Source organism: Rattus norvegicus, chromosome 2, assembly GCF_021556685.1.
Source record: "Rattus norvegicus strain SHRSP/BbbUtx chromosome 2, alternate assembly SHRSP_T2T, whole genome shotgun sequence".
NCBI lineage: Eukaryota > Metazoa > Chordata > Mammalia > Rodentia > Muridae > Rattus > Rattus norvegicus.
Window position 1 is genome coordinate 165,829,129 of NC_141535.1, and position 72,089 is coordinate 165,901,217.

General features: G+C 42.1%; 3 pseudogenes; all 3 read left to right on the top strand.

The window, feature by feature from the left end:
* The first annotated feature begins 7,980 nt into the window (after positions 1–7,980).
* Hsp90ab1-ps8 (heat shock protein 90 alpha family class B member 1, pseudogene 8) lies at positions 7,981–16,719 on the top strand (annotated as a pseudogene).
* Positions 17,277–19,410, top strand: Hsc70-ps1 (heat shock cognate protein 70, pseudogene 1; annotated as a pseudogene).
* On the top strand, positions 20,605–20,844 carry Tmem258l5 (transmembrane protein 258 like 5; annotated as a pseudogene).
* Positions 20,845–72,089: the final 51,245 nt, after the last annotated feature.

Sequence of the window (72,089 nt, forward strand, 5' to 3'; positions counted from 1 at the left end):
CAGAACTCAGGGTAGAGTCTTTTGGGAAAATGTTTTCAAATAGGAAATATTTGAGACAATTTGGGAGTTCATTTTTAGTCTGCCCCTGGGATAAATATGTCCTAAAATTCAAAAACTCCAGCCCCCAAATAGCATGCATGTAAAAGAAATCTAAACGCCTTGGTAATTCTTCTCTTAGCTGTACCAGAGATACAATGGATAAAATAATAATCTTATTGTCATACTAAATTCATTAACTAGATAAAATAACTGTCATCTTAAAAGGAAACAAAATGCCCCAGACAGACCGAATGGGTCATACAGAAATAACCCATGGCTTCTACAGGAGCTCAGCATAAAGCGCACACTTTTAGAGACTGGGTTTGAATTAAACTCTACTGCCTCCTGGCTATGTGAGCTTAGGTGAGCTACTAAGCACCTCTGCCTTAGCTTTCTCAAGTGTCAAAGGCAGCAAATTCCTGGCTTGGATGCTGAAGGGCCCAATGTCCACATGTTGAGGGCTCAACCCACCAAGTGAACAAAAGAGCAAACTAAGGGTTTATTCTGGATGTGCACTTTAAGGGTGCAGCCCATCACAGTAGGGAAGTCATGGCCAAGGATCATAAGGCCATGTCGTACCCACAAGTAAGAAACAGAGTGTTATGAATATTTGTACTCAGCTCTCATTCTCATTTTGTTCACTTCATAACACTAGCTGATGGATACACCTTTCCACATGAGTTAAGCTAATCTAGATGACCCTTCACAGGCATATTCAGAGGTTAACCAACTCTACATGGTCCCTCAAGGGCTTGCCCAGAGACTTTTGTACTATATGACTTTAGATCCCATTAGTTAACAATATTAGTCATCAGAGACCTGAGTCCTCTATTCTCCCCATTTTGCCCCTTGACCATGAAGTTAACAAATCTGCTACCCTCTACAGTCCCAATATGAAGCCTCCCCACAAGCCAAACAATATGGAGCCATCTGATCATGGCCTGAACATACAAAACCATAAATTTTATGTGTTGATTATCCTGGGTGTTTCTTTATAGTGATGGAAAACTAATGGTAGCTCAATGAGTTACAAGATTCATTAATCTAAAATGTGTAAGGCCCCTGGAATCAGGTTCAGCATATGGCATTACATAATTATTAGTCATGATTAGAAGAGTCTTAAATTAAGCCCATTCTAATGTGAATGATTAGATGAGGTTACTAAAGAAACTCCCAATTTAGCTGTTTTTAGCACCACAAAGAACTTAATTCAAGTTCTTCTTCCATCATTAATCCTGTCCAATCTGAAACAATATCAGTCAATAAGAAGCATCTTCTCAGAGGCCTGCCTGAGGCAGGGATATCATAACGTGAAGTAACCAGCCCACAGTTCAGAGGAGAGGTAAGCCTGAGAGGTAGCAGTTTAAGTGATGTGAAGTACTGACATTTTTCTACAAGTAGGGCAAAGAACATGAAGGAAAAACAGACGTTGGAATAACCCTAAGTATTTGTCAAGAACAACTAGTTGGGAGGCGTTGTCAGGAAGAATGGCGGAAGAGCCTGGAAAGAAGCTTGAACAGAGAATTCAAAGGTACAGTTTGAGATGTGTCTGCTTGAAAATTCTGATTCACTATCTGAGTACAGAATTTGGCCGACAGTTGGATATATCAGCCCAAAACATCAAGGCAGGGTCTGGGGTCAAAACATAAATTGAAGAGATCAATATTTAACGTTCTTCCAATATACAATGAGAGACAGCTCAAAAAGAAAAGAGAGTGAAGGAGCAGGTACTGACACAATCCATCCAAAATTTAGAGATCCAGCAGAAACTTGCACAAAGAAACTGAAAGATACAGGCAAGGAAGTAGACAACATATCCAGTGTGGTGTCATGGAAACCAGACCAAGACTGCTTCCAGAAGCAGCTACATTCTGGCTTTGGGGATCAGGCCAGGGGGTCTGTCTTCAATACAAAAATAACATTGTTCTTCATCCTAATTTTAAATCAGTTAACTTCTCATCTTCTAGGTAATTCAAACTCTATTTTAGAAGTGAATGAGAACTGTTATCACAGGAGAAGGGGGAAGGGAAAGGAGGAAGGAAGACCTTGTGGCTGTATATAACCAGTCTCCCTTTTGTATGCCAAGTGGGACTAGCATCCCACTAAAAAAAAGTTTTTCAATCAGTCAGTACTGATGCAAATCTAAACATTTACATCAGTCAGCCTAGCAGCCCAAAGCCACTGTGGGATAGGACTAACATAAGGAAGAGTTAATAACATGAACCCCAAGGCCCCCTGCAGCAAACAGGCCTGTCTGGCTTCTGTTGCATAGTTCTATATTTTCCAGCAGCAGCTTCCAGACCCATTTTGAGGTGGAGGGCAGCCAGTAGCTTCGAAGATTTGTTTGAACCAGGCCGAGTTAAAACAACTTGTCTAATTTGCATTTCCAGTGTGATATTTCTTGGGGAATCGAATTTACTTCGAAATATAAAGGCCGATGGCATTCGCCGTCTGAGGAAATAGCTTGCAAGAGCAGGACACTGAAGCACATGTAATCTGCTGCAGATGTCAGAGCCCCAGAGACTGGGTTAGTGATGGCTGTTCAATCCTGGCTTCCTGCATTTGTCTACCCTTCCTGAAGTGTGATCCCCTGACATGATCTGCTTTGTCCTTTAACTGTGTTTCCACCTGAACACCTATCCTGAGGCCCTAGTTGAACTAAAAGAGAGTTGGCAGACTGTGTAGACATGCCACTGTCCACGACATTAATGTCACTGTCCATCAGGGGACTAATGGCATTTACCTAGAGTGTGTATTGCATTTACATTGGTGTTTATCAGCCATTCCTCCCAAGATCCCCAGGAGTAGGGGCTTCCTGCTGTCTGCTAGTTCAGTAAGGTGGCACAACCTGCTGGGAGCTCCACAATACGAAGAGAGGCTATGCCCGAGCTCCTGGGTGCTGTCTAGCCCGTGAGACATATAGTTCCGTTACAAGCAATTCATCAACTCAAGGCCATGTTGCTGATAAGCCAGGAAGTTCATACTGTAACTAAAGGGACAAATCCAGCCACCACCACCAGCCATTTCCAATATATTTCCCAAGCTTATCTCTCTCCATTCATAAGGCTAAGGATACAAGGCAAAGAATACACTGGGCAGTGACCACTAACAGTGGGAAAAGGAGAAGCCCATCCCCACCACCTTATCCCACCATTCTCAACACCACCCTGCACCTCAGAGAGAAAAGCCACGGGAGCTTCTGTTTCTTTCTCTTGTGGAACAAGAGCTCGGCCTATTTAAAATCTCCCTCATTCCTCCAACCCCACAAGCACACACTCCGTAGCCAATAGCACATCAAGTCTCTAATTTAGATTGTTTATATCCCTGTATCTTTGAAAGCCCTCATCAATTTGGTTTCTCCTCACTTAATTTCTCCTGCTCGGCACATATGGCAAGCTGTGCTTCTTGAAGTATTGTTTTCCCCAGGACACATTTTATTCCCTTAGCTCTTGAATAGTACCGATAGGATTTATTATCAAGCAAGTGCATCTTGGACTCATTCAAGTAGGATTAGAACCAATACAGCTTAATAGCAACTCTGTCGCGAAAGGCAGCCCTATTTTAATAGCAAGAGCTTGAGGACAAAAAGTTCCACTCTTCGTTTCCGTGCTCCCTGGCTAGGTGATCCTGAACCACGGAACATCTCGGAGCCACAGCTCAGAATAGCAGTGATGTATATCTCATGACATAGCCATGGTATAGAGAGAACATGTCACAGGTGACAAATTCAATAAGGGAAAGTAAATACTGTTTTAACCAATGTCTCATATGTCATGAGTTGCAGTTTCTTGTAAAAGCCAAATTTAAAAATTTATCAGCCAGGGTGATAAATGTAAAATGCCTCTTGTGTTGGTGACTGCCCTCCAATGGTGGTGACTGCAGTAGACTGTGTAGGATGATGTCATTATGCAGCAGGGCGGGTCCAGAATAAGGTGAAGCCTATCATTGGATGAGAAAGAAGGATAGGCAGGGAAAAAGTCTAGGAAGGAGAGAGGAGGAGGAGAAGTGGGAGAATCAAGATGGAGAATGAGAAGGATGACCCAGGTCTGGGTAGTCTTGAATTGCCAAGGAAGCTGGGATGGATTTCTATGGGCAAATTTATCTTATCTAGGTGGGCGGTTTATACCCTTATCAATTGGTTTTAAGTTTATTGTGGAGATGTATTGTGGGTTGAGAACTTAACATATAAATCTAATTGTTAAACTACAAGTTTCTAGAGTTTTGAATCTACCAGGCCACAGGGGATGGGGGCAAAGTTCCCAGAGGGCAGAGAGACAACCTGTCTCAGTTCTGGAAGCCGTGTTAGGCTATAGAATGCCTGGGGCTAATGTGGCATGGTGCCATGCTAGAACGGCCCGCAGAATGTGATGTATATGTCAGGTGTGGTAACACTGTCAAAGGGACAGTGTGTGAAAGCGGCTGGCAGAGAAACAACCGTGGTGTTCAGCTACCACAGATCCACATGGAATGAGAACGTGCGGGAACCGGTTCTACTGTTTTATATTTTTACCGCAACAAGACTGTTTTATAAACATTTTTCTCTTCTGACAGGAGTATTCTAGGGACCCTCCACAGCTTCACATGAGCAAACTAAGGCCCCTCCTCAATTATCTAAGATGACACATTGTCATAATCTATTCTCAAGACTGTCTCCTTTGTCACCCCACTAAAACGCCATGGCTCTTTGAGTTTGTTAAAGAAATGCCTTTGAAGTGAGAGCTCAGTAAAGTGAGCAGCCAATGTGCTGAATGGATAATAGAGTAACAACGGACAGTTAATTGGTATGTACCATGCACCAAGCACTGTTCTCTAGATTTACATATATTAAGTTCTTTAATTAAAAGATCATAGCAGCTGTAGTGCTGGACAGGTGACTATGGAGTGTGTGACCTGTGGCTCTCATTCAAGATGAAAGTTTGGACCAGAGCCCTGGACCATCAGCATCAGCGCACCCCTGCTCTGCTTGGTCTGCCTCCAGCACCTTCTCCTGAAGAAAGAGATCTCTACCAGGAGATACGGTCTGTTTGCAAAGCCACGGGAGAAGGATTTTGCATCTTGGAAAAAGTAAGAGAGCAGGTTCGCCTGAGGCCAAATCACCAACACAAAAGGCTCAGATTGTTGTGATAGCTTTCCAGTGTACATCCATCTTGGCCCTGCAGATCCATTCCCATCCCTTTAGACCCCTCCCCCCAAAAAATCAATCATGCACACTCTCACATGCACACAGGGAGAGGAGTACGGTTCTGACTCTGTGTGGCATAAATTTTGGATCAGCTTCATTAGGCTAACCATCTGGGTCATTTCAATTCTGTTTCCAGCCCTGACATAATTACAGCCTCAAAATCAGCCATTCTCCACCTCCATCCCTTCCCACCACAGCTGCAGCAGTGGCAAAGTCTACAGAGAATACAGTTCATGCTTGGGGACAGACATCCTACGGTCTCGGTTGCTGAGAACATAAGAAAACCTATCCTGCTGAGGACTATGAATTCCTTCAAACTGCACTTCCTTCCTGCCTCCTTCTCTGCTGTCTCTGAACTCTCTGTGGTGACTAAGCTCATAATTGGGACAGCATCCAACAGATAAAATATGACTCTGTAATTTCATCTGCATCCATCCAAATTGTACTGGAACGGCTGCTGGGCCTTTGGCCTCCTGCTAACGGTTTACTTTTATTTATGCTGAAGGAAATGATGATGGCTTGGGTTAATATAGTCAATTGCAGGCCCTAATAATTCCCAAGCTTACAAAGGGTAAGTGGCTAATGTATATAGAAATACAGTTATTGGAAGAGACTGTCTATTAAAGTCCTTGAATTGCTGAGTTTTTAAACTGTGGGATCTAAATGGTTATGGGAAGTAGAGGGAGATCCTATGAATTCATCAGTCCATCGATTTACCCCATCACAGCCACATGAAAGTTGTCTTTAAAGACTAAAAAAGAAAAAGCACTAGCATTATAAATAAAAAGGTTGTTTTGTTGATTCTGTTTGCTGAACTGATTTCTTAAATAGCTCTGTCTCCTCGTTATGCCTAACTTATTTATTCATCAGGCAACATTTATTAATATTTACCACCATCCACTAAAATATGAAGCTGTCAGCACACACAGTAACCACACAGCCCGCCCTCATGGAGCTCATGGCCAACTAGCTGCATGATGCAGAAAACGAAAAGATGATGGTTCTATATAGCAACCATACAAAAAGAGAAGTGCAAGGCACCAAGACATTGCTTAGAGCGATGGGCCATCCCAGTGACTCCTAGAGTGAGATACCAGAAACATAAAGAAATCACTTACTGGGTAAAGAACCAGCCTGAGCGTCATGGGAAGGAAGTGTATCTTCCAGGCAGGGAAAGTACAAATGAACAATGTCCATGAGGCTGCAGAGTCTACTCCTTCTAGGCAGGAGAGGCATTATTGGACAGCTGAGGTTTACAGTACACAGGAGCAAAAAGGAAGAAAGTAGCTGGATCAGTAAGGAGCCAGCCACAGCCTTTACCCCAAAACTCAAGTCTACTTTCCTAAAGCAAAGAAGGCCCATAGTTAGTTTTCAGTGGTAGAAACATTGTTCTTTGAGCTACATGGAAAAGAAAATTGGGTGGACACGCATTAAAAGTACATAGCAAAGTCCAAGACAAAGTCTGAGAATCCTTGAAGATGAAGACTTGGCACATACTTTTTGCCCTAACGTGCTCAGACAATTCAGTTTCAACAAAATAGTGCTGGAAACAGTGAGGATGAGCATGTTTAGTGAGTGTCTCGCTGTTGGCGACTACTGTGGGCATCTATATGTCCCCAAGAAGTTCTGTTATACTAAGGACAAACCACTACTAAATTTCAACTTCCCCAGTCACCACAACCTGGAACCTGAACACAATCACCTTTCATATTTCCAAAAACCACTAGCAGTCAACTCTTTTTAACTGAACCAAGCTCAGGCTTCCAAGGAACATTCCTGAAGAATCCTGACAGACTTCTGATAAAATAGCTAATTGTCTGGCACCCTGCAGGCAGAGTCTTTGTACAGGGTTTTTTTTGTTTTTTTTTTTTTTTTTGGTTTTTGTTTTGTTTTGTTTTCCCCTTTTAACTCTATTCGACACACATGAAAATAATCTCCTCTAACTTCACTGAGATGGACATCTTTCTCAGCAAACATCACTCCTCCCTCCTTCAAGGGGAGTTCACAGATGGCAGTCCAGTTCTTTGTGGTCGTCAACATCTGTGGCAACAGGGTCTAAGCTGAAGGCTAGAAAGAAGGGGCCTCTCTGTAGGTTTTGAGTCATAACAAGTCCATGTGGGACTACTCTGCTTTACATGTTGTCTACTTCTGCTGTAATGGAATACCACACAGGAGGTAATTTACACAGAACTCTACCTCTTGTCATTCTTGAGTCTGGATTGTCAAGCAAGAGAACTTGTCTGGTCAGGGCCTAATTGCTCAGCCAAAGCATAGTGGAGGGCATTATATGGCAAAACTGGTCATTTTATAGAACAAACCCACTCCTGTGAGAGTCAATGCCATCACATGATAATAGCATTAAGTCACTTCTGAGGGCAAATGTGCATATCTCAAAAGTGTCATTTAAATTTCAACATGAACTATGGAGAGGATGTTCAAACCATAGCACAAGGAGTAGAAACTAAACAATAGCTCACTGACCACATAAAGATATGCTCACAGGCTAACAAAATGAGACCAATCTCAACACCGGCAGTGATAGGGAAGATGTTGTTCATTTAATAAGTTATATAGGCCCTGGCTAATGATCAGAAGAAAAAGACTCTATGAAGAATATTTTAATGTGCTATGTGCACAAAGGAGTATCGTTTGGCCATCAAAAGAATGAAATCACTCGAGTCACCCCCGCGCAGCCTAAGCTTGCTGTGCATGTTGGACGTGGTCCAGGCCCACCCTGCTCTGTACTACTACTTGGCTTTCTGGTCAAGATGCCTGAGGAAGTTCACCATGGAAAGGAAGAGGTGGAGACCTTTGCCTTTCAGGCAGAAATTGCCCAGCTGATGTCCCTCATCATCAACACTTTCTACTCAAACAAGGAGATTTTCTGGGAGTTGATCTCCAATGCTTCTGATGCCCTGGACAAGATTCAGTATGAGAGCCTGACCACCCTTTCAAGTTGTTCAGCGGGAAAGAGCTAAAGATTGGCATCGTCCCAAACCCTCAGGAGCGCATGCTGACTTTGGTGGACATAGGCATTGGCATGACCAAGGCTGACCTCATAAATAACTTGGGAACCATTGCTAGGTCTGGTACAAAGGCGTTCATGGAGGCTCTCCAGGCTGGTTCAGACATCTCCATGATTGGGCAGTTTGGTGTTGGCTTCTACTCTGCCTACCTGGTGGCGGAGAAAGTGGTTGTGGTCACAAAGCACAACGATGACGAGCAGTATGCCTGGGAGTCTTCTGCTGGTGGATCCTTCACTGTCCATGCAGACCATGGTGAGCCTTTGGCTGGGGTACCAAAGTGATCCTTCACCTCAAAGAAGACCAGACAGAGTACTTAGAGGAGAGGAGGGTCAAGGAAGTGGTGAAGAAACACTTGCAGTTCATAGACTACCTCTTCACCCTCTACCTGGAGAAGGAATGAGAGAAGGAGAACAGTGATGATGAGGCAGAGGAAGAAAAAGGGGAGAAAGGGAAGGAAGATAAGGAGGATGAGGAAAAGCCTAAGACTGAGGATGTAGGATCTAATGAGGAAGATGTGAATGGCAAAGATAAGAAAAAGAAAACAAAGAAGATCAAGGAGAAGTACATTGACCAGGAAGAGCTGAATAAGACGAAGCCTATCTGGACCAGAAATCCTAATGACATCACTCAAGAGGAATATGGTGAATTCTATAAGATCCTCACCAATGACTGGAAAGATCACTTGATAGTCAAGCACTTCTTTGTAGAAGGGCAGTTGGAATTCAGGGCATTGCTCTTCATTCCCTGGCGAGCTCCCTTTGACTTCTTTAAGAACAAGAAAGAAAAGAACAACATCAAATTTTATGTCCGTTGTGTATTCATCATGGACAGCTGTGATGAGCTGATACCTGAGTACATCAACTGCATCCGTGGTGTGGCTGACTCTGAGGACCTGCCCCTGAACATCTCCTGAGAAATGGTCCAGCAGAGCAAGATCCTGAAAATCATCTGCAAGAGCATTGTGAAGAACTGCCTAGAGCTCTTCTCTGAGTTGGCTGAAGACAAAGAGAAGTATAAGAAATTCTCCGCCCGGACAGCTGCAGCTCTCTGCTCCCAGACCCCATGGGAGAGAGACCTCACCGCCTAGTCAGGTGGGCACTCCTGAGGCTGCAGAGCAGAAAAGACCACCAACACTGCCCACCCGTGCCCACATCCCTGGCCCAAGAGGAAACTGTATACGGCCTCTAGGTTCCCGTGGGGGAGGGCCCAGGAGCGGCAGGACGCCTGTGCCTGAGACACCGCCTGAACCTGAAAGGACAAACCAGATAAACAGTTCTCTGCACCCAAATCCCGTGGGAGGGAGAGCTAAACCTACAGAGAGGCAGACACGCCTGGGAAACCAGAAGAGACTGCACTCTGCACACATCTCTGAGGCCAGAGGAAAACACCAAACGCCATCTGGAACCCTGGTGCACAGAGGCTCCCAGAAAGGACGGCGCAGATTTTCCTGGTTGCTGCCCCCACGGAGAGCTCGTAGGCAGCACCCCACGAGCAAACTTGAGCCTAGGGATAACAGGTAAGACCAACTTTTCTGCTGGAAATGACCTGCCTGGTAAACACCAGACACAGGCCCACAGGAACAGCTGAAGGCCTGTAGATAGGAAAAACTACACGCCCGAAAGCAGAACACTCTGTCCCCATAACGGGCTGAAAGAAAACAGGAAAACAGGTCTACAGAACTCCTGACACACAGGAATATAGGACAGTCTAGCCACTGTCAGAAATAGCAGAACAGAGTAATACTAGAGATAATCTGATGGCAAGAGGCAAGCGCAGGAACCCAAGCAACAGAAACCAAGACTACATGGCATCATCGGAGGCCAATTCTCCCACCAAAGCAAACACGGAATATCCAAACACACCAGAAAAGCAAGACCTAGTTTCAAAATCATATTTGATCATGATGCTGGAGGACTTCAAGAAAGACGTGAAGAACTCCCTTAGAGGACAAGTAGAAGCCTACAGAGAGGAATCACAAAAATCCCTGAAAGAATTCCAGGAAAACACAATCAAACAGTTGAAGGAATTAAAAATGGAAATAGAAGCAATCAAGAAAGAACACATGGAAACAACCCTGGATATAGAAAACCAAAAGAAGAGACAAGGAGCTGTAGATACGAGCTTCACCAACAGAATACAAGAGATGGAAGAGAGAATCTCAGGAGCAGAAGATTCCATAGAAATCATTGACTCAACTGTCAAAGACAATGTAAAGCGGAAAAGGCTACTTACTGGTCCAAAACATACAGGAAATCCAGGACTCAATGAGAAGATCGAACCTAAGGATAATAGGTATAGAAGAGAGTGAAGACTCCCAGCTCAAAGGACCAGTAAATATCTTCAACAAAATCATAGAAGAAAACTTCCCTAACCAAAAAAAAAGAGATACCCATAGGCATACAAGAAGCCTACAGAACTCCAAATAGATTGGACCAGAAAAGAAACACCTCCCGTCACATAATAGACAAAACACCAAATGCACAAAATAAAGAAAGAATATTAAAAGCAGTAAGGGAAAAAGGTCAAGTAACATATAAAGGCAGACCTAACAGAATTACACCAGACTTTTCGCCAGAAACTATGAAAGCCATAAGATCCTGGACAGATGTCATACAGACCCTAAGAGAACACAAATGCCAGCCCAGATTACTGTATCCTGCAAAACTCTCAATTAACATAGATGGAGAAACCAAGATATTCCATGACAAAACCAAATTTACCCAATATCTTTCTACAAATCAAGCACTACAAAGGATAATAAAGGGTAAAGCCCAACATAAGGAGGCAAGCTATACCCCAGAAGAAGCAAGAAACTAATCATCTTGGCAACAAAACAAAGAGAAGAAAAGCACACAAACATAACCTCACATCCAAATATGAATATAACAGGAAGCAATAATCACTATTCCTTAATATCTCTCAATATCAATGGCCTCAACTCCCCAATAAAAAGACATAGATTAACAAACTGGATACGCAACGAGGACCCTGCATTCTGCTGCCTACAGGAAACACACCTCAGAGACAAAGACAGACACCACCTCAGAGTGAAAGGCTGGAAAACAACTTTCCAAGCAAATGGTCAGAAGAAGCAAGCTGGAGTAGCCATTCTAATATCAAATAAAATCAATTTTCAACTAAAATTCATCAAAAAAGATAAGGAAGGACACTTCATATTCATCAAAGGAAAAATCCACCAAGATGAACTCTCAATCCTAAATATCTATGCCCCAAATACAAGGGCACCTACATACGTAAAAGAAACCTTATTAAAGCTCAAAACAGACATTGCACCTCACACAATAATAGTAGGAGACTTCAACACCCCACTCTCATCAATGGACAGATCATGGAAACAGAAATTAAACAGAGACGTAGACAGACTAAGAGAAGTCATGAGCCAAATGGACTTAACACATATTTATAGAATATTCTACCCTAAAGCAAATGCATATACCTTCTTCTCAGCTCCTCATGGTACTTTCTCCAAAACTGACCATATAATTGGTCAAAAAACGGGCCTCAACAGGTACAGAAAGATAGAAATAATCCATGCGTGCTATTGGACCACCACGGCCTAAAACTGGTCTTCAATAACAATAAGGGAAGAATGCCCACATATACGTGGAAACTGAACAATGCTCTACTCAATGATAACCTGGTCAAGGAAGAAATAAAAAAAGAAATTAAAGACTTTTTAGAATTTAATGAAAATGAAGGTACAACATACCCAAACTTATGGGACACAATGAAAGCTGTGCTAAGAGGAAAACTCATAGCGCTGAGTGCCTGCAGAAAGAAACAGGAAAGAGCATATGCCAGCAGCTTGACAGCACACCTAAAATCTCTAGAACAAAAAGAAGCAAATACACCCAGGAGGAGTAGAAGGCAGGAAATAATCAAACTCAGAGCTGAAATCAACCAAGTAGAAACAAAAAGGACCATAGAAAGAATCAACAGAACCAAAAGTTGGTTCTTTGAGAAAATCAACAAGATAGATAAACCCTTAGCCAGACTAATGAGAGGACACAGAGAGTGTATGCAAATTAACAAAATCAGAAATGAAAAGGGAGACATAACTGCAGATTCAGAGGAAATTCAAAAAATCATCAGATCTTACTATAAAAGCCTATATTCAACAAAACTTGAAAATCTGTAAGAAATGGACAATTTCCTAGACAGATACCAGGTACCGAAGTTAAATCAGGAACAGATAAACCAGTTAAACAACCCCATAACTCCTAAGGAAATAGAAGCAGTCAATAAAGGTCTCCCAACCAAAAAGAGCCCAGGTCCAGACGGGTTTAGTGCAGAATTCTATCAGACCTTCATAGAAGACCTCGTACCAATATTATCCAAACTATTCCACAAAATTGAAACAGATGGAGCACTACCTAATTCCTTCTATGAAGCCACAATTACTCTTATACCTAAACTACACAAAGACACAACAAAGAAAGAGAACTTCAGACCAATTTCCCTTATGAATATCGACGCAAAAATACTCAATAAAATTCGGGCAAACCGAATCCAAGAGCACGTCAAAACAATCATCCACCATGATCAAGTAGGCTTCATCCCAGGCATGCAGGGATGGTTCAATATACGGAAAACCATCAACGCGATCCATTATATAAACAACCTGAAAGAACAAAAATACATGATCTTTTCACTAGATGCTGAGAAAGCATTTGACAAAATTCAACACACCTTCATGATAAAAGTCCTGGAAAGAATTGGAATTCAATGCCCATACCTAAACATAGTAAAAGCCATATACAGCAAACCAGTTGCTAACATTAAACTAAATGGAGAGAAACTTGAAGCAATCCCACTAAAATCAGGGACTAGACAAGGCTACCCACTCTCTCCCTACTTATTCAATATAGTTCTTGAAGTTCTAGCCAGAGCAATCAGACAACAAAAGGAGGTCAAGGGGATACAGACTGGTAAAGAAGAAGTCAAAATATCACTATTTGCAGATGATATGATAGTATATTTAAGTGATCCCAAAAGTTCCACCAGAGAACTACTAAAGCTGATAAACAACTTCAGCAAAGTGACTGGGTATAAAATTAACTCAAATAAATCAGTAGCCTTCCTCTACACAAAAGAGAAACAAGCCGAGAAAGAAATTAGGGAAACGACACCCTTCATAATAGTCCCAAATAATATGAAATACCTCGGTGTGACTTTAACCAAGCAAGTAAAAGATCTGTATGATAAGAACTTCAAGACACTGAAGAAAGAAATTGAAGAAGACCTTAGAAGATGGAAAGATCTCCCATGCTCATGGATTGGCAGGATTAATATAGTAAAAATGACCATTTTACCAAAAGCGATCTACAGATTCATTGCAATCCTCATCAAAATATCAATCCGATTCTTCAGAGAGTTAGACAGAACAATTTGCAAATTCATCTGGAACAACAAAAAACCCAGGATAGCTAAAACTCTCCGCAATAATAAAAGGACTTCCAGGGGAATCACTATCCCTGAACTCAAGCAGTATTACAGAGCAATAGTGATAAAAACTGCATGGTATTGGTACAGAGACAGACAGATAGACCAATGGAACAGAATTGAAGACCCAGAAATGAACCCACACACCTATGCTCACTTGATTTTTGACAAAGGAGCCAAAACCATCCAATGGAAAAAAGATAGCATTTTCAGCAAATGGTGCTTGTTCAGCTGGAGGTCAACATGTAGAAGAATGCAGATCGATCCATGCTTATCACCCTGTACAAAGCTTAAGTCCAAGTGGATCAAGGACCTCCACATCAAACCAGATACACTCAAACTAATAGAAGAAAACCTAGGGAAGCATCTGGAACACATGGGCACTGGAAAAAATTTCCTGAACAAAACACCAATGGCTTATGCTCTAAGATCAAGAATGGACAAATGGGATCTCATAAAACTGCAAAGCTTCTGTAAGGCAAAGGATACTGTGCTTAGGACAAAACGGCAACCAACAGATTGGGAAAAGATCTTCACCAATCCTACAACAGATAGAGGCCTTATATCCAAAATATACAAAGAACTCAAGAAGTTAGACCGCAGGGAGACAAATAACCCTATTAAAAAATGGGGCTCAGAGCTAAACAAAGAATTCACAGCTGAGGAATGCTGAATGGCTGAGAAACACCTAAAGAAATCTTCAACATCTTTAGTCATAAGGGAAATGCAAATCAAAACAACCCTGAGATTTCACCTCACACCAGTGAGAATGGCTAAGATCAAAAACTCAGGTGACAGCAGATGCTAGAGAGGATGTGGAGAAAGAGGAACATTCCTCCATTGTTGGTGTGGTTGCAGACTGGTACAACCATTCTGGAAATCAGTCTGGAGGTTCCTCAGAAAATTGGACATTGAACTGCCTGAGGACCCAGCTATACCTCTCTTGTGCATATACCCAAAAGATGCCCCAACATATAAAAAAGACACGTGCTCCACTATGTTCATGGCAGCCTTATTTATAATAGCCAGAAGCTGGAAAGAACCCAGATGCCCTTCAACAGAGGAATGGATACAGAAAATGTGGTACATCTACACAATGGAATATTACTCAGCTATCAAAAACAATGACTTTATGAAATTCGTAGGCAAATGGTCGGAACTGGAAAATATCATCCTGAGTGAGGTAACCCAAATGCAGAAAAACACACAGGGTATGCACTCATTGATAAGTGGCTATTAGCCCAAATGCTTGAATTACCCTAGATGCCTAGAACAAATGAAACTCAAGACGGATGATCAAAATGTGAATGCTTCACTCCTTCTTTAAAAGGGGAACAAGAATACCCTTGGCAGGGAATAGAGAGGCAAAGATTAAAACAGAGACTGAAGGAACACCCATTCAGAGCCTGCCCCACATGTGGCCCATACATATACAGCCACCCTATTAGACAAGATGGATGAAGCAAAGAAGTGCAGGCCGACAGGAGCCGGATGTAGATCGCTCCTGAGAGACACAGCCAGAATACAGCAAATACAGAGGCGAATGCCAGCAGCAAACCACTGAACTGAGAATAGGACCCCCGTTGAAGGAATCAGAGAAAGAACTGGGAGAGCTTGAAGGGGCTCGAGACCCCATATGTACAACAATGCCAAGCAACCAGAGCTTCCAGGGACTAAGCCACTACCTAAAGACTATACATGGACTGACCCTGGACTCTGACCCCATAGGTAGCAATGAATATTCTAGTAAGAGCACCAGTGGAAGGGGAAGCCCTGGGTCCTGCTAAGACTGAACCCCCAGTGAACTAGACTGTTGGGGGGAGGGCGGCAATGGGGGAAGGATGGGGAGGGGAACACCCATAAGGAAGGGGAGGGGGGAGGGGGATGTTTGCCCGGATACCGGGAAAGGGAATAACACTTGAAATGTATATAAGAAATACTCAAGTTAATAAAAAAAAAAAAAGAAAGAAATTCTCCAAGAGTTTAAAGCTTAGAATCCATGAGGATTCCACTAACCATAGCCGCCTCTCTGAGCTCCTTCACTACCACACCTCTCAGTCTGGAGATGAGATGACTCCCTGTCAGAGTATGTGTCTCACATGAAGGAGACACAGAAGTCCATCTACCACATCACTGGTGAGAGGAAAGAGGAAGAGGCCAACTCTGCCTTTGTGGAGTGTGTGCGGAAACGAGGCTTTGAGGTGGTGAGTATGACTGAGCCCATTGATGAGCATTGCGTGCAGCAACTCAAGGAATCCAATGACAAAAGCCTGGTCTCAGTGATGAAGGAGGGCCTGGAACTACCAGAGGATGAGGAAGAGATGAAGAAAATGGAGGAAAGCAAGGCAAAGTTTGAGAATCTCTGTAAGCTTGTGAAGGAGATCTTGGACAAGAAGGTTGAAAAAGTGACTATCTCCAATAGGCTTGTGTCTTCACCCTGCTGCAGTGTGACAAGCACCTATGGCTGGACAGCCAACACGGAACAGATCGTGAAGGCTCAGGCACTGCGGGACAACTCTACAATGGAATACGTGATGGCCAAGAAACACCTAGAGATCAACCCTACCACCCCATGGTGGAGACTCTGCTGCAGAAGGCTGAGGCAGACACAAACGACAAAGCTGTCAAAGACCTGGTGGTGCTGCTGTTTGAAACGGCTCTGCTCTCCTCTGGCTTCTCACTTGAGGACCCCCAAACCCACTCCAACGGCATCTACCGCATGATTAAACTAGGCCTGGGCATTGATGAAGATGAGGTTCCTGCAGAAGAGCCCAGTGCTGCTGTTCCTGATGAGATCCCCCCATGGAGGGTGATGAGGATGCCTCTGGCATGGAAGAAGTGGATTAAAGGCTCCTGGGAAGACCCTGCCCTCTGTATAGTATCCCTGGGGCTCCCCCAACAGCCTTGACTGGCCCTGACCCACCTGGCTCTCTGCTCGTCTACAAGAATCTCTTCTATCCTGTCCTTGTGCCTTAAGGCAGGAAGATCCCCTCCCACAGAACAGCAGGGTTGGGTGTAGTGTTTTTTTGTTTGTTTTATTTTGTTCTGAAATTAAAAGTATGCAAAATAAAGAAGATGCAGTTTTATACAAAAAATGAAATCTTTTCTGTGATTTACAGCAATGTGGATAAACTATATGACATTACATAACAGAGGAGGGAAGAAAACCAAGCCAAGTGCTAGGTAGCATACCGGTGATCTCAGCACTTAGGTATGAGGCTGAAGAAGGATTTCAAGTCCAAGGCCAGCCTGAGGTATATAGTGAATTCTAGGCCAGCTGAGCAACATAGTGAGACCCTGTTTAACAAAATGATGTAAAAGAGAATATTTTGTGTTCTTGCTCATTTGTGGAAATTAAAAATTCCATAAATAGAAAGTAGAATAAATTTCACTAGAGACTCAAATGGCAAGAAAAGGATGAGGAAACAAAGAAAATGAACACAAACCCATAGCTAGATAGGGAACTGGTTCTAATGTAGAGTGGAGTAGACACAGCAAAGAACAACTTATTATGCACTTCAAAGTAGTGAGAAAATTTTGATGTTTTCTAATACATAGAAATGATATCATTAAAAGGCAGATGTGGCTCATTGAACGCAGAGCCAGCTCTCGGGGGTCTCTGTGTGGTCTCGTCATCAGCACAGCTGGGCCTACACGCAAGCAACCATGTCTAAGGGACCTGCAGTTGGCATTGATCTTGGCACCACCTACTCCTGTGTGGGTGTCTTCCAGCATGGAAAGGTGGAAATAATTGCCAATGACCAGGGTAACCGCACCACGCCGAGCTATGTTGCTTTCACCGACACAGAACGATTAATTGGGGATGCGGCCAAGAATCAGGTTGCAATGAACCCCACCAACACAGTTTTTGATGCCAAACGTCTGATCGGACGTAGGTTCGATGATGCTGTTGTTCAGTCTGACATGAAGCACTGGCCCTTCATGGTGGTGAACGATGCAGGCAGGCCCAAGGTCCAAGTCGAATACAAAGGGGAGACAAAAAGTTTCTATCCTGACGAAGTGTCTTCAATGGTTCTGACAAAAATGAAGGAAATTGCAGAAGCTTACCTTGGAAAGACTGTTACCAATGCCGTGGTCACCGTGCCAGCTTACTTCAATGACTCTCAGCGACAGGCAGCAAAAGATGCTGGAACTATTGCTGGCCTCAACGTACTTCGAATTATCAATGAGCCAACTGCTGCTGCTATTGCCTATGGCTTAGATAAGAAGGTCAGGGCTGAAAGGAATGTGCTCATTTTTGACTTGGGAGGTGGCACTTTTGATGTGTCAATTCTGACTACTGAGGATGGAATTTTTGAAGTCAAATCAACAGCTGGAGACACCCACTTGGGCGGAGAAGACTTTGACAACCGAATGGTCAACCATTTCATTGCTGAGTTTAAGCGAAAGCACAAGAAGGACATCAGTGAGAACAAGAGAGCTGTCAGGCGTCTCCGCACTGCCTGTGAGCGAGCCAAGCGCACCCTCTCCTCCAGCACCCAGGCCAGTATTGAGATTGATTCTCTCTATGAGGGAATTGACTTCTACACCTCCATTACCCGTGCTCGATTTGAGGAGTTGAATGCTGACCTGTTCCGTGGCACACTGGACCCTGTAGAGAAGGCCCTTCGAGATGCCAAACTAGACAAGTCACAGATCCATGATATTGTCCTGGTGGGTGGTTCTACCAGAATCCCCAAGATCCAGAAACTTCTGCAAGACTTCTTCAATGGAAAAGAGCTGAATAAGAGCATTAACCCCGATGAAGCTGTTGCCTATGGTGCAGCTGTCCAGGCAGCCATTCTATCTGGAGACAAGTCTGAGAATGTTCAGGATTTGCTGCTCTTGGATGTCACTCCTCTTTCCCTTGGGATTGAAACTGCTGGTGGAGTCATGACTGTCCTCATCAAGCGCAATACCACCATTCCCACCAAGCAGACCCAGACTTTCACCACCTACTCTGACAACCAGCCAGGTGTACTCATCCAGGTGTATGAAGGTGAAAGGGCCATGACCAAGGACAACAACCTGCTTGGGAAGTTTGAGCTCACAGGCATACCTCCAGCACCCCGTGGGGTTCCTCAGATTGAGGTTACTTTTGACATTGATGCCAATGGCATCCTCAATGTTTCTGCTGTAGATAAGAGCACAGGAAAGGAGAACAAGATCACCATCACCAATGACAAGGGCCGCTTGAGTAAGGAGGATATTGAGCGCATGGTCCAAGAAGCTGAGAAGTACAAAGCTGAGGATGAGAAGCAGAGAGATAAGGTTTCCTCTAAGAACTCGCTGGAGTCTTATGCTTTCAACATGAAAGCAACTGTTGAGGATGAGAAACTTCAAGGCAAGATCAATGATGAAGACAAACAGAAGATTCTTGACAAGTGCAACGAAATCATCAGCTGGCTGGATAAGAACCAGACTGCGGAGAAGGAAGAATTTGAGCATCAGCAGAAAGAACTGGAGAAGGTCTGCAACCCTATCATCACCAAGCTGTACCAGAGTGCTGGTGGCATGCCTGGAGGAATGCCTGGTGGCTTCCCTGGTGGAGGAGCTCCTCCATCTGGTGGTGCTTCTTCAGGCCCCACCATTGAAGAGGTCGATTAAGTCAAAGTAGAGGGTGTAGCATTGTTCCACAGGGACCCAAAACAAGTAACATGGAATAATAAAACTATTTAAATTGGCACAAAAAAAAAAGGCAGATGTGGTGACTCAGCTGTAATCCCGGCACTTAGGAAGCTGAGGCCCGAGGAAGCAGAAGGCCAGCCTAGACTACAGAGTGAAACTTCCTGTCTTCAAAAACTGGGGGAAGGAGGCTAGAAAGATAGCTTAGTTGTTACAAGCACACACTGCTATTGCAAAGGACCTCAATTCAGTTCCCCAGAACCCACACTGGGCAGCTCACAATCACCCACAACTTAAGCTCTAGGGGAATCTCATGCCCTTTTCTGGACTCTATGACCACCTACACTCACATGGGCAAATACCCACCACATGCATATATATGCAATTTAAAATGAAATAAATCATTTTTAGAAGATAATGCTTCAGGGCTAGAGAGATTACTCACTGACTGCTCTTCCAGAGGTCCTGAGTTCAATTCCCAGCATCCACATGGTAGCTCACAACCATCTGTAATGGGATCCAAGGCCCTCTTCTGGTGCGTCTGGACATATACATAAAATAAATAATTTTAAAAAATTATAATGCTTCAGACTAGGTCTGTAGCCTGGTGGTTGAGTGGTTGCTTAGAATGCAAAAGTTTTGGGTTTATTCAGTTCTCTGCACCAGTGCGGGAAATATATATGAGAACACTTGAGAAGATTGAAAGGATGAGCCCTCTGATTTTTATTGGATTAATACACATTGTATACATAGATCACATTTTAACATCATATCTTTTTAATAAGAATAAATAATACATCAACTGAAATCTTAAAAATTTATACTTTTAAATAAAGATTCGGCCATAGTGTCAGCCAGCTTTTGTTCACAGTGAGAAATGCCCGACGCAATAAACCATCCTTCTCAGCATGGATGGAGCTGAGACAGTGGTTCAGTCAGAGTACGTGCTAGTCAAGCATGAAGCCTTGAATTCAGCTCCCCAGTGCTCGAACAAAGCTGGGTGTGGTAGCGTGCATCTGTAACCCCAGCTCTGGGGAGGGCAGAAGCAGCCAGATCCCAAGACTGACAGACAGCCAGTCTAACTAGTCAGTGAGCTTCAGATTCAGTGAGAAGGCTCACAAAAAATAAGGTAGAAAACAATAGAGGAAGATAGCCAGAGTCAATCTCTGGCTTTCATATACATATGTGTGTGCATGAATGTGTGCACACACACACACACCACTTAAAAATATAAAGTTGGGATCGGTGATTTATCCTGTGTGAGGCAAAATGGAGATTGAGGCCATGAATAGGTATACCAACCCAGTGAACCCAGCTGTCTTCCCTCACCTGACTGTGGTACTTCTGGCCATCAGCATGTTCTCCACCGCCTGGTTCTTTGTTTACGAAGTCACCTCTACCAAGTACACATGCGATATTTACAAAGAGCTCCTCATCTCCTTGGTGGCCTCACACTTCATGGGCTTTGGAGTCCTCTTCCTCCCTCTCTCGGTTGGCATCTACGTATGAGTCTCCAAGGCACCCACCAGGCAGCTCACCAAGTCTCTGCTTTTGTAAATTAATTTTTTTACCATTGCTACATGTCCCACCTGCCGTTAACAGTAAAGGTAGATGTGTGAAAAAAAATATAAAGTCAGTTAAAATTTATCTTGGTTTATTTTGGCTCACTCTTCTGGAGGTTGTTTTGGAGTCTGCAATGAGGCAACACATCGCAGTGGGAGCGCTAGACAGCAGATATCCTCCCTCTAAGTCCAGGAACAAAGAGACAAAAGAGCTAGAGTCCTTCTATTACCTTCAGGGACATAGCTCCAATGGCCTAAGACTTCCCACTAGACACCCACCTTCTAAAGGACCTCTCGCTTCCTGGTAAAGCCTCAGGCAGGGAAGCAAACCTTTAACTCAAAGGCCTGAGAGAATCTATTCTACCTCAGAACTGCAATGGCCACCAGTGTAGCTGCGACCTCACTCTCCTTTGATCTTGAGATATTTACACCACACATTTCAAAGTCAATCAATATTATCATCAGCAGACTAGAATCTTCTCAGCAAAAATTACAAGCCCAATGTGGAAGGAACAAGATAATGAAGGAAGGAGTGTTTGTTCTGCCTGAGAGCTTCCCCAGCAGGCATTTCTGACCTCCACAGCTGTTCTTCCTGGACTCTCCTATGCAAGCACCTTGAGAGTTCCTCTTCCTTCAGCCTGTGAAAGAAAGGAGACTGACTAGAGGCTCCAGCACTGACACTGACTGCGGTATGCGCAGCAGCAGCCCGACTGTGAAGGTTGCTAGCTGCTGAATGCCTAACTTTGATCTGGGCCTCTCCTTCTTATGGTTGAACTGAGTGGACTGGAGTGAATCAGAGCAGCAGATTTAAATGCTCAACAAAGGCCCCTTGACAACAGGGCAGAGCAGGACCAAACTAATCCAGACTTTGAGGAAGAGGAGTTTGGTAGAATGTAGAGCATTGTTCCCCATCTAGGAGGGTACTCAGGTCCAACACTGAAGCTGAGGCTACACTTCAACTAACCATCTGGCATGCAGGCCCAATGGTACCAGATGTTATAGTGCATATTTGTGTGATTGTGTATGTGCCTGTCTGTGTGGGGGCACATCTGTGTGTTTGTGCTTACATGTGGAGGCCAGAAGCCAATCTCAGGCATCATTTCTCGGTCTTGGTTTTGTTTACTGGTTGTTGTTGTTGTTGTTGTTGTTGTTGTTATCTTTTGTGTATCTGAGTAAGTTGGGCATATGCATGTCATGGTACATGTGTTGAAATTAGAGGACATCATTCAAGAGTCAATCTTTGCTTCCTTCTACCATGGGATCAAACTCAGGTCATCAAGTTCAGTGACATGCACCTTTCCCCTTCCTCTTCTCCTTCTCCTTCCCCTTTCCAGTCCCCTTCTCTTTCCCCTTCCCCTTCCTTCCCCTTCCCCTCCCCGTTCCCCTTCCCTTTTCCTTTCCCTTTCCCTTTCCGTTTTCCTTTCCCTTTCTCTTTCCCTTATTGGCCTGGAGTAAAGATAGGCTAGGGTATAAGCCAGTGAGCCTCAGGGAGAGAGTGTCTGTCTCTACCTTCTCAATACTGGGCTTGAAAGTGTATACCACTCATGGTTTTAAAATGTATGTTTTACAATGTAATTATCCAATGTTAGCACCATAACTAATTAAGATTTTAAGACAGAACTGTGCAGGCCAAAGAAAATCTATCCAATGATCCACACTGTCTTTCAAGCAACTAGTTGACACACTCTGGGTTTAGTCAACCACAAATGGCTTTTCTGGCCCTTTAACACTAGGAACACACAATGCACCTTCATATTTAGGAGTTAAGCTCCAAAATGCTAAGGGGTTGTGTATGTAGCTCAATGGTAGAGTACTTGCCTAGCACATAGGGTCCTAATAGAAGAAAAAGCAAAGAGTAGCCAGAGGGGATTGACTCAGCTGGTAGAGGTGCTTCATGGGAGAAGAGAAAAACTCCCAAAAGTTGTATTCTGACTTACAGTTACACAGCATTGTGACATAATCGTGCACGCGTGCACACACACACACACACACACACACACACACACACACACTATAAATTAATAACATTTTAAGATAAAAGCAGAAAATATGGTCTCTGGAGCAGAGCAAAAGTTAATGGTAAGTTTAAAACAATGCATTGAAGAGTGACCTTCAACTTTCATTACACAAATACTTTATCGTGCACACAATTGAATCTGCTTTTGTTCACCTTATAACAAGGTTTGAAACTCTTTAATAATGCTGCAAAACTAAAGCATTATTCCTCAGACTAACATAAGCATTGCTTTCAATCTTGGTCATATTAAAAAGAATTCTATCAAGAGGTGGCATGTAAAAATTATATGAAAATTGAAATTTGGGAATAATGCAGTCTAGTTTTAAGTTTATGATCATTTTTGGTGTCTCATCAGCTTCTAGGTAGACTGGATACTTCTAAGCTGGTCTGTTCTCTATGGCCAGCTGGTGCTTTTGGTAGTCAGGGACCTCAAGCTCAGGCCCTCTGTCTATGCAGATCTCTGGGTCTGATAGAGACTTTGTCCTGGATCAGGATTGCCCTGGCTTCTTCATACACCAGTCTCAGGTCCAAAGGAGAGAAAGAGAAAAGGCAAACCAATGGGTTCATCTGTGTTATACACTTAGCCCTGTCTGTATTTGAATGTGTGTCCTCTGACCCATGCCAAGAACTTTGAGTGCCTGACTTTTTTTAAATGGAAAGGAATTCACATTTATTTTCTTAAATTTTTGAAAAACTGAATTGTGAAAAATATCTCACTGGGCTAAACTCAAGGTGTTGATGAAGCAGTATCTGTTCTGGGGGCTCAAGGGGGTCATCGGTGTCTATGCTTTTTTTAGAACCCAGATGCTTGCTGTGTTTTTTTTCTTCTCCCCTTTCCTTTTCTCTCCCTATTTTTAATTTTAGGTTAGTTTATGAAGCAATAGATTTCACTCTGCTGTATTCCTGATTTTGATGCACACTCTGCCTTTGTCTTACACAGGTCTGCCAATAGCAAGCCTTGCCTACCAGAAGGCATGTGAAGAAATATACAACTTTTGAGACCATCAGTGCTTAAGAATAGTGTATCCTCATTTCCCACAAGTACCACACTAGAACAAAGTGAATGATAATGAATTATCCCATGGTTCTGAAAACCACAGGGTCCAAAATCAAAAAATTAGAATTGGCAAGGACCTTTTTCTTTTCTCAACTTAAGGCTGAAAGGCAAAGAAAAGTCACTTGAGAACAAGAACATAGTCTCAAGCAATTTTACCTTCACCATCTTTCATTCACAAGAAAGGAATCTCAATGACCTAACCTTTTCTCATTAGGTTCCTCCTCCCAACACCACAGCATTGGAAGGACACAATCAAATTATAGCTGTAAAAAACACGTATCTGGATTGCAAAACGGCCTAGGTCTTTATTTTATTTGAATGCTTTCTCTATAGCAAATAAAATTGTTTCTAAGCTGGTCTTGAGATATTTGTGTATCACAAGAACCAATCTCTGCCCCCCACTCCCCCTCATCCTCATATGGCCCTCCTCCTTTATGAGCCGGAACTGTCTTCTGCTGTTCTGGGGCTTAAATACCTTAATCGTTCTTCTAAGCACAGGCTCAGAGACTTTCAAGTGAAGCCTCAAAGACGATCTCCTTTGCCTTGGATCTGTAGAAGGTCTAAGAGTCAAGCTCAGATCTGTAATTCTGTGACTCATCATGAAGTCAAACAGGGACTATTCCTAGAGATTTTCTCTTCATTAGGACCTGCTGGATAATGGGAGCGATTAAAGCAGAAAATTTCAAAATAAGTTAATCACTTCCTCTACCTTGGCATACATTCGAGTTGAGCTTAACCACATTAATACTTAATATAATCTATATGCAACTACGTGCAAGCAGATTTTGTTCACTTGTTAAATTTGAGAAAATGAATAATTCCAAAGGATTTTTTTTCTAATCCTGTAAAACAATCTGAGCAACTTTGAGCTGACATTGTATGCATCCTCGGCTCAAACTGCTTACACAGAATATTCCAAGAGTCCCTTGGAAAGAAAACAGAAATGCTAACTCAGTCACCACTTTACATGATGTTTAATTCTATTTCCCAGCTTGTTCAAAATACTCTCCTGGGATAGCTGAGTCATTTTAGAATTTATAGCTAAGTGGTCATAAGAAGGCAGTGACTAGCACATTATGCTTATAGTTTTACATCTAAGCTTGCCTAAATATGAGTATTCATAAAAATAGAGAATTAGCTGGGAATTTACTGGTAAATTCTCAAGCTAGGGATGAACATAAAATAAGCTTACCATCTCAGGTCGGCATGGCTTGTTCATCACCATTCGCAAAGCACTGTGGGCAAATGATTATTTGCAAGTCAATAGCTATGTGACTTGAGCCCTCACTTTCCCTAAGCACTAAATGGAAATATAGAAACATGTTTGCCTTCTGATCCATACTGTCACTAGGGTTTTTTTTTCCCTCCATACACCTGCATAGGTTTTGTCTGATAATAAAGACTCAATGGAGAATATCACTTCTTAGAAGTGAAGAAAAAATACCCATGAATTAAATGTTTCTGAGAATATAGATGTCAACAAAAACCTAAGAATCTAGGGCTAGGGATGACCTACCCCGAGCTAGTCACCACCCTCTGCCTGAGAATCTTTAAAATAATATAATAATAATAATAATAATAATAATAATAATAATAATAATAATAATAGTCCTCTGAGATCTTTGAGTGTTTTAAACAAATACAGGACCTGAAGAATTTGGAATGATTATTATAATTTCACATCAGATTCTTTCAAAGCAGCAGTGCACGGACCACCATGTAGAGAACTATGTCTCCTTAACAGAGAGACGTGGTGCACACTCACAAATGGAAAAGACTGGTAAGTTTTTTTTTTTTTCAAGAAAACAAAGCAAAACCCTTACAGTGAAGGTGGTGAAAAACAGAAAGGGGACTCAAGTTTCCAGCACAGCAAAGTCTGAAGACAGCATCCTGGAGATGCCAGAAAAACATCTCCAACATGGTAAGGTTTGAGAGTAGAGTTCTAAGTTTTGTTCTCTTCTGGTCTAAATTAGCCAAACAGCAGGGGTTATGAAATTGCATCCAAGAACCCAAGCTCTTTTGCTCTGTGTGACATTTCCTTTGTCCATCCTTTAAAAAGTGTATGCCTGCATGATTGAGGCCTTTAGGGACATCGGGTGTGCATGTTTGATGAGCGATTAGGGCAGGGCATGACAGTACCCTCCATAATGCTGGCTTCTAGCTTTAGCAGCAATACCTGCTCTCATGGCCCTGTAACACAGTGATTCGAGAATCCCAAAACAGCTGACGAAGGTGCCTTGTTTCTACTACAGACGCTGAAAAGGAAGCTTGGGTTAGCTGTAAAAAGAATGGAAGAAATTAGTCAAAAAACCACCAAATGAGCCTTTTCTGTATGTCCTAGAAGGTATTTTGCAACAGTCTTTGACAGATAAGGAATCAAAATCATGTTTAGTCTAAGGTACTTGAGCATGAGGGAAAAAAAAGTCTGGAAGCTGTGTTATGGGTCTCCAGATTTAGATCAATAGCGCCTGAGCTAAAAAAAAAGGTAGTCTATCTCTCCCTCTCTCGGCATCATGCAGCCTTTGTATGACTCCATTATTCACCTTCTAAAGGTAGCAGGGCCTAGGTGCTGTCTGGGGTTTCCTCCTTTCACCCAGCAAAGACCACAAACTGGGAAGTGAAGCGTGATTTTCTAGGGTCTGAGTTTAAATTGAGTTCTGTGTGTACTTCCGCTGTGTTTCCTGCCTGAGAAAATGCCACGCCTCCTCTTTGTTTCCTGGTTGCTGGGTGACCCCTGCTGGTCACCCGGAGAAGTCACTGTACTTCTAATTCTGTCTTCATCAATGCTTGATTCCAGTTATCAAGCTGTAGCTGTGGTTTGCAGGAGCATCTCTACTTGATTGAGATGACTTATATTAAAACCCTTTCTGCGTGTATGTTTTATTGCATTTAACCTCGTATTTCTAAAAAACATTCTCTCTGTAAAACGAGTAAACGCAGAGCCAAGGAAAACATCGTTTTGCTCTAGTTCATGCTCACAAGCTTTGATTCAGTGGGCTCGTACTTACGGAGAAGATGATTATTTTTACATTTTCTTGAAAAATACTAGCTGGCAATAAACATGAGCTTTCCACGTCTTGAAAGCCAGCTGGCAGAAGAAAACAACATTTGCTTAACTCCTCGGCTGAATGCTCTCATTGATAGAACGTACACAGCTACCCAACCATAGCACAAAGCAATCTATGGCTCACACAGCCAGAAAGCCTTTTAAATAAAGTTAGAAACATCCCACCGTCTCAGGAATCAGCATCCTGTCTTTGCACTGATCCATCTGTAAAAGAACCAGCATTTATCCATTGAATAACCCTTTATTCAGTAGATGTGCTATGAGAAAGGCTTGAAATTATGTAAGGAAGCTAGTAGCCAGGTAATAACTCAGAAATGGGAGGAAACTGTCTCCTCTAAGCTGCAACAATATTAAATCTATACATTTTGAGCCTCTTACCTGCCCCTGTGTATTAAATAATTTATTCTATTTAGTTCCTTCTATGTCACTTCCATGATCCCAACTGTATAGACCAAACTACAATCGCTTCTCCAAAACGTCTCCTCTCAATACCTCACAACAAGCAAAAATGAGACTTTGGAGAGACTATGTTGAGTATCTCTGAGGATTTTACAGCAGTTGGCTTTAGCAAAGCAGGATTGTCAGCCTTGGGTGCAGCCAAGCAAGGGAAGTCTTTCGGAGACATTGTGGAAACTACAGTTTCAAATATCTCTGAAATGAGGACTGGGATATGGCTCGCTGACAGAGACGTCTAAAAGCATGTGCAAAGCCTTGGGTTCAATTGCTGGTATAGAAAAAAATACATCAACAGTGATAACGTAAAAAGAATACAAAGGAAAGGACTGGACTGTGTGGGTGTGTGTGCCATAGACAGACAGACAGACAGACAGACAGATAGACAGAGATATAGATATGTGTGTGTGTATACTTTTAAATGCTTCATATATAGACAATACCAATAAATAAATGCCTGTACCATTATGTGAACTGAGGAACCACCCTGATTACTAAACAAGTTGGTAAAATTTAAATGAGGCAGCACCTGCTACTTTGTAACGTTACAGTTAAATCTCAGGCACACATTGAATTGTCTCCCTCTCTTTGGACTTTGCAAGCCAAGCTATTATTTATTCTATTTATTCATACTTTCCCTTCAAAAGCCAATCCTCCTTAGACCCTGAAATATTTTTTGTGTGTGTTTTTTTAAACTCTGAATTGCCATCTCTGTTTGCCTTCATCTCGCTAGCAGTGAAATGCCTCAAACTGAATACAATATCCTGGGCCTTTGAAAAGGGTCTCCGTGAACTGCTTAATAGTGAAGACCTTGCCTGGGTTTTGAAAATTGGGCTGTTAGAGAATAGTAAACTCACAGCCTTATCCATTTAAAGTCTTATCACTACTGTCCTTTTTTACGCTCTGAGATGCATCTTCCCCTTGCAAAGTCTTTCAACTGGACATGATCCTTGAGACACCACGACCCTTGCAATAAACTAATTTCATTGCATTTTTCTGCTTATCTATGTATTTTCTCTTAAAGCCCGTATTTACATTAATTCTTTTTCTTTTAATTTTTTTTTCTTTTTCCTGGTTCCCAGTGTTTCAGTGACCCTTAGACCTTTGACAAAATATTTGCAAATCCATAATGACTTCTTGCTTATTGGCCCTTTTCAGCAATGTTTTCTTTGCAAAGAGCTCAAAGCTACTAACAGAAGCTAAGGTCACACTTAAAATACATCTCTAGCTCTACCTGAAGGATAAAGGGAGAGTGAAACAGAAACACGTTTTTAAGACTCCTGAAGACACCAAGCACTGATTGAAGCTGCACATCAGAAGGTTTATTTTCATTCTTTCAGTGAAGTGCAGTGGCCCTTTGGCTACGTCTCTTTTCCATCCAAGATGAAAATTTAAAGTTTCTCCAAGTTCACAAGGCGTAAATTGCCTAAATATTGTAGAATTTGTCGTACTAATTTTAATCCTTGGCTCGATTGCTGTGTTTCCCAATTCCCTCCTTGGGGGCATCGGTAAAGTTTGCTTAATACCCCGCATCTCAGCCTCATCTCTGACTGGGTCTCGATAGCTGCTAAGCTTCACTGCTGTTTTTAAATCTTTAGCTTCTCCTCCCTTCTGATCAAAAAACAGATACTTGCTAATCTCAGTGTTAGCCATGCTCTACACAGTGTGGACCATAAAGTTTCGGTTTTTGATGGAAGCCATCGCATGGTTGACAAGCGCCTAACTGTTCTTTCGTGTTACGCTGACGCCTGTGGAAACAAACTGCAGGGTCCAAGAGAGTCCACGCGCGTCTCCCACTTTCGGATTCTGAGAGAAGAGCACACAGCTCTGCATAGCTCCCACAGACGATGTCATGAAGTGGGTGACCATGTCCACAGCATCCTTAAGGTCTAACTATGAATCCCATACACTGGGGTATAGCATGGCAGACTGTCCAATAGGAACGGAGCTCCACGTCACAGATAGAGGGCTGAGTGTCATTAAAGAAGTGAAGGGTCTCATCAGTATTCAACAATATGGGTGGGTAGCACAGCTACAATAACACCAATGTCTGAGTTCCTGGACCTCTCAGTGTAACAAATTCCCATGCTTTTCAGGAGATCAGAGACACTCTGGAGCTTACAAAAACCACGAAGTAAATATTATTATAATATTATATTATTCTTATAATTCTAAGAACTTGCCCCAGCGATCTGTATCATGCAGGTAAGACAGCACAGCACAGGGTTGAAAGTCAAGCCTCCAGCTCAAGTGTGCACTCTTGATCGCTCTGCCCTCTCTTCAGTGCATGCCAAGCAGCTAGTTCCGTATCCTCAAAGCAGGAGTCTGTTCTCGCAGACTCACAGATTGCCTCGAGAGTGCCTAGGCGTGCTCTCCGCTGCCAATCCACACGTCCTGGTTTCCAAACTCGTCCTCACACTGGAAACACGCATGCTATTGCTGCATATTTATCCATGGAGCCAGGGTAGGCTCTATCTGAGATTATACTTTTGTATAAGGAGAAAGATAAACTCCCTGTCTTGCCCTCAGGGAAACAACAGCTGAACCAGGAGGTTAAGGCAGATTTTTGAAAATCACTTCACTCTCTCTGCTTTGCTCTCATAAGAGGCTGTAAGTTCCCTTCTGTTCCCTGGTGAGACTTGAGCATTTCTCAGCCTGAGATGCAAAGTAAACATCTTTGCATTTAACATATTTATTCTGCTTCCCGTTTGCCTGTAGTTGCCTTTTCCTTCTCCAAAGCCTCTGAGATGGAGACATCATGGCCAGCACCTGAGGTGAGGCAAGTTCAAGCCGTAATGCTGTCAGGTGCCTGCCCTTCTCTGGGTGTTCTTGACCTTGGCTTCCTACAAACAGGTCACAGGTCCACTGGGGCACTGGGAAGAATGGTTCTCTTATCGTCCTATGGGAGCACAGGAAAACCAAGTCAGCCCACAGTAGTCAGCATGGACCACAGAAGCCCTTAGCATCAGGCTTCTATGCACCATCACCTTAGACTTTCATTACATCAGAAACTACAGCTCCAGGGACACATGGCAGCAGATAACTCAGTTTCTATGATTGGCCCATTGCCTTAATGAGTTTTCCTTATCATGCGTGAGGAAAGAGACTTTAATATTGCCTTCTCCTAAAACAGTCCCATCATATACAGGAGCCACTGATGCTGCATAGTGTGTCCTGGTCCTGAAAAGTCTGAGTTATCTGGAGTGAATTGAAGTAATTGGAGGAGATACATGGCACAGGCACAAAGGACATTAAAGGAAGCAGATGTAGAAGGTCAATTGTCAGCCTCTGCATGCGCACTGGAGAAGTCAGAATGAGTTCTGGTGTTTTCTTTCCAAAGAGCTATGGATAAATCCCTCCCATTATTTTTTAAGAGAACAGACATAGTTAAAAAAGCAAAAAAACTTCACTCGCCATGTATGTTGTAGGGTCTGGAATACTGGGGGAAATCCAAACAAAGATAGCTCTATAATATAATGAATGACTGGCTCTCTAAAATTCATATATATTGAAATTATACTGTTACCACAATAAAACACTAGAAACATGTTAACTTAAGAAGACGAGTAGTTATTTGGTTCATATTTGGTGGGTCAAAATCTAAAGGGCAAACCCAAGCAGTGCTCAGTGAGGTCCACATCCTTGTGCTGATAGCAGTGGTGAAATTTACTCAGGGAGAAAGTAGAGAGAACTGAAGGAGGCTGCCCTCGCTACAGCAATAGTCTGCTCCAGAAAATTCAAGGAGTCGTCTCAGGAAAACTGTCTTCCAAGGGCACACTCCCTCAATCCCTAAGGTCTAAGGCAATGGGTCTAACCTTCCTAATGCGTGACCCTTTAATACAGTTCCTCATATTGTGGTGACCCAACCATAAAGTTATTTTTGTTGACACTCAAAACTGTAATGTTGCTATTGTTTTATATAAATATATATATAGTTTTATGTATATAGTTATATATATGTATAGTTTGATATATAGTTATATATTGTTATATATATTGTTGCTACTGTAATATATATTATATATAATATATATGGTGTGTGTGTGTGTGTGTGTGTGTGTGTTTTCTAATGGACTTAGGTGACCCCTGTGAAAGGGTCATTTGACACACAGACCCCCAAAGGGGTTACAATCTACAGGTTGAGAACCACTAGTCTAAGACCTCTCACTAAGCCCCTTAGTTGTTCCACAGTATTTCCCAGTACTGTCACCCTAGAAACTAAGCTTCCAATTATACAAACACCTGGAGGACAAAGATAACTACCAAACCATTATGCCCAGTGTAATGGCACTGGAAGAGCTGGCCTTTGGTATTAAATAAGTCATGAAGCCAAAGCCCTTATGAATGGAATTCATAGCCTCATTACAATGCCCTCAAACATCTTTCCCTCCCCTGACGTGGAAATCTATGGTTTCTTTGCAGACTTGGTTATGTGATGTGATCTTTTGCTGAACCAGACACAGGTGAGAGGATGCTTTGCTGAAGTAGACGTGAAAGAACACATGATGATTAGAACAAATATAAATATAACCTCAGAAAGTGTGACAAAGCTCTTGCCTTGGCTCACCTTGCCCCACTTTGCTTGTCTTTACTGACAACTCTCTTACATTGCCTTGCCTTGCACCAAATTCCTAATATTCACTTGCTGTGACTTCGTAGAGAGTAACTCACCAAAAAACCCTCTCATGATATTCCAGCAGCTTCTTGTCACTTCTGCAGACTCGCATCGATTGGTGGAGCCTCTCGGTTTTTCCCATGTTTGATGTTTTAGACTGAGCTGCTGATATCCTAACGACAAAGATTGGAATCTCCCCCAAAGAACTACTCCTAAACAGGTTTACGACCCCCATTTCCTGTTAACCTTTCTTTCCCCCTACCTCTGTTGGTGGGTGAGAAGAGAGGTTGAAACATTAAAGAACCCAATTCAACTAGGTTTTGAAGTATCCAAGCCTACACTCCCCTTCCTTCATAAGGCTACAGTGAGCAGGTGCTATTTATTGCTGGCCCAGGAAGCTTACCCTGACCCAGAAAGCCTGCTCAGGCCAAACCTGAGCATCTTGACCTTGGACTTCCCTGCTTCCCAACCCATGGAAACTAACTTCTGCAGTTTACCAGCCAGCCAACCTGTCTGATTGTGTTCCAGAATCATGTATTTCCTAGTAAAAGACATCAAAGAGGAATAATTCAGACTCGTGTTTTTCACACAGTATGTGCCTTATCGTGCATGTCATTGCATTACAGGTTTAAATTATGGTGCTCGAGGTTGTGGACTGTCAATATTTTTATCCTGTCAATTTATCATTTGTTACTAATTTGGATGATTTAGTATTGGTGCCAGGACCCCAACACCATGACCAAAACCAACTTAGAAAAGAAACTTTAATTCATATTACAGCTTACTTGCATCACTAAGAGAGACCATGAGGAACACTGTTTACTAGCTTGTCTCTATGGTGTGCTCATCTTGCTTTCTTAAACCACCCAAGACCACCTGGCCAGGAATGGTACCTCCCACAGTGGGCCAGGCCCTCATAAATAATTCATTGGATTAAGAAAATACCCCCCCCCCACAGACTTGGGCTAAGCAATTCCTTATTTGAGCTTCTCTCCTTCAAGATGACTCTAGCTTTTGTCAGTGACACAACCTAACCAGCACAATGCCTATAATGCTAACCCTCAAAGGCAGATAACAAATGCCAGACTGAGCTACATAGCAACAACTTGTCTCAAAAAGACAAAAAAAAAAAAAAAAAACTCTGTCTCTGTGCTACAGAGAAACAGGGAGGATGTCTGCCCTCAGCTAAGGAAGTTGTTCTCTTACTCTTAAAACAGTAGCTAGATAATTAAATATAACTCATGCCATTTCCAAGTATGAATCCACAGGATTGAAATTATACTATGACTTCCTATTGCTACATAATAAATTCCTTGAAACACCGTAGTTCTAAAGCAACAACTACTGCCTCACAGGCTGTAAGGAATGGGAATTGGAGAGTGCCGAACTGGGTGAATCCAGCATAGGGTCTCTTCTGAGAATCTGAGCAAGTTTTTCCCATTCTCTGAAAGTAAACTGGACCTAGTATGTCAATGAATGGCTCAGGCTATCCCTGGAGGCTTCGGAGCCTATGCCTGGACCTCTCAGCAGGGCTTCTTCACTAGTCCATGGTATGGATTCTAATAGAGTTTAGTTGGTATTGGTTCCAGGACCCCAACTGTTGGTTTTCTTGAAATCTCAGAGAAGTAACCATCATGCATTGCAGGATAAGTCTATAGTACTGTGATGGGGATGCTCTGTAGGGAAAAAGGTCCAGCCAGGATATTAGCTGTGACCGTGTGATGCTTCCTGGTGATGCATACACACGTAATCCACGTACTGCAGTTAAGCCTAACCTTTCTTCTTTTTTTTTATTTTATTTTTTTTTATTAACTTGAGTATTTCTTATATACATTTCGAGTGTTATTCCCTTTCCCGGTATCCGGGCAAACATCCCCCTCCCCCCTCCCCTTCCTTATGGGTGTTCCCCTCCCAACCCTCCCCCCATTGCTGCCCTCCCCCCACCAGTCTAGTTCACTGGGGGTTCAGTCTTAAGCCTAACCTTTCTTAGCATATAGATGTTAACATTTTTGTGCCTGCCTTAACTGAGAAATCCAAGCTAGAGTTATAGCTTGTTCTTGGAAGTCACTCATTTGAAATTTTGCCATTTCCTTCTCAGAAGTGAGTCACAAGTGTGTTTTCATTCGTGGTAGGAAAAGAAGGAACTGGCTTTACCCCTTCTTAAGGAAGACTAAGAAAGAATTTGAGGACATGGTTTAAAGCCACCATAGTTTCTGTCCCTGCTTCTTTGGTGTTTGTTCTTTACATGAATAGATACTGTGTTGAGTAAACATTAAGGTGTTATTTATATCCTCATATTTTAGATGTTCTATAAACAATATATGGTTTCCAATTCTTTGTTACTGATTCATTTCTCCATGAACTTTCTCCACTTCAGTTAGACAGTCTGGAGTGCATATATCTTCTGGGTAATCTGGAATCCTATCACATAGCACTGTGGCTCCTGAAATGGCATCCATAAAGTCAATTTTAATTCAATTGTATGTAGCTAAGTAAAATATTTTATGAGATGCTAGATCAAACATCTGTTCTATTTCTTCGGACTACTACTTTAGTAATTGAATTATTTACAGAAAAGGCAATCAAATTAGTTTCTCATAATTATCGACTTTTTATTGTTCATATTTCATGTTCCTTGCAGCACCTAAATGAGAGTGGTTCTGTTTCTACAAAGCCTTTGTTCCATTATTTTACTAGAAGCTAAGCAATCTTATTTACTCAAGCAATCTAACTGGCAATTGAAGCCCATTTCTTGGAAACAATGACAAACAGAATGTTTATTTTGTTGTCCCGGAGCTGACGGTAGATTTCTCTTCTGGTTTATTGATTTGTGCTGCTGAGAAACAATGGCGTGAACTTGCAAGAAATGTTAGTTTAAGCAAGCCAAGTCTCCACCAAGCAAAAACACATGCAGTACTCAGAAACCATCACTTCTTGCTTTCTGGCCCATAAACTGTGTTAGCAGATGACAAAATTGGACAGTGCATGTATCTCACTGACTCAAAGAATCTATGTCAGTGTACTCTCAGACCAGTGTTTTAATTTATTTACTTACAAAAATATTTACCACATGTGCATGTACGGTACATCCATAGCTGGACCGAGATCTTAAACTTTCTAAGTTCTGGAAGGACTATGATCTTCATACCCCCTTATCAAAGTAAAGTGAATATCAAAGTCCAGCATACAAAGCAAACCCCTTCTGACCTGATCTTCCTACGCCTGTTAAGCATGGGGAAAATGAGATAAAATAAAGACTGAAGGCAATAGAGAGGGCACAATCTCTGAAGAAAGGATTACAAGAACTCTTCCCTGCCTGGGACATATTCCAACTTTTATAGCTTTTAATTTGAGGTTCATGAAAGTGGGGCAATATGAGATCACTACATTATGAAGAAAACTCATTCATTTATGGTCAGTGTTTATAACAATCTTAGACACTAGAAAGGAAGACAGACACAAAAGGAGAACAAGAGTGGAAGAGCGGTTTGTAGGATGATGTGATCATCATGTCTCTCTATGTTCATACCCGGCTCTAACTCCTCCATGTTGTGATGTGGGGTGAAGTCTTTAAGAGTTGTGGCCTATTATAAGGTAACAAAATCAATGTGGGAAGCAGGGACTGCGGCACTCAAAACATCCCGATACAGTTCTCCCTGGGAGCCCCAGTTAATTTCCATGACAGTGAGTTTACATGAAACAGAATCAAAACAGAAGCAGCAAAGTAATAATCACTAAAACATTAAGAGTTTCTGTGGGGCTGGGGATTTAGCTCAGTGGTAGAGCGCTTACCTAGGAAGCGCAAGGCCCTGGGTTCGGTCCCCAGCTCCGAAAAAAAAGAACCAAAAAAAAAAAAAAAAAGAGTTTCTGTAACAGTCAGATTCCTATCATTGTGGCAAAATCAACTTAAGAGAGGAAGGGTTTATTTTGAACTACAGTTAAAGAGGCTCCATTCCATACACACTTACTCTGCTCCTGGATCTGCTATAGGTAGAACATTGTGATGGAGGATGGAGCAGAATAATGGTTCTTCACAGCAGCAGGGAAGCAGAGAGAGGGGAGGGAACAGAGGCAAAGGATGCTGTCCAAAGGCATGCTCCACCAAGAACTTACCTTCTCCAATGAAGCCCTACCTCAAAAGGATTGTACTGCCTCCCAGCAGGGTCTCCAGCCTGTAAAACATGTGCTTCTGGGGGATATTGCAAATCAAAGTTGCAACAGCTGCCACCAGTCAAAATACATAAACTGCCAAATACAGCTCTCCCAACAGGAACACAGCTGAGTCATGACCGTTGTGCCAAGAAGCGTTCATGAACCCCAAAAGACAACCAAGGAGCCATTTCTGAAGTAATCACATTAGGTTCTCTTTGTTACAGAATTGAGTTTGGGTTCACTCACTGCCGACCCACAGGATGGTTTGGTGAAGCAGCCCCAGAACTTTCATCAGGGCAAGGTTTTATAGAAAATGGAAGTGAGGGAGGTATCTATCCTGGCAAGCATCTAATGACTATGGTAAGCCAACAGGTGGGTGCTCTGAGGCAAGCCCATACGCAATCACAAGCAGTCTGAAAGTGCATTTAAAACAATCAGACTAATCTTTGATTTGCTAGGGCCTAGCTAGGGGGTGACTCTGGCCAGGGATAAGCCATGGGCTCCTTCCTGATGCTTGGGTGCAGCTTGGGTTCAGCCTTAGGCCAAGTTCTCAGGCCATTTTTTGTTTCCTTTTAAGATGGAGGCCAGTCCCAAGATAAGGTTTGGCCTTTCGTGAATTTGAACGAACTATAAACCATGTCTAGGATAATGATTAAAACCAGGCATACCTAGGAATACATTCCTAACAGAAAAAAAAATAATGACGGTGGAGTTTACTGGTATGGTGAATGAGTATGGCCACGAGCAGGAGAGAACTGTAAAACAATTGAAATAATTATGCTCAGTAAAGCAAATGGCATGTAATTTCAGTACTGAAATGCGAGCAATAAAAAGAGGCTAGGCATAGTGACATACTCTGTAATCTGTGTCTTCAGGAGACTAAGGCTAGAGGATTAGGAGCTCACGGCCAGCCTAGTCTGTATAGCAAGACCATGACTCATAAGGAAAGAAGACAGGAGAGCAGGATGTACGACAGGGAAGCCCGGGCCCAGACAGCTGAGGAGCGAAAAGCAAGCAGAAGCCGCTGAGCAGGCAGAGGAAGCAAAGCCTGGATTAAGGATTTAGCAACAGAAACTCCAACAAGCAGAATTCAAGGAACTATATTTTAAATGCTGAAAGGCAAACACTTTCCTCCGAGAAGTCTGTGTCTAGTGAAAACATTCTTCAAATGTGATCATGGAATAAGGATTTCTTTTTAAAATGTGTTAGAACTTGATGCCAAAAGAACATCACTAGAAGAAGTGGTTCACAGTTTCGCAGGGGCTGAGAAAGGATGCTTTGCTTTGGGATTGAAACCTGGGCCTCCTAGAGACAAAGCAGGAAAGGTGGTGGTGGTCTGGAAATTACAAAGGACTGTGCTCATGCATGCCTGTGTGGCAAATCAAAAACAAAAACAAACTGTAAAGATGCAGAATAACATCATCCTAGAAAATTCTTCCAAGCCTCGTTTGTCCACTTTCCAGGAAGAAACTGGTGTTCTGGGATTTCTTAGCCACAGAGAAGTTGGTTATGAAGGAAGATTGATGAGGAAATTAGAAAACTTTAGAAGAAGAAGGTCCAGGGCCTCGGGAGAGTTCTACCTTAGCTAATTGACAATTAGTGCAGTCACAGCAGCAGAACCAGAAGATCCAATGGACCAGGCACTCCTGACAGGGGACACGACTTGAAGGTCTTCCCACTGAACCTTGCTAAACTGACCAGGGCAACTGTCGCCAGCATAAGAAAATGACTTCAGGCTCTCCTATGCCTAAGACGACTTGGGTGCTGATGAAGTTGAAAATGGACTAATACCTCTCCCTACCTGAGCATCCTCAGCCTATTCTACCTTGGAAGCACACTGGATACCTGCCTACATTGGTCAAGCAAAATCATCCAACACAGACCCTCTATTTACTGATGAAGTGGGGGTGGGGTACATGCCCTACAGTCCTTTTCTCCCAACTGAAACCTTCCCTTCTGAAGGGAGGAGAGAGGCTCATTAGTCTCCTTAGCTGGCTCAGAAAGTTTCAAGATTTACAAGCCCTCCTGTAGGATTGCATAAAGGGTAGAGCATCACTGGGGAGAGAAAACACCTTCAGCTGGAGTTGTACAGGATGCTCCAGGGATCCAGCTCATGAGTCACCATCCACTCGGGGTGGGTTTGGGTAATGCAGCTGCCTTTAAGTCACCAGTGCTCCTGTAGTTGGATGACCAAACTAGACTTGAGTGATAATAACCATTTCTTTGGAATGCCATTAGTGCCTTATCTGGAGTGAATAAGGTGGTTATTCCCACCTGCCTAGGAAAAGTCACACAACAGATTGCCTCCTGGGATGTGTTGAACTCCTGTATCTAAGAAATGCTGGCAGCATGGTCTCCTGCAGAGTCCTGGGTTATTTCCCCCTTGTGATCAGGTGGCTAGCTGTCTAAGAAGTAGCTGCACAGCCACAGCCCAGCACCACAAAAGAATCCTGTGCTGGGCCAGAGAAAACAGCACGGCAGCAGAACGCTTACATAGTCAGTGGCGCCCTGACTTCAAAAATACCACTACTACCTGAACGGAAGAGAAGAGGGGGGAGGGAGGGAAGAGAGAGGGAGGGAGGGAGGGAGGGAAGAAGGAAGGACAACAGTCCACTCCTTCACTAGCATTAGAGCCTACTTCTTCAAGATTCCAGTGCATACTGAAGAGACCTCTAGCCTCACGGACCGAGCTACTACTAGATTCTTGAGCCTTCCATTCACAGCCAGCTACTGTTGGAGTACCTGGGCCACAGCCTGGCAAGCATCCTAATGAATCCTCTTTCTATATATGTAGAGAGATGGATTCTATAACTCTGTTACTCTAGAGAACCTTGACTAATACAGCTATGCTGTTAGGCTTGCATAGAAACTTTTGAAAGGAGGTTATGGAAAAACTGGAATCTACCTTTAGGTGGAGGCACATCCTGTGTCCTCCCTTCAGAGTTAACTCACAGCAACAGGACCTGACTTAAGGAACCACCCTCAGGAAAGTGGGTTCTTTTCTGGACTAAATTCAGACTCAGAAAAACTTCAGTCTCCCCTTACCCCTTCTTGTGTCTTTTTTCTTTAAGATACTGACCAGAGCCTGTATTCTTAAATTCTCTAACACTTTGGGCCTCATGATTCATTTTCCAATACTCCTTCCTGTCTTTTGAAGCTAGAATTGCAGAGGTCACCATAGGCACATAGCATTCACATGGGGATTGGAGTTCTGATTGACAGAGCTCATGCTCGGGAAGCAAGCACTGTAATCACTGTAATGGACTCCCCAGTTCTCTTGTTTTCTTTGTGTGAAACTTGTGAGATGATTGTTTTACTCGGGATTAATTGTTTCATTTTTATGGCACTGTGATCAATCCCAGGGTTAGTCTAGGCAAGGACTATACCACTAAACCATGCCTGTGCCCTATATAACTGCCTTCACATTTTCTGTAAAATTACAGAACGTGTATATTTTGCATGGACTGCTTTTTAAAAATGCCACAACAAAGAGGACGGATGACTGGGGAAACAGATTCAATACCTAGTGTCTCCAGGGTCCTTTGTGATTAATGCTATCATTATGTAAAACACAGTATGTCAGTACTTTCATTCGGAATAACTGGATAACTAGAGTACTTACCCAGAGAGCCAACCTCTGCATGCATAGTTCCTTTGTTTGTTTCTTTACTGCACAGCCTCAGGACACCATCTAAAATTGACAGGTGCCCTCTCCAACACTGTTTAAGAGCAAGAGGATACTTACCAGCTGTCAGTCACCTTGCCTGAGCCTGTCCTTCGGCTTTTAGCAAGTGTCTGGTGGCTTGTTAAAGGAGACCTAAGCCTGTGTGTTAATTGCTTTTCAATTTCCAGATAAGAATCCTGGCTCTACTCTGTTGACTCACAGAGTGCATGGTACACGCACAGCAGCCCAGGGCATATCAAGATCATAGGCTGCATAAGTGATGGCCAGTTCTTCAATCCTGGTCTAGGTTTCCTCCCCAGTGAGCGAAAGTTCAGACCAAAAGTGAAATTGAAATCCCTTTACATGTGTGAGGTACATAACAATCTGTCTGAAAAAATTATTGTCTGAAGACAATTCTTTATACAGTATTAACTCCTAATAGTTTCCAGCCAACCGTATTAAGTTTAAAGAACAGTTAAAATTCTACAAAAGGTATACCAGCTCCAAAGAACCTGAAATAGCAGCCAAAACGGCACAAATTCTCCTGGTTTACCAAGGTTGTAGCAAATGATAAAGGAGGGAGGCAGTAGAAAGGCCTGACTTGGACATCACACAAAATTTGAAGAGGGAAGTTATTCTAAGTCTTTGGCCCAAGAGTCACTGACAGAAATGACCACGGGCTATCATGACACCCAGAAATGACTTCATGGGTTTATCACATGAGCCCCATGCCCTGAAGTTCAATTCTTAAATGATTCAATTCTAAAATTCTGAGTAATTGTTTAATAAGGACCCATAGCTTCTTTCTGCACTGGGCACCACAATTATGCAATATATTCTGTTGTCATTTGGCCTTCTTTGTAAACATTACGAAACTAACAATCGAAAGACGAAAAGCAAGCTGAAGTGACTGAAGATCAGTCAGAAGACACATTAGAGTCTTCCTTCACCCTCCGTCACCTTGCTAGCCAGAGCTATTCAGCACATTTGAAAATTATGTCCACGGACCTTCCAAGGAGCATCTGGTGTGATTTTAAACATACAGTTGAATAACACCAAAAGAGATGTGCATGCCTTGTCCTTATGCTCCCTCAAAGATGAATTTCCAAGCAGGAATTACAAGAAGGAATATGTACAGTGTGTGCTCCTTCAGGGAGACTGGTAAGGGGCATTGGCTTCTTCTGTAGAAAAATAATAAAAGACCTCCAACTCTCATGAAGAACAAAAGAAAAGGTAGGATGGCATCCCCAAGCAACAATCTCTTCCCCAGTCTTGGGGTTTTATTGCTGTGAAGAGACACCATGACCAAGGCAACTCTTATAAGGAACAACATCTAATTGGAGCTGGGTTACAGTTTCAGAGGTTCTGCCCATTGTCATGATGGTGGGAACCATGGCAGCATCCTGGCAGACCTGGTGGTAGAGTAGGAGCTGATAATTTCACATCTTGATCCAAAGGCAGCCAGGAGGGGACTCTCTTCCCCACACTGGGTCGAGCCTGAGCATAGAACTTCAAAGCCCACCCCCACCATGATGCACTCACTCAGACAAGCCACACCTACTCCAGGAGCATACCTGATAGTACTATTTCCCATGGGTCGAGCATATTCAAGCCACTACACCCACCTATTGGCAGAACCAACCTAGAGCTCCATGACGCAGTGACAAGCAAGGGTACAAGAGTACAAAGACCACTTGTGTGTCTCCTAGTACAGTCACGAAAACAGGCTTAACAAACATGAGGCTTACCTTGTATCGACAGAGAAGGTCACTGTCGAGCAAAGCTATACCAGCCTTTTCTAACTCAGCACTTGGTGCTAGCAGTGGTGAGCCTAAGGAAAAACAGAGAAAGCTATTGACTCTTGGGGAAGGAGCCCAGTGTGGAGCAAGTATTGTGGTATGGAAATCCCATCTGCCCTGGCACGTAAACTCAGAGGCAAGCTACTTACTCCCTGTATCTCAGGGACAGCCAGTAAAGCCATAACACTATGACATCTGTAGATGCGATGCAGAATGGGCTCCACAGTCTCAGGTGATTCAGGAGTTCTCGTGACCTCCATTTGCAGACTACATTAAAGTTTGATATATGCTACATGGTATTTTCTCTTAATTAACCTTCTCAATTAAACTTTATGGCAAAACACTTGTCTTTTATCTCAGCCATCCCCAGGGGCACTGAAAAAGAGAAAGATCCACCAGGAATTATTCCATAAAAGCAATTACCTAGAGGAATTCATGAAATAAATGTCCTGATTCAGGTGTTAGGTATCCTATTAACTGCATTTGAAAAATTCCAGTGCAAACAGAGTTATTCTATCCTCTGAAGTCAACAGCAGCTCTGAGGAAGTCATTTCAATGCCAAATGACTACAGGGCTGCCACAGGGAAATGGGATGTTAATTCCTTCTGTTAAACTGGAACATAGGACATCAGCGAGTCAATCCTAGAATTGCCCAAAAGTGTGGTGCACAACCAGAAACATCAGCATCCCTTGGGCACTTGCTAGCAGTGCAAATTCTTACGTTCCACTCAAGAACTAATGACATCGTAAAGTACGGGTACCACCCAGCAACTTTTGATGTTGGTTTTGGTACATGCTGAACTTTGAGAAACATTAAATTGGTTCTCTGTCTTTTTTTAAGATTTATTTTACTTTTATTTTATGAGTGTGTTGCTTGCTTGCATATATACTGTGTGCAAGCCCAGTGCTTACAGAGCTCATAAGGAACTGGATCCTCTGGAGCTAGAGTTAAAGATGCTTGGGAACTGACTGCCATGTGGGTATTAAGAACCAAACTGGGTCCTCTACAAGACCAGAAGTGCCTTTAACCATGGCACCACCTCACCAGCCCATCTCCAGTTTGCTTGGAAAGGTTTCTAAATATCATTATCAGTAAGATATATGTCAAGAGCTTAATCTGGGTAAAAATGATGGCTCAGAAAATCAAGGCAATTGCTGCTAAGCTAACCTGAGCTTGATCCCCAGAATGTACATTGAGAGGTGGGGAGGGTTCTACTAGAAATTGTCCTCTGATCTCCACACATACACCATGGCACATGTAGTTACACATAAATTAATACATACATACATACATACATACATACATACATACATACATACATAAGAAAAGAAATTAAAGAGCTTGAGTTAGCCAGACACAGGGATACACACCTGTAATTCTGGACTCAAAGGGCTAAGGTTGGATTCCAAAGCAGCCTGGGTTACATACCAAGTTCCAGGCCAGCCTGAGACATATAATAAATCTTTGTAAAAAGGGGAGGGGGGCACTCCAGATACTTGTAATAATCTATAATCCATTTAATCATCACAACACCCTAGGAAGTAAACTCTTCTTACTGACAAATGAGGAAACTGAGTCTGAGTCAGATAACTTATGATAGAAGTGCTCTCCAAGACTCTCTCTAAAAACATACCAACTGTTGGCTCCTTCAAGATCTTCTTTATCATCAAAGCAAATCTGGGCAAGCAAGATGACTCAGAGGGTAAAGGCACTTGCCTTGCAAGTCTGGTGACCAGAGCTTTATTTGTTCCCAAAATCATACATAAAGGTGGAAGGAAAAGACTGACTCCACAAGTTGTCCTCTGATCTCCATATGCCTGTCCTGGCATGCATGCTTTATCCCAGCTCCACCCGACCCCTGCCTTCATACACAATATTATAAACATATACTTCAGAGCTCCCTATAGATTGGCCTGCGTCATGCTTTAGCTCTCTGTCTGCCCAGTCCTCATTGCTTTGTCTTCCTTTATACTGATTTTCCAATGTTTGTTTTGTCATTTGCTCTCACTGTCTGCTTCCAGAAAATCCACTTTACAGTGGTAGCTACTGAGGTCAGAGGCCAGTCATTGGTGGAGCCAGGACTCAGAACAGATAGACTTCAAAGGCTTTGGGGTCTTGACTGTGGTACTGTGTCCCTTCCATAATCTGCCCCCACCCCACCCATGTAAACCTGGGAAATCACAGTGAAGCCTTTGGGAGAGAGACAGTAGAAACAAGTTATTTCTGGAATAGAAGACACAAGTTGGAGGAGACTGCTAGTTGCTCCTGGTTAGGTACAGCACTGACTGATTAGGGACCTAACCCATAGTATCCTGCTTTGTCCTGAAACCTCACGGCTAAAGCAGGCCATTCATTTATCTAATCCCTGGGGATGAGGTCTTTAGGTTAATCGTGATTTTAGTGGAGATCATTTGGCACAAAGCCCAGTTTCAAATAATCTATTTCTAAATCCAAACAAATTAATAGCTTGTGGCAGTCTAGCAAAGAGTCTACAGGGGGAAAAGGAAAGCAAAAATTGTCATGATAAATGTTTTTAAAAACACTTCCCGAGCAACCCTTCCCAAATACATGCAATGCCAATTACAAAGGCTCTGAAACTAGAATTCCCTGAGACGTGCTAAATCTCAGCTCCCCACCCAGTATGGCCAAGGTCATCTCCTCCCTCCTCCCAGGAAAACTGCAGGTCAGGTGAAGTCTTGTGCTTACAGTTGGGATTGTTAGTGTGCATGGTCACTGATCTGTAATGTGGAGAGGCATGTGATGAGTACCAGTGGTTCTTTCAGGTTGGTAAAGGTGGTGGGTGACCTTCAGGCCAGATGACTTGGCAGGCCCTCATTCTCACCTCTGGGGCTCCAAGGGTTTCATTGACACATGTCATGAGAATGACAGATATCATGGGTCACAGACAGAAACACTCAACCACTTGAAGCCAGGTTCTTTGGTGCTATGAATGACCTTCCCAGGTGAAGAATTAGACAATGAGTCCATTGCAAGATGCATCTCAGACCCAGAACAACTCTACAGCTTTTACTCTCCTCAAGAAAGAACTGAGTCCAGCACAAGACCAAGATCAAGGCTAGAAATTATGTGATAACTCATATTCTACATGGGAAGGAAACACTGTAAGACCAAAGAAATGCCCCTCAGCCTCATGGGTCGCTCTTTCACTTTTTAGATTATTTTATATTTGTATATTTGTGTATTTGTGTATACATGTGTGTATGTAGAGTGTGTATGCATGTGTGTGTGTGTGTGTGTGTGTGTGTGTGTGTGTGTGTGTGTGTGTGAAGGTCAAAGGAAAACTTGCTAGAGTCAGTTAGTCAGTTCTTTCTACCATGTGAGTTCCAGAGGTTGAACTCGAGTCATCAAGCTTCAAGCTTGGTGGGAAATGACTCTATTACTGAACCATCTCCCTAGCCTGAAGTAGACACTGCTAGATTCTTCAGAAAGTCGGTTATGTCAAATGATGTGTCGCTGGGGCACACAGGTTGAAAGAATGTTTTGCTGAAGCAGACACAGGTGAAAGGATGTTTTACTATAACAAACATGTGAAAGGACTCATGATGTTTAGAAGGAATATAAATATGACCCCACAGACATTGGGAGATGAGCATTTTGTTTGCCTTACTCCACCTTGCTAGTCTCCTCTTACAGTGTACATGTATTAGTTTGCCTTACATTTCTTTTTACTTAGCTTTGTTTGTGATCACTTCATAGAGAGAAACTCACCAAAGAACTCCTCATGAGGTCCCTGTACTTCTTGCTGCTTCCTCAGACTTGAACCAGTAGAAAGCCTCATGATTTCTTCTGGATTGAATTGCCCTTGCTGATTCATGTATGGTGTCTGCCAAGTGGACTGGACTGCAGCTGCTGATTCGTGTTTGGTGTTTGCAGATGGACTGGATTGAGAAAAACAAAGCTTGAAGTTGTCCAAATGAACTATTTCTAAACAGGTCCACTTCCCCGCTATCCTAATAACCTTTCTTTTCCACTACCTCTGGTGGATGGTGGCCTAGAGGGAAGGTTGAGTCCTTAATAAAGTAGGTTAAAAAATATATGCCTATGCTAGCCCTTTTTTCTTCTTTTCCTCTCTTCTTGATATGATGGGTAATAAAATGGGGTGATTTTGTGAAAAAAATAGACAATGGTATTATTTCTAGAATTCTAATAAAATTAGTTATCACTCATAGGGACTCTAGTCTATGCCAGACTCAGGATAAATGTGTTACAGTCCTGCATTTAATATATAACAAACCTATGAAAAGAGTTTTGTTGTCCTCTTATAGAAAAAAAAGAATAAATTAGACATTTAACATCATTCACCCAGTAAATACCAGAGTCAAGACTCAATCCCAATCTCTCACAGTGTGTCCTTTACCCATCTTCCTTCTGTCCTGTCTTCTTAACAATAGAGCAAGTCCCTCCTTTATGTAGGCTGAAAGTGGGGGTCATTGAGGTATTTCCATGTCCCTCCTTGCTAGGTAATGCCGGACCATAGCGTGAGAGAGCCTACAGTCCTCCTCCTGAGGTTGGCAGTCAAAAGAAGATTGTTGGCAAGAAGAATGAAGAACCTATGTCCTCCAGGTCCCTAGCAAACTGCTCTGGAAGCTACAGCTATTCCAGCCTGCTCCTGAGTTATAAATAACAGAAACTAACTTGTATTAACTAAAAGGGAAAAAAAGAAAACAACCACAACAACAAAACAAATGGTCATAAAGACAGCTGGATATCAGAAAATTGGCAAGAGAGCCAAGAACTAACCAGTCTGCAGTTTGCTGAGACTTGTGGCTACCCAACAGCTGAGAAAGCAAGCACAATATGTTTGTCATCTCAGCCCATCAAGGCACCAGCATGAACAAATGAAGATTTATAACCTATCCAAGACTAAGTTCAGAGGTGTCTGATGTGCCCAGCTTGGGTCATCTACCTGCCACTCGTTTATAGGAAAATAAAGACATAGTAGGTGAACCACATCAAGTCCCAAGGGACAAAGGCAACATCTTAAAATGCTGTCACCTATTACCTGAAGGAATATGAGTACTCTGAGGAAATTAGGAACCACTTGAAAGGGACAATACCTCTAAGACAAGACATTCCCCAACAGGGAATGTGAAACTGAATGGAATCCAGGAAGTAAGACCAAAAGAATGCCTCCCAGCCCCATGGGTCACTCTCTTTTCAGATTATTTTTGTATTTATGTATGCGTGTACCTGTGTGCAGTTGTGTGTGTGTGTGTGTGTGTGTGTGTGTGTGTGTGTGTGTGTGTTGTCTGGAATGTTCTGGGATTGTGGTATTGGATAAGAATCAAATCACAAAGACTATGGACATATAGGGACTTGAATAAGATCACAATTTCTAAAAGACAGAAAGGAGACAGCAATCCTGGCAAAGACTATGATTCATGTGCTTCAGGAAAACATCTACCTCTCAGAGCCTTGCTCTCCAGAGGGAAGTCATAAGAGGGTGAGCAGGCAGGAGCCGGTGCTGTGGTAGAGTGTAGCTTGGCACTTTGTGCAAGAGTAGAGGCTATAAAATAAACACAGCTTCATAAAAAAGAAAAGAAACATAACCACACAGGGTAACCGGTCTCCCAAAAGGAGTGACCTTGCTGGGAAAGGAAAGAGAAGAGTAAAACAAACATTGAAAGAAAAATGTCAAGAAGAATCAGGGCAAACACTCTGAATCAGAGGACTGTCTTCAAAGCAGGACATTTCTGAAGAATGTCCTCATGGGTCAGCCTTGTAAAAGCTTTATGCACTGTGACCCTAAGACAAAAGGTTAAGCAATTCTCACTTAGTGGATCTAGGGACATTCTAAAAGTGGAGATTGTTTTTAAGCCCCCAGGTTAGTAATCTTCAGTGAAAACAATATGTCAGAGAGGACTATTTTCATCACACCACAGAGAGAGAGAGAGAGAGAGAGAGACAGAGAGAGAGACAGAGAGAGAGACAGAGAGAGAGACAGAGAGAGAGACAGAGAAACAGAGAGAGAAACAGAGAGACTATTTATAAAGAAAGGGGAAGCACACTTGGAAAATAGTGGATTTGAGTTACTGGGTAGATAATAATACCATACAAGGGATTTCTCCAGATAATGATGAATTTTTAAGTACACTTCTGATATAAAGTAATGGAGAAGAGACACAAGTCAGTAGATCTCTCTCATCAACATTGTTTTTCTTTTATTCCCCGAGAGTCTTCAAAACAGCTCTAGTATCCTGGAGGACTACAGAGAATAAGTTAACAGCTCAACACCCAAATGCAGTTTCTGAAGTGACTAAGGCAGGATGCAATGGGGAGAGGGGAAAAGAGACAGTGGGGTGATCTCCCCAGAGCCAGTGCCAACTAGAAGCCAGGTGTAGTTGCAGAGACCTATAAGGCCATCCCTAGAGAATGTGAGGAAGAACAGTGAATTCAAAGCCAGCATGGGTCATAAAAACCTCATCTATCCTCAGTTTTATACCTGGCAGTTGAGACTTGCCTTTCTGGACTGTCTGTATCACCCAAAAAGGACATGAACTTGGACCTATACTCCTCAAGTGTATGCCCAAGACAACAGCAAACAGTTTGGGTCAGGAAGGATTTGCAGAGTATTAATTGTGAGCTAAGCACTAGAGGACACTCAGAAGAGAATGTTGGAAGCACAAGTTCAACACTGACCCTAAAGACATTTACAGTCTCGTGGAGAGCCAAAGACACACATCCAATTATGGCACTGCTTAAGACAGAATTACCAAGAAAATCCAAGGAGAATTCAGATTTTTAAAAGATTACTTTTACCAATATAAATATATGCAAGGTTGGGAGGAAAGAAGAGAAAACAGAATAAGCCCACAGCTCCCTGCTCCCAAACCCCATGGGAGAGAGAGTTCATTGCCCAGACCTGTGAGCACTCCTGAGACTACAGGGCAAGAGAGACCGCCACTTCTGCCCACCTTTGCCCACATCCCTGACCCAAGAGGAAACTGTATAGGGCCTCTGGGAACAGGAAGATAGGGGCACTCAAGCTGCAGGAGCCCTGCGGTCCAGAAGGCGTGCGGATCCGGTCAAACACTTCCCTGTACCCAAATCCCATGGAAGGGAGAGCTAGAACTTCAGAGGGGTAGCCACGCCTGGGAAACCAGAGGAGACTACTCTCTGCCCACATTTCTGACTCTAGGGGAAAACACCTAGTGCCATCAGGGCTCCCTGAGCACAGGGACCCAGAAATAGGGGCAGGCCCTTCTGGTCACTGACCACACGGAGAGCTGAAACCCAGCCCTGAAGAGCAACTTCAGGCCCGAGACCAGAGGTAAGACCAACTTTTCTGCTCCAAGTGACCTGCCTGGTGGATTCAGGACACACGACCACAGGAACAGCTAAAAGTCAGTAGACAGGAACGACTACACGTCTGAAAACAGAACACTCTGTTCCCATAACTGGCTGAAAGAAAACAGGAAAACAGATCTAAAGCTCTACTGACACACAGGCCTATAGGTCAGTCAAGCCACTGTCAGAAATAGCAGAACAAGGTAACAACAGAGACAACCTGATGGAAAGAGGCAAGCACAGGAACCCAAGCAACAGAAACCAAGACTACATGGCATCATCGGAGCCCAATTCTCCCAACAAAGCAAACACTGAATATCCAAACACACCAGAAAAGCAAGATCAAGATTTAAAATCACATTTGATCACAATGATGGAGGACTTTAAGAAAGACATAAAGAACTCCCTTAGAGAAATGCAGGAAAACACAAGTAAACAAGTAGAAGCCCTTAGAGAGGAAACACAAAAATCCATGAAAGAATTACAGGAAAACACAAATCAAACAGGTGAAAGAATTAAAAATGGAAATAGAAACAATAAAGAAAGCACAAAGCTAGACAAACCCTGGATATAGAAAACCAAAGGAAGAGACAAGGAGCAGTAGATACAAGCATCACCAAGAGAATACAAGAGATAGAAGAGAGAATCTCAGGAGCAGAAGATTCCATAGAAATCATCGACACAACTGTCAAAGATAATGTAAAACAGAAAAAGCTACTGGCCCAAACATACAGGAAATCCAGGACTCAATGAGAAGATCAAACCTAAGGATAATAGGAGTGAAGACTCCCAACTCAAAAGACCAGTAAATATCTTCAACAAAATCATAAAAGAAAACTTCCCTAACCTAAAGAAAGAGATGCCCATAAACATACAAGAAGCATATAGAATTCCAAGTAGATTGGACCAGAAAAGAAACTCCTCCTGTCACATAATAGTCAAAATACCAAATGCACAAAACAAAGAAAGAATATTAAAAGCAGTAGGGGTAAAGGTCAAGAAACATATAAAGGCAGACCTATCAGAATCACACCAGACTTCTCACCAGAGACTATGAAAGCCAGAAGATCGTGGACAGATGTCATACAGACCCTAAGAGAACAGAAATGCCAGCCCAGGTTACTGTATCCTGCAAAACTCTCAATTAACATAGATGGAGAAACCAAGATATTCCACGACAAAACCAAATTTACACAAATCCAGTCCTACAAAGGATAATAAATGGTAAAGCCCAACATAAGGAGGCAAGTTACACCCTAGAAAAAGCAAGAAACTAATCATTTTGCAACAAACCAAAGAGAAGAAAAGCACACAAACATAATCCCACCTCCAAATACGAAGATAACAGGAAGCAACAATCACTATTCCTTAATATCTCTCAACATCAATGGATTCAATTTCCCAATGAAAAGGCAAAGATTAACAAACTGAATGTGTAATGAGGACCCAGCATTTTGCTGCCTTCAGGAAAAACACCTCAGAGACAAAAACAGACACTACCTCAGAGTGAAAGGCTGGAAAACAACTTTCCAAGCAAATGTTCTGAAGAAGCCAGCTGGAGTAGTCATGCTATTATCGAATAAAATTGATTTTCAAACAAAAGTCATCAAAAAAAGATAAGGAAGGACACTTCATATTCATCAAAGGAAAAATCCACCAAGATGAACTCTCAATCCTAAATATCTATGCTCCAAATACAAGGGTATCTGCATACATAAAAGAAACTTTACTAAAGCTCAAAGCACACATTGCACCTCACACAATAATAGTAGGAGATTTCAACATCCCACTCTCATCAATGGACAGAGCATGGAAACAGAAATTAAACAGGGACATAGAAGTTATGAATCAAATGGACTTAACAGGTATTTATAGAACATTCTATCCTAAAACTAAAGGATATACCTTCTTCTCACCACCTCATGTTACTTTCCCCAAAATTGACCATATAATCAGGGACAAAACAGTCCTCAACAAATACAGAAAGATAGAAATAATCCCATGCGTCCTATCAGACCACCACGGGCTAATGCTGGTCTTCAATAACAATAAGGAAAGAATTTCCACATATACATGGAAGTTGAACAATGCTCTACTGAATGATAACCTGGTCAAGGAAGAAATAAAGAAATTAAAGACTTCTTAGAATTTAATGAAAATGAAGATACAACTTCCCCAAACTTATGGGACACAATGAAAGCTGTGCTAAAAGGAAAATTCATAGCTCTGAGTGCCTGCAGAAAGATACAGGAGAGAGCATATATCAGCAGCTTGACAGCACACCTTAAAGCTCTAGAACAAAAAGAAGCAAATACACCCAGGAGGAATAGAAGGCAGGAAATAATCAAACTCAGAACTGAAATCAACCAAGTAGAAACAAAAAGGACTATACAAAGAATCAACAGAACCAAAAGCTGGTTCTTTGAGAAAATCAACAAGATAGATAAACCCTTAGCCAAACTAACGAGAGGACACAGAGAGTGTATCCAAATTAACAAAATCAGAAATGAAAAGGGAGACATAATGACCAAATCAGAGGAAATTCAAAAAATCATCAGACCCTACTACATAAACCTATATTCAACAAAACTTGAAAATTTCAAGGAAATGGACAATTTCCTAGACAGATACCAGGTATCGAAGTCAAATCAGGAACAGATAAACCATTTAAACAACCCCACAATTCCTAAAGAAATAGAAGCAGTCATTAAAGGTCTCCCAACCAAAAAGAGCCCAGGTCCAGACAGGTTCAGTGCAGAAATCTAACAGTCCTTCATAGAAGACTTCATACCAATACTATCCAAATTATTCCACAAAATTGAAACAGAGCGAGCATTACCAAATTCATTCTATGAAGCCACAATTACTCTTATACCTAAACCACACAAAGACACAACAAAGAAAGAGAATTTCAGACCAATTTCCCTTATGAATATCGACACAAAAATGCTCAATAAAATTCATGCAAACCAAGCTTCTGTAAGGCAAAGGACACTGTTGTTAGGACAAAACGGCAACCAACAGATTGGGAAAAGATCTTTACCAATCCTATAACAGATAGAGGCCTTATATCCAAAATATACAAAGAACTCAAGAAGTTAGACCGCAGGGAGACAAATAACCCTATTAAAAAATGGGGTTCAGAACTAAACAAAGAATTCACAGCTGAGGAATGCCGAATGGCTGAGAAACACCTAAAGAAATGTTCAACATCTTTAGTCATAAGGGAAATGCAAATCAAAACAACCCAGAGATTTCACCTCACACCAGTGAGAATAGCTAAGATCAAGAACTCCGGTGACAGCAGATGCTGGCGAGGATGTGGAGAAAGAGGAACACTCCTCCATTGTTGGTGCAATTGCAGACTGGTACAACCATTCTGGAAATCAGTCTGGAGGTTCCTCAGAAAATTGGACATTGAACTGCCTGAGGACCCAGCTATTCCTCTCTTGGGCATATACCCAAAAGATGCTCCAACATATAACAAAGATACGTGCTCCACTATTTTCATAGCCGCCTTATTTATAATAGCCAGAAGCTGGAAAGGACACCGATGCCCTTCAACAGAGGAATGGATACAGAAAATGTGGTACATCTATACAATGGAATACTATTCGGCTATCAAATACACTGATTTTGGAAATTCATAGGCAAATGGATGGAACTGTAAAATATCATCCTGAGTGAGGTAACCCAATCACAGAAAAACACACATGGTATGCTCTCATTGATAAGTGGATATTAGCCCAAATGCTTGAATTACCCTAGAAGCACAGAACACATGAAACTCAAGAAGGATGACCAAAATGTGAATGCTTCACTCCTTCTTTAAAAGGGGAACAAGAATACCCTTGGGAGGGAATAGGGAGGCAAAATTTAGAACAGAGGCAGAAGGAACATCCGTTCAGAGCCTGCCCCCCTTGTGGCCTATACATATACAGCCACCAAACTAGATAAGATGGATGAAGCAAAGAAGTGCAAGCTGACAGGAACTGGATGTAGATCTCTCCTGAGAGACACAGCCAGAATCAGCAAATACATAGGCGAATGCCAGCCTATGTATTCAAACCACTGAACTGGGAACGGGACCCCCGTTGAAGGAATCAGAGAAAGGACTGAAAGAGCTTGAAGGGGCTCGAGACCCCATATGAACAACAATGCCAACCAACCAGAGCTTCCAGGGACTAAGCCACTACCCAAAGACTATACATGGACTGACCCTGGGCTCCAACCTCATAGGTAGCAATGAATAGCCTAGTAAGAGCACCAGTGGAAGGGGAAGCCCTTCATCCTGACAAGGCTGGATCCCCAGAGAAAGGGATTGTTGGGGGGAGGGCGGTAATGGAGGGAGGATTAGGAGTGGAACACCTATATATAAGGGGAGGTGGAGGGGTTAGGGGATGTTGGCATAGAAACCGGAAAAGGGAATAACATTTGAAATGTAAATAAGAAATACCCAATTTAATAAAGATGGAAAAAAATATTTTCTCTAAAAAAAAAATGCCGAGTTATCTAAAGATAGCTTCAGGATAATGGTGGCAAGAAGGAGAGGATGTAGAAACGAAACTCTGTTGGTCAGTGGTTGGTAATTGTAATAAATTTTGGAAACCTGAAAAAAAAAGAAAACAGAATAAAACACCAAAAAACGTCTATTAAGGGGTTAATTCAAAAAGAATATGAGAAAAGAAGAAAGGAAAAAGGCAAGGAGGGAAGAAAAGGAGAAATCAAAGAAATGGAGAGTGGGGCTGTCCAGTAACCCCTGATCTGATGAATCAACAAGAAAAGGAACTCTTTTTAAAATAGGAAAGAGTATTGTTTTGTTTTTCTGGGCTAGGACAAGAGAAAACAAAACATGCAAAACTTCAGGACTGGCTGTGAATGTATCTAGCTAAAGAACCGGAACTCGAGGTACTGCCCACCTCTCCTCACAAGGAAAAGGCATGGACTGAACTCTGCTTCAGGTTTACAGTGATAAGGGAACCCTTGCAGGTTGCTCAGGGGTAACCTCCCAGGTAATCAACAGCCTGTACTTGGGAGGACCTATCACTACCCACCCAGATCCATGGACTCTGCACTTGCAGACTCAGCCTTGGATAGAAACATGAGGGCCGATGACTGCATCTCTACTGAATATGTCCAGCCTGTTTGTTACCGTTATTCTCTAAGTGGTTCCTAAGTCTAACAAGTATGTACCTAGAATAAATTGTGCCGCGTATGATGTCCCATCTGGAGTTCAGATCACATGAGAGGACTGAATGAGCATGCGCATAGTTTGTCATTCTGTGAGTGAGCATGCGCACGGTTTGTCATTCTGTCAGTGCTTTTGGTCACCGTACAAAATACTGGACAGAGGAACACCTTGAAACGGGGACAGGTTTTCTTGGGCCCGTGCTTTCAGATGTTTCAGTTTGTTGTCATAGTTCCACTGCTGAGGGGATGAGGTAAGACAGAGCATCCTGTTGAAGCATGTAGTAGCAGAAGCCTGTTCCTATCATGGTGGTCAGGAAGCAGAGAGAGGCATAGAGTAACCCAGGAAAAGATAGGGTCCCTAATTACGTACCCCGAGAGACCTCATGAACTTGCTAACGTTTCCAGCACCTCCAAAGTAGCACCACAAGCTGGGGCCCAAGCTTTGAACACAAGTCATTTCATAGAAAAGGTGTCCGTGTCCAAGGATTTTTTTTTTTACACTTGCTAAACATTCTAGACCTAACTCCCTAAGGACAACAGGTGCCATTCAAGAAACCAGCCTGTTCTATACATCAGGGTCATATTGGAAAGGAGGCAAGACAAGGGGTTAAAGTGAAAATCTGTACAACTGGAGCAGTCAAGCAGAGAAGAGGTTTCAAGGCTCCCCACTACTCATCTCTATGGCTAGGAAATCCACAGGGCCTCTCTGGATCTTGAACTCCTAGCCTATTGAAAGAAGAGAAACGGTTGGGATGTTTCCCCAGGCTGCCACTGTGCAATCATGTAATTTAACATGACTGCCCTAGTAGGAGCCCTGATGTGTTCCTCAATAGGGAAACAACAAGACGAAAGATGACAAGACGAGCCAGAAAGCCAATTTCTATTATGGTGTTGTTAACTCTGCACAGAGCTTCTGTTCTGATATATTTCAGATTCTTTAGAGAGCCTTTGGTAGACGCCGGCCATACAACATGCATTATCGACTAGAGATGGGCCTTATGCCTCCCTTTCAGAAAACATGATGCTATAATTGCAAAATGATTTCTTTCTTTTTTTTTTCCAGAGCTGGGGACCGAACCCAGGGCCTTGCACATGCTAGGCAAGTGCTCTACCACTGAGCTAAATCCCCAACCCCGCAAAATGATTCCTGATGAAAGGTGCTTGGAGTGGTGAGCTGCATGACCACATTCAGACCCTGGTCAAGTCTTACAGGCTCAGCTACTCATCATTCATTGAGCATCACAGTATCCCAGGCAGTGTGAGGTAAGGAAACCTCCCTGAGAACCAAGCTGATATAGACTCTTCCTCCCCAGAATTATTTTCAGTCTAGTGGAAAAAACAAGTAAGAGTACATATTCAAATTGCCAGCAGCACCCTGAAGAAAAATTCCACATCAATGCTAAGCACTTTCTGCCTGAGCACCTGATTCAGATCACAGCAGGAAAAACCAAAAAATGTTCAGTCAGAACTGGTTAAATAAAGACCTGAGGGGTGAGGGGTTAGCTAAGCCCAAAGTGAGAGATAGGAGGGAAGAGGCAGAGGGTATCCTTTTGTGTATTTTTCTGTCAGAGCTCACTGAAGTCTTAAGAGGGAGACTGCAAGGTGAAGGGTAACTCAGGCAGGGAGTGGATTACATGGACCTCGTACAGAAGTGTGCTGCAGAGGTCCAGTGCATCATGCACTCCTCCACCCAGCCCACCAATGCCAGCAGTGAGGCCACATGACCTTTGGAATGTTGCTGTTGTTCGTTTATCTTTAAAACATCGTTCTCAGAGTCAAGGAAGATGGCTGGGTGAGTAAAAGCATGCAGACCCAAGTTCTACCTCTGGAGACCCTACAGAGATAGAAGAAGAGAAGACACCACAAAGTTGTCCTCTCACCTCCATATGCTTCTCATGGAATGCACAGTCACATGTGTAGGGCATTATCATCCTCACCACCATCATTATAAAAAAAAATACACACATACATACATACTACATGCATGCTACATGCATGCTACATACTACATACATGCTATACACGTGCTACATACATGCTACCTACATGTTCCATACATGCTACACACATAGTATATACTACATACATGCTATACACATACTACATGCTACATGCATACTGTACATACTACACACTACATACTACATACATAAGGGGTTGGAGAGAGAGCTCATCAGTTAGGAGGATTTGCCCTGGAAGAGGACCCAGGTTTGGTTCTCATCACCCACCTGGTTGCCCACAATCCTCTGTAAGTTCAGTTGCAATGGGTGTTTTGCCCTCTTCTGTCATTTGACGGAAAAGGCACACACATGAAGGTGCACATACATACATGAAGCACAACACTCCATGTAAAACTAACTAAATACAAATAAATCTTTTTAAATAAATAAAAAAGAAAGCATTCTGATAATAATTATTGGTGTCTGACAGGAAAACTTACCTCAATCTCTTAACATTAATTGCTTAAATATTTAGTAATGTAGATATCAGAAGCTCCCTCTTCTACAACCCCCCTCCTGGTACTCACTTTTTAACAGGGTATTGCTGCTATGAAATACGATTGTCAAAGAGCAAGTTGGAGAGGAAAAGGTTTATTTAGCGTATACTTCACTATCACTGTTCATCATGGAAGGAGACCATAACAGGAACTCACGCAGGGCAGGAACCCAGAAGCAGGAGCTGATTCAGAGACCATGGAGCGGTGCTACTTATTGGCTTGCTTCCCCTGGTTTGCTCAGCCTGCTTTATTTTATTTCATTTCATTTTTATTTATTTTATTTTTTTTATTTTTATTATTTTATTTAATTGGTTTTTCAAGACAGGGTTTTTTCTGTAGCCCTGGTTGATCTGGAACTCACTATGTAGACCAAGCTGGCCTCAAACCCAGAGATCTACCTGCCTCTGCCTCCCAAGCACTGGGATCAAAGTCGTGCACCACCACTGCCCAGCTTCACCCTGCTTTCTTATAGAGCCCAGAACCACCAACCCAAAGGTAGAATCACCCACATTGAACAGAACCCTCCCCCACGGTCCACTAATTAAGAAAATGGCCTACAGCTGGCTTTTATGTAAGCATTTCTCAATTGAAGTTTCCTCCTTCCAGAAAACTCTAGCTTATGTCAAGTTGACATAAATCAGCCAGGACAGTGCTATTTCCACAAACTTCTTTCTTGCTCATCTTAGCGTGCTGGGCATTATTTTTTTTCTCTCTCTCTCTCTCTACTTCTCCTTGTTTGCTCAAACTTTATTTTTTTTAAATAAATGACTTTTCACATCACTTTCCAAGTGTCAAAAACTCCCTGCAAGTATATTCCCAAGACGAATAAATAATATCACTTATTTCCAAGAAGAAATAAAAGCTACCATAGAACAATTCAATAAAAAAAATGGTTCTGTTATCAGGAGATCATCTCTTTTGAGGGGGTAGGGGAGGGAGCGTGCACTTCAAATGAGAAACCACTTGACAAGTTCAGAACTGACAGAAGGAGACTTACTCAGACGGACAGCAAAGATCACTGCAAGCAACCAGGGATCGAACGTTGCAACAGACCCATTTCCTCGGCAACAAACCGTTTGTCGCACGGATAAAATATTTTATGCCACACATTGTAGTCAAGATATTCAAGTTCATGTTTCAGGACACGGTAACTGACACCTTATGGTTCAGTGACAAGGAAGGAACACTTTCGAATACCTTGGGCCAGAGAATAGCCTCAGCGAACACAGGCACAGACCACCAAAACAAAGGACCTGAGTTTAATCCCCAGGCTCCACTGGTACACAGAAGTGACTCCTGCAAGTTGTCCTCTGACCTCCACATGCCATATGCCACACGTGGCTTGCACAGCACGCACAAAAGAGATATCTTTAAGGAATATTTTAGCAGAATTAATGACGGCAACCGTCACCCTTGCTGTGTAAAGCACAACACCTGGAGAAAAGGGCACAAAATGCAATGAGAAATTTACAATACTACAGGCATTGGAGGTAGACCTTGTGGGCGCCATACTAAAGGATGATTTAACTCTAAATAAATAAATAAATAAATAAATAAATAAATAAATAAGAAAAAGGAAACATTTAAAAAAGCGGTTCAGCCTGTGAAACGATAAAGGATGAAGATTTGCCATCTGCTATTACTGAGGAAAAACTGACTGAAGAACTGGTCTAACATCATCAGAAATTATTAGGTTAAGCCAGGCATAGACAGGCGTACCTATAGTCCCAGCACTTAGGACCCTGAGGCAAAGTATCATAAGTTTCAGTCCAGCAAAGTCAACGGCAACATGCCCCCAAAATATCATCATCATCATCATCATCATCAATGTTAAGTGCTCAAGCATCTCAAGCAAATAAGTTGGTTATTGACAAATTAGTTTTACTACAACTAAGCACTTGAGCACACAGTGTCTTACATGTTCTTTCAACTTTTCTCCAAAGTATCCTCCTTTTAAATCCCTACTTGTCCAAAAATAGCAAACTTGTTCAGCAGCCTCCTCAAGCCTCCCGCCTCACTAGCTGTTATAGTAACCAATCAACGCCATTTTTAAAGTGTTCAGTGTTGAGAAGGATGGTTCTTGCAAATAGCTGTTGTTTCACTCTGGAGATAGAAGCTTTTTCAGTGGACTTCACAGAGAGCACAGAACAGAACTAAACACATAGAGCACCTGTTAACAAAGGAAATACCTGCAGTTGTGAAGACGTGCCACAAGAGGGAGACTATGAGCCATTAGCAAAAATAGCTAGGAAAAAACTGAGTTTCTAAAAATGAATTGGAAAGAAATGCACTCATTGTCATATTTTTGAAACACAAATATCTAATTTACAATTTAATAATTAATATGTACAATAATACACAAAGAGTAAATGAAAGTATTAATTTCTCCAAACCTGGCTTAAGAAATAGGTCATGAGGGCTGGAGAGATGGCTCAATGGTTAAGAGCACTGACTGCTCTTCCAGAGGTCCTGAGTTCAAATCCCAGCAACCACATGGTGGCTCGCAACCATCTGTAATGATACCTGATGCTTTCTTCTGGTGTGTCTGAAGACAGCTATAGTGTACTTATACATAACAAATCAATAAATCTGAGAGAGAGAGAGAGAGAGAGAGAGAGAGAGAGAGAGAGAGAGAGAACATGAGAACCATGGCGGCAGAGGCCTGTCATCCCAGCACATAGGAGGCTGATGCAGGAGAATTACATGTTTCAAGACAATCTGAGATATAAACTGAAACTTTGTCTGGCACGGGAAAAAAATCATGCTTGGTTTTAATAACAATAATAATAATAATAATAACAACAACAACAATAATAAATCCCCCATAGTCCCAGGCTCTATAGTTGACATACTCTATTGTTTGAGTAGGCTTAGGAAGAGGCATACCCTAGTTAGAGAAAATGTGTCATAGGGAGCAGATTTTGAAAGTTAAAACACACAGACCATTCCCAGTGCTCTCTGTCTCTCTCTGCTTCGTTCTTGTGGTTCAAGATGTAATCCCTTGCTTCAGCTCCAGTCGCCACAACTGCTGCTTGCTGCCATAATTACCTACCATGAAGGACTCTCATCCCTTGGGAACCATAAGTCAAACAAACCCTTCATTCTATAAATTGCCTCAGCTGTGGTATCCTATCACAGCAACAGAAGAATAACTAACATCGTTGGAGAAATGGCTCAGTGGGTAAATCCCCTGCTCTAAAGGGGTGAATTCAAGTGCCTAGAACTCATGGAAAACCCCAGTGTCGGAATCACAAGTCAGCAATCTGTAATTCCAGTGTCCCTATGGTGGTAGGGGAAGTTCAACTTCCCTGTCATGATGTGCCAAGACAGGAGAATTCCTCAGAAGTTCACAAGTCAGCTAGGCTAGCATCCCCTGCACAGCAGCAAGCAATGAAAGTAGCCTGTCTCAAGTAACGTGAAGGCAAGGACCAGCACTGAGACAGACTTCTGACCTTCACAGCACACACACAAACACACACACACACACACACACACACACACACACACACACACACACCACATGAAAGAAAAGGAAGGAAGGAAGGAAGGAAGGAAAGATGGAAGGAAGGAAGGAGTGATTTGGATTGTAGCTCATTGATAATACAATTCCCTGTGCTCACAGCATTGGTTCAATCTCCAGGTGCCAAAATACAAAAGAAATGGAAGAGGAAGAGTGTCCAGGCTGCGTACAGTAGTAATGTTAGCTTTCCATCACTCTGGCTGACAAATGACTTAAAAGAGGAAAGGCCTATGTGGTGTCTTGCGTAAGAATGACACACAGGCTCACACAGGCTAGTATATTTGAAAGCCTAGTTTCCAGGAAGAGGCACTATTTGAAAGCATTAGAGGGATCAGGGCACAAGGCCTTGTTGGACTAGACATGACCTCATTGGAGGGAGTGCATCAGTGAAGGTGGGCTTTGAGATTTCAGAGCCAGAGTCTCTCCCTCCCACCCTAAGGATCGTGATGTAGCTCTCAGCTATTGCTCCAGAGCCTGCCTACTGCCATGATGCACGCCATGATGACAATGGACTAATGCTCTGAAACTATCAGCGAGTCCCTGTCAAATGCCCACTGTCTCAGCTACGGTGTCTTTTCATGGCAGTAGAATAATAACTAAGTCAGCTTTCTGCCTCAGCTTCAGAAGTTCTGTCCACTGGGTACTTGAGTAGCAAACATACAGGTCCTTGCCTTGGACCATGGTGATAGGACCACAACCAACAGCCCGTGGCATGTCACTTGGGACTACACCTCGAACAGGACCATGCCTGGCCACCAGCAGAGCTCAGCATGGCTTCCACCTCCTCTTCCACTAGCTTAACCCTAGAGCAATAAAACAGAAGCCAAGTAAGCAACCAGACAAGGTTCTCAGGGACCTTTCTGGATGCACTGAGGAACCATACCTTTCTGCTGGTAATGTGGGTCATGGCACTGGAGAAAAACTAAGGTAGGTGTCAGGAGCCGCACACAGTCTGGACACAATTGACTGCCCATAGTCCTAGAGACTGCTATTGGCTGATGCTCTTTTTACCTAAGGCTACCCACAACAACTGTGGGCCTTGGGTCAGTCCCTGTCTCAGGGTTATTATTGCTGCAATGAAAGACCAGGACCGAAAAGCAAGTTGGGATTTATTCAGATTATACATCTGTATCACAATATTGACCTACACGTGGTAGAGCCTCAAAGAGATGGGTCCTATTGAGAAGTAATCACCTATGAGGAACCATCTTGGGAGGCATTACTGTCTGTCTGTCACAGTTGCATTAGTAATCCATGGAGTCGGCTTTTATAAACATTTGTCCTCCAATTCATGTTCTCTTCCACATGAAGCCATTTTACCTTTACTTTCCCACCATGAGTTGATTGCCATGAGGCCTTCACAACTCTCTATCAATTCCAGAAATATGGAGCAAATAACTTTTCCTATAAAGAGAAGAAACCTTAGTAGTTTCTAATAGCAGCAAAAAGAGTCCACAACTACACTGTATCTTCACTACCAGTCCCCTTAATAGGCTGTGTTTATGTTGCTGCCTGTTTCTTTTCTGATGTAGATGGCTGGTGTTGGTGTTTTCTGTCATATTTTCCCATGCCAGGGACAGAACTCAAAGCTTTGTACAACGCTCAGAAAGTGCACTGCCACCAAGCTGTACATCCAGGCCTTTTCCTTTAGTTTTATCTTGTCGATCTTGTTAAAGGTTGTTAATCTTCTTTGTGTTTCTCCAAAGGCCCATCTCTGTTGACCTGACCTTCCCTGCTATATTGATGTTCTCAGGCAGAAGGATTTCTGCCATTTCTAGATTGCTGAGACGTTTTACCATCAGCAGATGGTGCATTTTCTCAGATGCTTTTCTGCACCTACGTACACGATCTTTTACTGTATTAACATAGCAAATTGACCCGTTTAAAATTTAGGTAAGTGTGGTAGTTTGGATAAGAGTGGTTCCCATAGGCTCATATATTTGAATGCTGTCATCAGGAAGTGACACTATTTGAGAAGGATTAGGAGGCATGGTGTGAACTTATTAGAGAAAGTGAGGTCTTGCTGGAAAAAGTATATCAGTGGGGGTGTGCTCTGGGGCTTCAAAAGCCCAAACCAGACCCTGTGTCTCATTCTGCCTGCTGCCTTCATCTTGGTACAAATCTCTCAGCTACTTTCCCTCACCATGCCTACCTGCATGCTACCATGTTCACCACCATAATGACAATGGACAAGTACTCTGAAACTGTAAGTAAGCTTCCAGTACAATGCTTTCTTTCTTAAAAGTTGGAGTGGTCATAGTGACTCTTCACAGCAATAGAAAGGTGAGTAGGACAGAAGTTGATACCAGGAACCAGGAAACTGCTGTGAGAAGTCTGACCTTGCTATATGATGGAGGAATATAGAAGACTTTGGGACGTTGAACTAGAAAAATGATTGGACACTTTAAGTGGGGCTTAATGAACCATCCTAGTAAGAGCATAGAAGAGAGCACTGAGGGTGATTTGAACTGTGTGGACTGAGCACAAGACGTGTCAGAGGGGAAGTGGCCTAGAGGTCATTCTTGAGATGTTTTAGCAAAGAAGGTGACTGCTTTCTGCTTTTGTCCAAAAAAAAAAAAACAAAAACAAAAAAAAAACAAAAAAAAAACAAAAAAAAAAAACAAAAAAAAAAACTGCCTGAGGCTGAAGCGTTTTAGGTTAACAGCATTGGCAGAGGAGATTTCCAGACAGCCTAGTATGACTGTGTTGTGTGGTTATTTATAGTCACTCTTACATAGATCTGTAATGAAAAAAAAAAAACTGCATGCTGAGCAAGGAAAAAGTACTAAATGTACAGCTAAGGAGAGAAGAAGCACCAGAAAATGGAAAGTTGGAGCCAGGTCAAGTGTTCAAGGAGATAAAAAGTGAAAGAAAATCCTGAGTGGAATAAAGGAAGAAGAAACCTCAGGGCAAGACCCCACCCAGCTAAGCTTCCAGCTTGTGAAAAGGAATTAAAGAAAACCTTAAGTGTTGAAGGAAACCATCAGCAAGAACAGGCTGATGCCCCCCCCCCCCAAGCAGCAGAACTTGGCAGCTTTAGTCACATGGTTCTGGTCTTAGAGCCAAGGATATAAAAAAGAGGTTATAGGATCTCCCATTGTGGCTAAGGAAAGCCACTGGCACCAGGCATAAATCAGAGGTGTCCCTGTATAGAGACCCAGAGAGGCCATTTCATGAAGTTGTGAAGATGAGGCTTGGATTATGTTTGAGACCCCAAGATGTTGGAAATGCCAGAGTTGTGGAATACCTGCTAAGGGAAGTTGTAGATTGTGTGTGGAATCAGCTCAAGAGAGAGAAGTGTGCTGCAGTCAACAAAGATGAAAGGAGTTTGAAGATCTGAAGAGAGTGTTGGCATCAAACATGGAGATGCAAAATTTGGAGTTTACATGATTTTAGGTCCAATATTTCCTCGCCATATTCCCTTCCTTCCTTTTTGCAATGGTAATGTATACCCTGTGCCAATGTGTATTGAAAGTACGTAATTTGCTTTTTCATTTTGATTTTGCAAGGGTTACACTGCCTTGAGTCTCTGAAGAGACTTTGAACTTTGGACTTTTAAACGGTGTTGGGACTGTTATTGACTAGGGGACTTTTGAAATTGGACTAAATGCATCTCTTGAATTATGATACAACTATAAAACTATGGGGGCCAGGGAGTAGAACATAGTAGTTTGAATGATAATGGCCCTTATAGGCTCATCTATTTGAACGCCCATAAGGGAGGAGCACTACTGATAAGGATTAAGAGGTGTGGCCTTGTTGGAGTAGGTAGAATTTTGTTGGAGAAAATGTGTCATTTGGGGAGGGGGGAGGGTTTTGAGGTTCCCCAACCTAGGCCCAGAGTTCTCTTCTTGTTGCCTGTGGATCTAGATGTAGAACTCTCAGCTACTTCTTTAGCGCCATGTCTGCCTGCATGCTACCATGAGAACATCATGATGACAATGAACTGAACCTCTGAAACTGTGAGTTGCTGTGGTCATGGTGTCTCTTTACAGCAATGGATCAGTGACAAGGACAGTAGGAGAATATGCATACCAATTTCCAAGTCAGCTAAACAACTGGACTTTCCCATCAGCAACACACAGAGTCTGCCAGTCTCTTCACATCCTTGCCAGCACCTGACAGTCCTACTTCTTTGCTCATTATCCTGGCAGATGTGCAGTGAATGGTACTCAGTGATTTTTTGAACCACTAAATGAACCTTTAGTGATTTGAGCTTCATTTCACATGTTATCAGCCTATTGATTCATCTTTGAAGACAAGCTTTTTTGTTCATTTAATCATCATCATTATTTTGATTAACAATTCATAAGGATATGCCTAATGTAACGTTTCAATACATATACAATATGGAATAATTAAATGAAGCAAATCACATATATCACCTCACTTTGTATGTGTATGCACACATGCATACATTCATGAGTGTGGGGTGGTGGGGAGAGAGAAAGAGAGAGAGAGAGAGAGAGAGAGAGAGAGAGAGAGAGAGAGATCCTTGTATCTTTGTAAATTATGCTCTTAGCCACAACATATAATGCAAGCCAGGCGCCTATAAATCCCAGTACTTAGGAGATTAGCATGAAAGGACAAGAGTTCAGGGCTAGTGTGGGCTACATAGTAAGATTCTAATGTAAAAGAAACAAAAAAGAGAGGACCTCTAATACATTACTTGCTATAGTTACCTTGTTATGCAGTAGATCTTAGGAAGTCTTCCTCCTGACTGCCTAAAGTTTGTACTCTTTAGTCAACATCTCAATGTGTCCTGCCGTGTCCTCTTTGCATCTGCCACCCCCTTGTGGTAGTTTGAATAAGAAGGCTTTTACATTTGAATGCTTAATTATCAAGAAGTGGCACTACTTGAGAAAGACTAGAAGATACAGCCTTGTTGGGGTAGATGCAGTCTTGATGGAGGAAGTAAGTCACTAAGAATGGGCTTTGAAGTTTCAAAAGCCCAAGCCAGGCCCAGTGTCTCTCTCTCCCTCTTCATGCTGCCTTTGGACCTAGATGTAAAACTCTCAGCTACTTCTCCAGCACCATGTTTGCTTCCACACCACCGTGTTCCCCACCTTAATGATAATGAACTAAACCTCTAAAATCACATACAAGCCCCAGTTAAATGTGTTCTTCCATAAAAGTTTCCAAGGTCCTGATGTCTCTTCACAGCAATAGAATTGTGACCAAGACACCCCCTTCTTAATCTCTACTGCATTAAGATGCCACCAATAAGTCCAATCATGCTAGATTTTTCTTTCTGTGTATGGCTCATTTGTCATAACTTCCTTCAGATTAGTTTATATCACTGAAATGGTGGGATTTGTTCCTTTAGCAACTGTGTATTCCACCATTTTACATATATTTTTCCCACACATCAACTTGTTAATGTTTAGGCCTTATCTATACTCCGATGATTAGCCCTAGCAAGCTTTTACTAAGAAGTGGTAGAAGCTTTAAGAAGTACAGTACAGTGGGAAGACTTTTGGTCATTAAGGGTACACCCTTGAAGGGGATAGTCAGACCCCAGCCTCTTCTCCTGGTCTCTTTTGCTCCCTAGCCATGAAGCAATCTCTTTGGCTACACATTCTCCACCACTGCCAACTGTCTCCTCCTCCAGAAACCTAAAAGCACCAAGTCATGGACTGGAACCTCCAAAGCCAAAATCCAAAAGAAGTACTTGCATGAGGTACTTACCTCAGGCAGTGCCCAGAGCATTGGAAAGCTCACACCTTCATCCTTTGACAGATACTTGCACCAACTACTAACTCCATAGGATTCTGAGGAATCATTTGAGCATATCAACGTCAATTCCTTTGGCTTTACCCCTACAGGTGGGATTGCTGCATCAAGTGGTGGTATTATTTCTAGCTTTTTTGAGGAAGCTCCACGCTGTGTTCCGAGTTACTGTACCAATATACACTCTCACCAACAGTTGTCACTGTCTTTTTTTCTTCTTCACATTCTTACCAACAATCAAAAATAAGAAAACAAACAAAAAAAAAGCACCGCTGTCTACTGTTCTAACAGGTATCGGGGGCATCGCATTGTGGTTTTAACGTGTAATCACGTTACACTAAGTGCTTTTTCATGAATCTGTTTGATATTTGTGTGTTTTTGTTAAGAACTCTCTATTCCTATCCCTTTCCAACTTTTAATTATTTTCTTACAGTTTGGATTATATAACCATTTTGAATACTAATCCCTTATGAAATATATAGCCTACAACTATTTTCTCATACCCTTTGGCTGCCTCTTCATTTGATGATTTATTTGCTATATGAACTTTCCGGTTTGATACAATACAATGGTCAGCTTTACACTGCCTAGATCAATGTCACAACTTCACTCTGTCTTAGTTAGGGTTTCTATTGGAGCGGTAAAACACCATGATCATAAAGTACCAACATTTTATCTTGACCTGCCATTATGTGACACACAATACTATGGAGACTAATAATTAGTCTCCAAGTGGAGACTAATAATTTCAGTTATTGATGAATATTGTGAAAGTACCAAATTTTGGCAACAATATAGAAATATTTTTCCATGCGAAAAATCTTACACAAACAGGAATTACTAAATCCACTAAATCTGCCTCCTAAAAAAATTAAAAATAGAATGTCACTAGACCTAACAAGATAAAGTAGAAAAAAACATGATTATGAACTAACGCTTGGGTACAGGTAACCTAATTCCCCAAACAGTGGCTGTCCCCTTAGCCTTTAACAAAATCAGCCTATTATGTTTCTATTTGCTCTGTTTAAATCATACGTATATTATGTATACAGGTATTCATTTCTGTAAATGATCAAGCACTCAATTCAAGCAGCCAAGTTTAATCAAATTAAGGATAAGGCTTACCTGAAATTGAAACTTTCTCTTTCCTAAGGGGTAAGGTCTTTAGGTCAATTTTTAAATGGCCTTATTTAAAATTGATGTTTTACAAAAAAAAAAAAAAAAACTCAGGGAAGGTACTATAACCAATACCTCTAACTTGGCTTATGTGTTTTCCATAGTTTTTATTTTGTTTAATTGAAATATATTCATAAAGGGAAATAATAACCACAGTTGCTTGTACAACTTTCTTAATTATTTCTTCATTGTCACCTTTTATTTTACATGTTTCTGAATATGGATAACATTTTTTACCAGTTTCATGCCTTGTTTTATCTGCTTTAAATATATATAACTAGAGCATTATATACTGAAAAGAAGATGAAAAATGTGTTTGAACACAATTAACATTAACGCCCTAAACTAATGTAAGCCTACTTTTTGTTTTGTGTGTGTGTGTGTGTGTGTGTGTGTGTGATTTTTTTTAGTGACAAATATGTGTAATAAATGTGTTTATAAGTGTTCTTTAAAAAAAACACCATGACCAAAAGCAACTTGTGACGAAAGGGTTTATTTTATCTTACAGCTTGTAGTTCATTATCCAGAAAAGTCTGGGTAGAAATCTGGAGTCTTTGGGAAATGCAGCTCACTGGATTGCTCCTTATGGTTTGCTCAGCCTGATCTTTGTAACACTCAGGACCACCAGCCCCGAGGTAGCACCACCCACAATGGACCAGGTCCTTCCACATCAGGCACTGATTTAAACATGCCCTACAGGTTTGCCTACAGCCCAATCTTACAAAGGCATTCTCTCAATTCAGCTCTCTCTCCTCTTAGATGACCCTCGTTTATGTCAAGCTGATGTAGATACTAGCCAGCAGCCAGCACACACCTTCTGCATTCTTCTAGCTTGCTTTGTGGTTTTAAATTTATATTGATATTTTAATCATTCTAAGTTAATATTTTAACAGCATAAAGATCCTACTTCACCCTTCTACATACATATGCCAAGCTTCCCAGTCCCACCCCTACTGAAGAAACTCTCTTCCCTCCAAGGAGTGTCCTTGGGAGCTTAGTCCCATGCTACTACTTCAAAGATCCTCAGAAGGTTGCACTGGTTTATGTGTCTGTTTGTATGATGACAGCACTCAGTATTCACTGCACAGGCTACATATTTTGAAGCCAAGGAGCATGAAACCACTAGCTTTGTTCCTTTTGTTCAAAATGTTTGAATAATTCTGGCCCATACAAGCTTTGAGATTATTTTTCTTATGTCTATGGGACGATGTTCGAATTTTGGTAAAGATCATGTTGAATCTATAGATCACTCTGGGTAGGCAATATTAATTCTTTAAAGCTGTAAGCATAGAATAACTTTCTATTTACTTTTATATTCTCTTATTTTTTCAGTGATACCTTATAACTTCTGGCACAAAAATCTGTCATCTTTCTAACTAACTTTATCCCTAAATATTTCACTAATTCATTTATTTATTAATTTTGCTATTATTAATGGGGCTAATTTTTCCTTTTCAGCTTATTATCAATGAATAAATATTCCACTGATTTTTGTACCCTATGAGTTTCCTGGATTAAGTAATTTATCAACTCTATGTTTTTCATGGGGATTTCTGCACATAAGACTAGGCCATCAGTAAACAACTTAACTTCCTCCTTTCCCAGTGCATTGGTTTTTTTTTGTTTTGTTCTGGTTTTTTTTGTTTTGTTTTTTTTTTGGAGCTGAGAACCGAACCCAGGGCCTTGCGCTTACTAGGCAAGCGCTCTACCACTGAGCTAAATCCTCAACCCAGTGCATTGCTTTTAACCTTTCTTCTCTTCCTAATTGGTCTACCTAGAACTTCTATTTTGAGAAGGAGGAGAAGGGGCATCTTCACGTTGTCCCTTTTCTTATTTCATATTAGGCTCTTTAGGGTTTGTTGCTGAGCTAGAAGAAGTCTTTGTATATATTTGGCTCTCAACGCTGATCAGAATTCTGTTTGCAAATACTGTCATCCACCCTTTATTGCCTTGCCTCTCTGGTTATAACATTTTCTGGTGTGCATGCATTTTCAACTTTTAAGTCCAGTTTAACTTATATTCTCTTTCATAATCATTCACAATTTCCCTGTCATGTTCTGGAAGTCACTGCTAAAGCCAACATCAAGGAGTAAGCATATTGGTGATAAAGTGGTGAACAGAACTCCCACCCAATGGCAAAGGCTTTATCCTTGTTTTCTTCTAATTGTTTACAGTTTTAAATTTTTGTCTCTGACTCATTATGAGTTAGTTTTTATATGTGATATAAAATAAGGGTTCAACTTCATGCTTGGTTGGGTCTGTGATTATTTTCTCAACATCACTATCGTGGTTTGAATATGCTTGGCACAGGGAGTGACACTATTTGGAGGTGTGGCCTTGTTGGAGTAGGTGTGGCCTTGTTGGAGTACATGTGTCACTGTGGGCATGGGCTTTAAGACTCTTATCCTAGCTGCCTGGAAGCCAGTCTTCTCCTGTTTGCCTTTGTAACAAGACATAGAATTCTCAGCAACTCCTGGGCTATGCCTACCTAGATGCTTACATTCCTTGATGATAATCGACTGAACCACTGAATCTGTAAGCCAGTCCCAATAAAATGTTGTCCTTAAAAGAGTTGCCTTGGTCATGGTGTCTGTTTACAGCAGTAAAACCCTAAGACAATCACTTATTGAAAAGCTTGTTTTTTACACACTTGCTAAGACTTTGACATGTTTTCTTGAGGCATTGGTACTTTTGTTCCAAACTGTTAAATTCAGGCAAGCTTCCTGCCCTTGCTTGCATGTTTGGATTCTGAAGTTCCCAAAAGTGATTAAGGAAGCTGTTTTGAACTTCAACTGTCTCAAATTTGTGAACTCATGTGGGTTTACACCTTTACTAGGACTCAGTTTTCTCATCTTTTAAATGGATAAGTAACACCCTTCTTGTATTTAGAGAATCACATGAGAAAGCACAGAATTTGGTTCATTTCCTGACATTATCAGCTCCCGTGTGCTCAAGAAGCAGTGAACCCCAGCCTTGCCCATGCAGAAACCATAAGACAATCATACATTACAGAGCCTCCTTCTTGAGTATAGGGAAGTGCAACTTAAAGACCAGGAATTAGTTCACATCCTACTGAAAAATTATGTTTCTACAACCTTGCCCATGACTCATCAAACAGAAATGCAGTGTAGCAAACTCCCCGTCACTTGTGTCACTGTAACTTCAGCTAATATGTCACCCTGAATCAGTCCCAGAATATATGAGATGTTTGTTTGTGGGATTATTGGGAGGAGGGGTTGTTTGGGTTTTTTGGTTGTTGTTGTTTGTTTTGCTATCATTATTTTTACTCCATACCATCAAACAGTTTCCTGATCATTGAGCCTTATACAGACTTAGATGTTTCACAAATACTGAACTCCAGAAATCAGTGTCCTTTTGTGCTTCACAAGGACAGACCTGGAAACATGGTCATGTAGATGTGGAAAGAACCCAGCATTCCTGGAGTCAACTTTATTTAAGGCAATTTAGACACTGCTGAAGCAGGTCAATGTCTCCTATTGAACACTAGGGGATGCTCTTTGCCTTTCTGTACAAAGTGCTTAGCCAGTAACCATGGGTTTTCAAAACTGAAATCACAGAGAAGCAGACACAACATGCACATATGTCAAAGCTACATCACTTACATAACAGTTCTACACCACTAACATATATCTATAGCTATATAGCTATAGCTATAGATAGATAGAGACAGAGAGACAGAGACAGAGACAGAGACAGTGATCGACAGAGAGACAGAGTCATAGAAAGACAGAGAGACTCTTGTGTTCACAAAACAAACAATAACTATTAATACAAGCAAACACAGACATGTACAAACATGCACATAGCCAAAGACATAAAAGTAAACACATTCTACAGACATATTCAATTCACATCTACACTCTGGGATGCTGTTGTTTACAAGGGGCTGAAAGTCCGAGAGCTCATATATTCTGCATCATAACAGATCATAAAGTCAAGCCTCAAGTAAGACCACAGGAAAAACCAGTATTTCAGAAAAGCAAAATTACTACTTATCTTTGCTCTAGCCATCTGAAGAGTACAGCCAGCAAGCATGACTAATGCCCACAATAACAGACCAATAAAGACATTACTGATTTTGACAATACAGTGTGATTAAAGATATAGTACCAAATGAATCTCCAGCTTACACTTGAGCCCACTAAAAACAAAATTTTATTTTCTTAGTCAATGTTCTATAGCAGTTTCCTCTGAGATAAAACCCTACATCTTGGAGGGAAGCTTCTTAAGACATAAGATGCTTTCAAGGGAGGGGAAGCATTCCATCCTGTAGGGAAGCTCCCTTATCTGAGAAGTAAATAAGGCAAGACTTCAGGAAGTTCCTGAAACTAAACAGATTCACCGGCAGGATTTTTATAAGCAGTAAGGACTGTTGAGAGACATTCTCAGAGAACCTGAGCTGCCTAGACAGAGGCTCAGATAAGTTAAGCTGCTGGAAAGAGACACTCTCCAGCCTGTTGAGCTGCCCATAAGATGTTCAGTGTTCACTAGGTTTCTAACTTTTGTGAGTTTTCATCCATGCTGGAGAAGGCTGGATGCAACTGTGTTTAAGTCATTTCTGCTCCTATGAGTAACCCTTCACCCATATTCTGTGACTAACCTAAATAAAAAACCCACTGGCTCACCAAGCTGGACTTTGGTAGTATCCATACTTTGGTATATCATCAGTTCCCTATCCAAAATGAGTAGTCATCAGTTCATGTCTCCCAGAAATAGTGGTATGCAGCCAAAGAATAACTTATGAGTACTTGAATGCAGTTGGGAAAAGAAGATGGGACATTTTGCCTGTCCAGAGAAATGTCCACAACACCTCTTTTAGGAACCCATCCACTTGGGATCCTCCTGCCTCTGCCTCTTCAGCCTATCCTATCAGTGTACCACCACAAGGAGCAGAAATTTTGGAAGACCAGGCAGAGAGATTGTGA